The sequence below is a fragment of the Setaria italica genome, chromosome IV, assembly GCF_000263155.2.
Source record: "Setaria italica strain Yugu1 chromosome IV, Setaria_italica_v2.0, whole genome shotgun sequence".
Lineage (NCBI taxonomy): Eukaryota > Viridiplantae > Streptophyta > Magnoliopsida > Poales > Poaceae > Setaria > Setaria italica.
In genome coordinates this window covers 8,465,385-8,529,287 of record NC_028453.1, presented here as the reverse complement: position 1 = coordinate 8,529,287, position 63,903 = coordinate 8,465,385, and the positions used below count along the sequence as shown (strand labels likewise).

General features: G+C 48.4%; 3 protein-coding genes across 3 annotated transcripts; all 3 read left to right on the top strand.

Annotated features, from left to right (window-relative positions):
• Positions 1-31,549: 31,549 nt before the first annotated feature.
• Positions 31,550-32,305, top strand: LOC101766925 (glutathione S-transferase U10). Its single transcript, XM_004966777.1, has one exon. The coding sequence runs from the start codon at positions 31,550-31,552 to the stop codon at positions 32,303-32,305; it is 756 nt and encodes a 251-aa protein (XP_004966834.1).
• A 5,617-nt stretch (positions 32,306-37,922) lies between these two features.
• On the top strand, positions 37,923-40,140 carry LOC101766505. The gene is made up of 5 exons (XM_012845208.1): positions 37,923-38,958; positions 39,060-39,245; positions 39,488-39,516; positions 39,947-40,076; positions 40,136-40,140. Exons 1-5 carry the CDS (start codon positions 37,923-37,925, stop codon positions 40,138-40,140), a joined length of 1,386 nt encoding a protein of 461 aa, XP_012700662.1.
• Positions 40,141-49,813: 9,673 nt separating this feature from the next.
• Positions 49,814-53,768, top strand: LOC101761222 (aquaporin NIP2-2). Its single transcript, XM_004964985.4, has 5 exons — positions 49,814-50,105; positions 50,251-50,475; positions 52,138-52,332; positions 52,484-52,545; positions 53,126-53,768. Exons 1-5 carry the CDS (start codon positions 49,944-49,946, stop codon positions 53,373-53,375), a joined length of 894 nt encoding a protein of 297 aa, XP_004965042.1. The 5' UTR covers positions 49,814-49,943; the 3' UTR covers positions 53,376-53,768.
• The last annotated feature ends 10,135 nt before the right edge of the window (positions 53,769-63,903 follow it).

Below are 63,903 nucleotides of genomic sequence, written 5' to 3'. Positions count from 1 at the left end.
CTCTCTCTCTTGCTCTTGGAACACACTTGGTGAAACAGGGAAATCCACTCAAATCTACCCCTTCTGGACCATATCTAACATCCCCCAGCCTATAGAACACTTGAAAATAGAAACAATCCGACATGCCTGCCAACATATATGAAACGGCTAGTCCAAATTAATCTTAGCAATATATATTATTTAACTACAATAACGACCTCAATTCAATAAACAAACAACTATGTAACACTAAACCAAGCTTACTAACTACATTTATCATAGGCTTGTACCAGAACTAATATAGACGACAAATAAATCTCACATCCACTAAATATTTCTAAATCTCAGATCCGCTAAGATTTCTTAAATTTACTATCATCTAAAATAAAGCTATTATACTACCTAAGGTAAATCTACTATACCACCTAAGCTAATTCTATACCACCGAAGCTGAATCTATTTTACTGTCTAAGCTAAATCTATTGTGCTAACTAAGCTACATTTTGCTACATCTAAATTCAGCTAAATGTTTCTAACTCTCAGATTCACTAGCTATTTCTAATCTCAGATCCACTAATATTTCTAAATCTAGATCTAGTCACTATACTACACTATCTAAACTACGAGATTAATAAAATTTACCTGGGAATGACGGAAGAATTTTCTTCCCCCCTTCTTCCCTCCTCCTCCACTCCTTTCTTCCCTCCTCCTCCTCTCCTCTCCTTTTTTTCCTTCCCTTCTTTCCTTTCTCCTCTCCTTCTTTTTTTTTCTTCCCTTCTTTCCTTTCCTCTCTCTCTGGCGTGGCAGGCTTCTGGTGGGATGATAGGCTTCTGGTGCGGGGGAGGGGGAGGGGTGCGGGTGGGATTTATACTGGGCAAGCCCCGCCAGTTTAGCTGGCGGTAAGGGCCTTACCGCCAGTTCAAACGGCGGTAAGAGCCTTACCGCCGTTTCAAACGGCGGAGCATCCTCCGGTGCCACGCGGAGGCTTATCCGGTGGGTGATCGTTGGGGCGTTTCGCCTTACCGCCGGTTGAACGAGCGGTAAGGCCTTACCGCCGATTCAGCCGGCGGTATAAGCCTATTTTTATAAATTTTCTATTCGACTATATATTTTTTGGAAAATTAAAAGAATATAAAAATAAAAAAAATTAGAGAACGCGGACGGATATCCGTCTGTCCTCTGTCGCCTTAAGGGCGAGCGGGTTATTTCGGCTGTCTTTGGACTGCTATGTTTGGCTCGGCCCGCTAAATATTTTTCTTTTTATCCGCGTCTTGATTTGGTTCGTTTTCTTTCCACAGCTTATTCGGCCCATTAACTCCTTGGGCTGCTATATTCGGTTCGGTTTTTTCCGTTTCGGCCCGTTTGATTCAGTTCGTATTTTTTTCACGACTTTTTAAGGTGTTGGTATAAGTCTAAAAAAATGCAAGAAGAAGAATTTGAACTCGACCTACCACTTAGCAAAATAGTGCACTACCATTGCACCACCAGATGATTTGTGAGTGTTATGAAATACGGATCTATTAAAACAGTTTCTTCTATTATTCTTAGTATTAGTTCTCCATGCTTAGTATTAATTTTATTATATTATTATTTCTCTTCGTTATTCATTTTTGTAACACTAACTTCTCTTCTCTTTTCTTTTTATTATTCTTTAATGTTATTTATTTTCCCTTTTCTCTTATACCGCTCATATATATTTTTTTCGTCTAAACAAATAATTTGTTCGCATGACGTGTGCTAGTGGGAGATGTGCGATGTCTGGGAAAGAAAGAACATTACATCACTCTTTTTTTCACATTCATTTTCTTTCTCTTGACGACTTGGGATGCTCCGATGAATCTTGATGTAGTTTTTCATTTGTTCGTGTGTATAATAATTTATTCCTGATGTGCAAATTATTATCTATTTATTTTTTGGATTGCAATATTTGTTATATGTCCATAATGCATTTGTTCTAAATATATAATATTTTGTTCGGTGAATTTTTTTAATTTCTTCCAGGTGTATATATACTTATTCTACATCCGTGCAATTTGTTCTAGATATACAATTTTTAGTTACATGAGTTCATATAAAATTTTTCGATATGTAGAACTATTTTGTTCTGTGAGTTCGTATAATTTGTTCCAGGTGTTGATATTTTTATTCTGTAAGTTCATACAATTTGTTCGATATGTGCATATGTTTTGTTCCTTGAATTTGTATAATTTGTCCAGATATACAAATCTTAGAAAAATTCTCAAACATAATTAAAAATAGTGATAAATAACATTCGTCCAAATATAGTCAAGTGGGGTCTTATTTTGAAGGTTTTATTTTAAAAATCTAACAGTGCAAACATAATTTAATTTGGATGTTTTGATTTTTTTAGTTTGAAACCTTCTTTACTTCTGGGATGACATCAGCAATCACATACGAGCAATTCTCTCTCTATGAACTATGATACCGTTGCATGCCCACAAATAGTCAATTGAATCCCTCCTATCACACGCGTGTGAGTATGCTTCAGGTGACGGCTAACCGCACAAGCCTATCATATCCGATGAAGGGCCAAGCCTACCAGATCTATATTTAGCTCGCATCGTACGTGGCAAGTACTTTCATACACATAGGATTTTATTGATTAATGTTTGGCCGATGAGACAACTTCCCCACTATTGTAATGCATCCCCCATTGTTAGAGGAGGCGACCTTTTCTCTTCACCAGATTGGTTGTGCCAACACATCTTTTCCTCACGCTAAATCCTTCTTTTTCCGTGCGTGAAATCAATTCCATGGTGCAAGACCGCGCCATTTTGTTGTTATACCTTCGTACCTTATCCATCTGCTGCCTCACGTTTCATCAAAATCATCTAAAATCTCCTCTGCTTTCGACTTATGGCGTCCTCTCCAGTGTCCCAAGTCAAAAAAGAAAATGGTGCCCCTACGTGAGACAGTCAAGTGGCAAGGAGAATGCATGCAGCATGTACAAGAACAACGAGATGAAATATCATTTTACCCTCAAACTTCAAATTCACTTTCTCATAAACCCTACATTCGTTTTTTTAATATGCGTTGAATCTTTGTATTGCTTAGAATTGATTCACAAAAGAGGAGATCTTAATTATGTGGATATTTTTTAAAATGTTAGATTTTTTCTCATGAAGCGAAGCTAGAATGTTTTCTTAGCTGGAAAACTTTTCTCTAGGAAGTCTTTGTAACAGTTTCTCTTTAAGCTGCACCACTTTTCTTGTAAAGCTAGGATATTTTTTGAGTGGGACATTTTGAAAGAAAATATACATTTCAAGGTTGAGATTTAAAATAACTAGTCATCCATCCATCCCCTCTAATCAAATTGTGCATCTCGGTCATTCATCTCTTATGGCACTAGCCTCAAACACCGGTGAATTCAACATAACCCAATTGCTTGGTTCAGTTCCGTGCAACTAATTATTCTTTTATTAATAGGTGGCATGCTTGATAGCCAGTGGCGGATCCAGAAACGGGCTCCGCCCCGGGCTAACTAATATAAGGCTTAAAATCTTACTAGCCATACACTATTAGATATAATATATTTTTCAAAGAGCACAATCCAACCAATAGACTCAAATAATACATAGAATATTGAAGGTAGAAAAGTACCAAATTAAGAGTCTTCCATGATAAAAAAACAACCATACATGTCTTCATGAATTAACACCACTTCCACTTGTTCCGACGTCCTCGATTCTACATTAAAATTTTCAACATATCAGCCCTATATAAAGCAAGATAACATTATGTATTGAAATAGACTAATACAAGTAAACAACACGCACCTTGAGCCCTCGTTTGGCAAATTCATCTTACGGTTTCTTAAGCCTTGAAAGCGCTTTAGAATTTTTTCATCTTCAATCGACGCAAACAAATCTCGCTCAATATAGCACATCATGCTATTATTCAACCAATCATCATTCATTTTATTTCTTTGTTCAGTCTTGATAATATTCATAGCAGAGAAGGCTCTTTCAACTGTTGCTGTTGCCACCGGCAAAATCAATGCAAGTTCAATGAGACGATACACCAAAGGAAAAACTGTATCTCTTTCAGTCTGAACCATCTTCTCAGCAAGGTTACCAAGATCAATACAAGTGTCAAAATTATCATCATTTCTGACTTCATCAATGAATATAGGAAGGTCACCCGCAAGCTTTATGCAGTCATAATCACAGAAGTCATCTTTATAAATCTTAGCAAGCTCAACTAACTTCTGTACTTCAAAGTTGGCAAAAGAATCCCTCGGATCAAGACAAGCAACGCATCTCAATAGTTGAGTTGATCTTTCTGGAAATCGATTGTTTAACTCACAATAAACTTGATCAATCACAACATTGAAAATTCCATGATGAAAATGATGGTAGTAACTCACTAGTTTAGCACCACGACATCTCGAATGACCTCTAACTGGTATCATATCTTCCATATTAGGAATTTCTATGTTGTTGAGGAGGCAAAACTCCTTTACTTCTTCAAAAAGAGCATCCCAACCATTTTCCCTCATTTCATTCATATTTCTCATCACAGAGCCAATTAATCCTATTGCACGAACAATGTTTTGATTTTTCTTTTGCAAACATTGTGACAAGTCTTGAGTCATCCCCAGTACTCTAATCATAAGATGTAATATGAACACAAATTCAAATGACTCCATTCTTTGAATCAATCAAGAGGCTGTAGTTTTTTTTCCCATCAGTTCCATCTTCACTAATATTCTCCAACACCTCCAGTACAGAGGACCACATGATCATAAGACGTGCCAATGTTTTGTGATGTGTACCCCACCGTGTATCACCAGGCCTAGCAAGACTAGTTTCTTGGTTTTTCCCTCTCCTAGAAAAAATAGCACTACTATCTAACTGCTCAACAAGCTTATCATGATGACTTTGAAGGAGTTGATCTTTCCTCTTGCAAGAAGCACTAACAACATTGACGATTGAAGTGACATAATTGAAGAAATCAAAAGTTGAGCCACAACACTTGGCTACAGAAACTACCACAAGCTGCAATTGTTGAGCGAAACAATGGATGTAAAAGGCATATGGGTTTTCGTTCAATACCAGTCTTTGTAACTGTTGGCGCTAGAAATCGACTGATCGGATTTGTAACGGCCTCGGACAAAAATCCTTCGCGTCAATCTTAATTCGAGCCCCTGATCACCTGTCTTAGTTTTTCCAAGCCTAAGTGTTCAACCTCCAGATCTTCCGACCCCTGCGATCCGACCCCTCGCCGTGGTCCCCCCAGTTCCGACCCCGCCGACCCCCAACCCACCGTCGGATCTTCCTAAGCCATCCCGCAGCATCGCCCTCCAGTTCGAGCAGTGGACCACCGAGACTGACCGGTGGGCCCACGAGATCTTTTCCCCCAGATCTCCCGCGAGAGGCACACTTGAGTTGCATGCCCGCTTCAGTTTTCCCCTGCCACGTGGCTCAACTCCTCCGACGTTCGCCGCTCCGCCTCATCTTCGGCCCGCGACCGGATAGATTCTCGCGCCCCCTTCCCCAATCACGGCGGAAGCTCCCTGCTACTCTTTCTACAGCACCTCGCCGCCCGCGCCCATCATCACATCGCCAGATCCCGGCCGGAGAGCCCGATGCCGCCCGTCTTTTCCGTCACCTCGCTACAGTCGCGCCGCCCCGATCTTGGCTACACGACGATTCCTCCTCCGCCAACCCAGACCGCGGCAGCGACAGCTCCTTTTCCCGTCCTATCAGAAGCCGCCCCGACAATCTGTTGCTCCGCGCTCGCCCGCAGCCGCCTATCTTCTCACCTGTGCGCCCTCGTTTCTAGTGCTGTTTTTCCGGTCACTTCCATCAGATCCACCGCACGACGACGCCCACCTCCGCCAAATCTCAACCACCGGCAAACCCGCGCCTGCGCCGCCCTGACGTCAGTGCCCAATGACCGCCGGCGTCATCCCCGAAGTCCTGCTCCACCGCCCTCGTCGCTCAATCGCCGCCCGGGCAGAGCACTCCATCGCTTCTTCCCCGGCCTTCACTCCGCTCCCCCTTCCCTCTTCCACGCAGCTATAAAACGGGATGCACAAGCCTCGCCGGAGTTTCCCTTGCCCTAGCTGCCATCTCTCTTGCTCCCTGTTCGAGCTCACAGCGCCACCACCAAAGTCTGAGGAACTCTCCTCTCTGCTCAAGCACCACCGCTTTCCCCGATCCGCCAGCCACTGCTTTCAGTGCTGCCCAAGAGCTTGCTTGTGATCCACAAGAAGCACCGCCGCCGCCGGACATTCTCGCCGTCGTCCCAAGCCCTTAGTTCTTCCGCCCAAGCCTCCTCTGTAAGACGAAGGTAGGCTGCCGACCCTTGTTCGCTTCGCCCGACCCCTCTTATCCGCCCGACCCCAGTTCCGTCTCGCTCGACCCTGTCTGTTCTGCCGACCCTTCTCCACCTCGCCCGAGGGCTCGGCTGTATCTTTTTCTTTGAACCGAGGGTGTATGTGTAAAACTTAGGGACCCTTCAGCGTTGAGTCTGAGGACCCCTAGTACATCAAACCCTCTAGATTAAGGGTCAGATCATAAGTTCCTTCCCTCCGACCCTTACCTCTTGATCTCCATCAACTCCATTGAACCTCCCCACCCTCCTGTAACTTGTCGCAAGTGTCTGGGCTCAGACTTGCAAGTGTTGCTGTTGAAATAACCGTCTATGCTAACCAATGCATTGCATTCGTGTAGAGCTGCGTCTCGCCGACGGCTACTACGAGCTGCACCCAGCGCCAGAAGACGACGGTGTAGCTGAGCTCCTGCCCCCAGAAGCCGAAGCTGCCCCAAAAGTCGAGCAGTTCCCTTCCTCTTTGCTCGAAGGCAAGCCCCGATGCATGAATCCCCCTATGTTTTACCAGACTTGCGCATGCCTTCTTTAACATGCTTGTGCATTTACGTATAGGAGTTGTTTGGAACCCTAGATGCATAACTTAGCTCCCCTAATCTGAACACTAGCTGTTGGACCGAGTAGATGCTTGCTTAAATAGGAAACGGTAAAAGCCGAGTGATTCCCTTTCACTCGCGAGTTGTAGGAGTTGGATATTTACCCTTCTGTCACATATATAAGGACGATGGACGGGGCAGGGTTTGAGGTAACTCTTTGGTGGTCGGATGATCGCCCCGTCTGTCTATGAAACTTGCTAAGGCCCGACAATGGTGGTGTTCATGATCAAGTGTTTGAAGGTACTAATCTCATACCTAGTATGGGATGGGGAAGCCTAGTACCTGATCGAACTAGGGCATGGCTTATACCCCTGCTGTCCCTGGAACGAGGTTCCCATGGTGCATCATGTGGGTGCAAGTGCGGTCATAGTACGGCAGAGGCCGGGACTATGGAGCATTGCATGCCAAGGGAAGTTTGGACCTGACACGCGCCTGGGAATTGATGGGAACGGCCGACACAGGAAGCGGCCCTTGTGGTGCGCGGATGTCGTGAGATTAGGTTCGCCATGCATGGTTAAGAAACTCGAATCGATTCGTCTGCCTCTCACAGCGTCGAACACACGACCTGGGAGAATCTGCTTAGCTCCTGTTCGGGTGATCGCCCTGGTGCGGTTCGTGCGGCGTGCCAGCCAATCTGACCTGTTGATTGGCAAGGAAAGAAACGTGTCAGATCCTAGAGGTTGCGATCGGCTAAGTTTCCGATCTCGAGAAAAACTTATCAGCGAATCGGCCGATTTACCGTAATAAAGAAATCAGCTATGATGCAGCCGATTACCAGGTAGCGTTAATAAAGAAAACTGCTGGAGCAATCTAGACAACGCTACAGTAGCAACACTAGGAACAGATCTAATCGGCTATGCGTAAAATGAATAGATTAAACAACGGAGTACAAGAAAAGCCGAAATTACCGATTCCTAGCTGGATAACTAGTGATAAAACCAGAACAACAGGTAAAACCTAGAATTCTAGTAAATATCGATAACTGATGAATAAATCTAAACGAAACGACAGAGATGCGCTCGAAGTTAAAGCTTAGAATTTACTCGATAAGCGGAACTTACAAGATCAGCTGGAGGTCAAGTTGATGCAGCCCCGCCAACCTGTACGAACTCGTGAAAAAGAAGAAAGGTGTTGGCGAAGTCGCCTGCTTGAAAGTAAGTATGAGGAAATAGTAGTTTGTTGTATTGAGTTGATGATGATTACAGATCTACAAGGGTGGCTATTTATAGCCTGTTACAAACGACTTCTTATCCGACTAGAACTCTATCTCTAAATTTAAACAGAAAACGAATATTTACAAGTACGATTCGTACTAGGTCGATTATCACGCGCTTCATGGGCTGATTCCCTCTTCATCTTCATAATCCTTTTTAGGCCCACACCAGCCCAACTATTCCAGCCTCCTAATCGGCCGACCATCTCATCGGCAAGGGACAACCGATTAGGACCCACACGTCGGGGGCTCAGACTACTCCGACCCTGGAAACTAAGGTCGGGCGAGGCGGAACTCCAAGGGTTAATCGGCCGATCCTCGACTGTAGCATTAATCGGCCGATCCTCAACTGTAGCACCAACCAACCGATCCTTGACTGTAGCACCAATCGGCCGATTTCCAATCATCACCCTTGCATCTCGCCGCATCTTCTAATTTCTTCCTCTCCTAACGCCGATTTTACTCATGTCGAAATCTAGTGTCAACACATGCCCCCCAGTTTCGGAGTAAAACATAGTCTTTACTTCGAAATTCTTTTCAACTTCCCTTCCGAAACAGACGCAATGAAAATATCCTTCCGTTTCGCGGTCTCCAACCTGATGATTGCAATCTTTTTGAAACGGGCACCCACGACAACCACTACTCCCGAAAAACTCGAAACGCCGGCGCGGTAAAAATTCCACTTTTACCCCTTCTCAGACCTCCTTTAAATATCAGCACATCCCGTACTTCCCTTACGAGCTCATGTTCTTCTTCCTCAACGCACAGGCTTTCTTCTGCCTCCAACACTTTCCTTAGTCCTCCAGCTCTCCAGCGCCTCCTTCCTTCTACATTCCTTCCTTCTCCAATGGCGGCACCTTCAGGCACTTCACCAACGTCCGAAGCTCCAAAAATGGCGCCTTCGGCGGAGGTTCTAGTAGCGACGGCGGCGGCTCCATCGACGGGAGAAGGAGCTTCATCAACAAATGTTGAGGCTTCATCCGAGATCCCATTGGCGGCTTCATCATCTGCAGCTGCACCGGCGATTCCGCCGATTACAAGGAGCTTCATCCCGGAGGTCATTACCGAAACTTTCCCTATTAGTAATGCATTTACTTTAGATCTATTTCTTACCCTCGCACCCCTTTTTCCTTTTTAGGCAGTTAGGCATCACATCACCATTCGTCTCACAAAAAACCCCGGCCTTATCTGCCTTGGTCCCATGGGAAACCCAGATCCAACCGACTTAATCAATTTGGAAACCCATAGGATCCCCTTCAAACAATCAACTATGGACCTAGATCATTGGTTGGGTACCTTTAGGTCTTGGCCGAATGAAACTCCCGGCTGAAGGGAATGGTACCAGCGGATAGCCACCTCCAAGAAGGTCCAATGGGACGAGCTCAAAATCGGCCAATGCATCGATCTATCCTTATCCCAAATTGAACGGAATGAACCATTAGTGATGGCAGCTTCTTACTTCTGGTCCGATGCTCTCAATGCATTCTTGTTTGGACACGGACCCATGACCCCCACTCTGGCCGATGTAGTCTTGCTGACCGGCCTGGACATTTCCTCCCTGGACACCCCTTTCCGCCTTATAGCCACAACATCCCATCGGCTGGACACAAGGGGAATCGGCGGGTGGAAAGGTTTCATCAGATGCAACAAAAGGGCCGGATCTGTCGAGAACAGAGAGCACACGGCCTTCCTGATGATGTGGCTGGAGAAACACTTCTTCTGTGGGAGAGCAGCTGGTCCATCTACCAATACTCAAGCTCTGGCCGAAGCATTATCGATAGGGACTTCCGTTCCCCTTGGAAAGCACTTACTGGGAGCAGCCTACCACATGCTTCACCAAATTGGCATCAAACTATCCCAAGGGGAGCCGATTGGAAACCCAGGTGGACCCTGGTGGTTTATTAACTTATGGCTTAACCTGTACATGAGCAAGATTTCTCAGCAGCGAGTGGAACACATGACGTTCCCCAACGTCGAATCGGCAGAGAATCCCACTGTCCGACGCCGATGTACGTCCTTCGCCAAAGCGGCATCGGTCTTCTCTGGTTGCTTGTACTCTGCTACCAAGGTGGCCGAATACTTCCGGTGTTTTTATAACGGCTTTAATGAAGATGCAACCGTCTGGTTCCCTTATCGGAGAGATGACCCAATCTTTGAGCTCCCTTCTTGCTTCGACTCGACTACCGGCCGATTCGACGAAGATCTCACAGACGAACTAATTAAACCGGGAATCTTACCGACCAGCTTCTTCTCGGGGAAAGATGCTCCTACGTATGAGTTCTACAACCCCTCCGCTGCAGCACGGCAATTCGGCATGGGTCAATTGCCGACCCAGGCATACTTCGCCGGCCGAGCAAAGTTCAGAGATGAGCTCACCAAGGGCCTCGACTACAATCGGCTGCGAGACAGGATCCCAGACTCCAGTACCATAGACTTGAATGAGTGGATAGTAGCCCCCTTCGTCGTTCAACCATTCAAGCTATGGTGGGCCGAATGGAAACAGTATCTGTTCTGCGCTTCTGCATCGACATACTGCAACCTCCTGGACCCAACCAACATCGATCCGAATGCCGAGGTATTCTTCCCTGACCGATTTTCATTCCTTATTAATGTTGTTAAACATGTATACTAACTCTTGTTGTTGTCTCAGTCCGAAAACCGCATTCCCCCAACACGCAGCCGGAGTGGCTGGCCGATAGAGGACCATCATCCATACACCACCTTCCCTCTTATCGGCAATAATGCCCCTTCCGTGGATGTGATCGTCGGCCGATCGAAGCAGGCGCAGAAGAAGGTTATCAAGAAGACCAGTCGCCGAGTACGAGCTCGTATAGAATCGGCCGATCCTCCTATGATTACATCGGCAGAAACTTCGGCCGCACCGCCCCCTCCAGCCGCTGGAGAAGTAGACACTCAAGCCATCACGGAAACTGGGACAGCCGCTGCATCATTACTGGTGGAGGCCATGCAGGTAAACTTGTTGTCCGATCCTACCGATTTCCATCTCTATACTGACTCATCTTATATTAGACTGCACAAATCACCTCTGTGGACCCACAACAATCGGCAGCAACCCAATCGGTCATCGACACGCCAATGCTTCCATCCGCCGAGGTATACTACCCTTCAACCGATTCTCCTAGTATTTGAATGATGTTCTTATTCAATCTTTTGACATAGGTCACTGGCACACTAAGCGCCCCGCCTAATCAACCACTAGTCATCTTTCGGGAAGCTGGCCCGAGCAAAGCACCAATCATCGTGGAGTCTTCTTCTTCTGACGAACCAATGGTACCAGCCCCTGAATCGAGGGTAACGGCCTCTCAAACGCAATTTGAGGAAATCCATTTTAAGGAGGTAAGAGATTTCCCACCCTTACTCGGCCGATTTGCTATCACCAATTTGTTTTCTTTTTGACTTACTATTTTCCAGGAACAGGACACCCCCAACAACAGTCTTTTTTCGTTTGCGGTCACACTCTCCGATGACGAGGAAGTCCCCTCTCGTCAGGTCACTTTGAGCTCCGTCCCTGATGACGTTCGTGCCAAACTTGCAAGCATCTGATCTCTTCTTCAAGAGGACATCGGCCGATTGGTAGAAGACGCCTCGCCGATTCGGCAACTTTTTGGTGACGTCAGCGGGCGAGTACCAGAAGAAGCGGAAGAGGCCTTGGCGCCGGCCGCGTATATCGAGTCAATGAGGATTCCGGTCTTTAGGGCCCTGCGCCACATGGCCGATCGCGCCAAGTTGACCAAGACTCGTGAAGAAGAAGACACGTACAAGCGTCAAGCTCAAGAGGTGCATCAACGGATCCACTTTCTGGAAGACTCTCGCCCGGGAATTGTCGGCACGATAGATTGCCTCAAACGCCGAAGAGCAGAGCTTGCCAAGGAGATGGAGCAGGTGACCAAGGCAATAAACGCCGAAGAGAAGAGGCTTCAGGAACTTCCTTCCGTCATCGCCGATCTAAAACGGGAGAGGCAGCACCTGGCTCACGAAGCCCTCAAACTCCACCGCCATATGTCAGAAGTCCCTGGATCGGCAGAGGATGATCAACGGGTCCTGGACTCTGCCGATCAGATCCGGCGCCAAGCGATCGCAGCTATCAACGCCCTTCTGGGCGACCTGTAAAAGCACTGGCTGTCTTTGTACGAACATTAATATCTCCTTTGACCGTCCTTCGCGGTGCCCCCTTATTTATTACCTTTTTCACTTCCGATGGGACACGTCTTACCAAACATCCACGCCTTCTTTTCTTATAAACGCCGGCCTAGGTCCCCGTTCTGAGAGTACCTGTCTAGCTCGGCTTCATCTTCCCTGACTTGTTTTCGTCGGCGCGCTTTTCATTCATGTCTTCTTCATCCTCTACCTTTTCCTCTACTAATCAGGTAAAAGATTTGCCTTCATTCTCTTTCTCAATTTAATTCCTCTGAAGAGAATCGCATTTTCGGCGGCTATATGTATATTGTTGCTTTTCGTAGCCGCGGCGCCTTAGCGCTGAGCTCGAACGAGCCATCGGACTCGTGCACTCCGACGAACCATTGTCGCAAGAAGACAACGATTTAATCAGGGCTCATCGCGACGAACTCCAAGAGCACGTCCCTGCTGACATCCGACGGATCTGGGACTTTCTTGACGGCAATGACCACCGGCGACCTCAAGCCGACAGAAGTCATGCGCTTCCTCATCAAATCATCCTTGAAGATGCAGCAGCAGGAACATCACGCCCGGCAATGGACCGGAGTCATCCTCTCCCCCGTCAAGTCGAAGCGGAGGCCGCGATGAAAGAGATAGAAGAACAGTACATCCGTCTTCTGATAGAACTAGGTCGGGCTGAGAGAGAGCTTAAGAAAAGGCGTGGTTAATTATTTTTTGTTCTAAGGGCGACTTGTACCGTGTCGGCCGTGTAACCCATCGCCCGTACCAAATAAAATATATCGGCCGATTTGGACGATTATGTTTTTTCTCTAGACGATTCCTTTTGTATCGGTTGTGTGCTTGTTCATCGTGGTTGATCCTTATGCTCCGACCCATATACTAGGATAGTACCTTTTCAAGTATCTTCCGTTCAGAGCCCTAGTAAACTCTTCTCCTTCGATCGTTTCCAAAATATAGGCGTTTCCTGGAGCACATCTGCCGATTTTATATGGCCCTTCCCACGTAGGGGACCACTTACCGAATTTAGGATCTTTCGACCCGATCGACAACACTAACTTCCATACCAGGTCTCCCGGAGAGAATTGTTTGACTTTGACCTCCTTATCATACCATCTGGCCACTTTGTTCTTGTTTTCTTCAATACTTATCAAAGCTCTCAATCGTTGGCCAGCCAAGTCATCAAGTTCCCTTTTCATGAGTGAGGAGTAGTCGTCGGCCGCCAACTGGTCCTGGAGCGAGGTGCGTCTCGACCCTGCCCTCAATTCCCATGGTAGTACCGCCTCGTGACCGTACACCAACTGATAAGGAGACATCTTGGTAGCCCCATGGCAAGCCATCCTGTATGCCCATAGGGCTTCAGTCAGACATAAATGCCATTTTTTTCGGCTGTTCCTCTATCTTCCTTTTGATTAACTTAATTATCCCTTTGTTGGAAGACTCGGCCTAGCCATTAGCTTGGTCATAATACGGAGAGGAGTTTAACAATTTGATTCCCATGTCGGCCGTGAACTCCTCGAATTCTCCTGATGTAAACATCGTCCCTTGATCGGTCGTGATAGTCTAGGGAATGCCGAAACGGTAGACAATATGGTCCTTACAAAGTCAACCATAGCAGCCGATGTTACGGCCTTTAACGGAATTGCCTCCACCTATTTGGTGAAATAGTAAGTGGCCACCAGAATCAACTTGTGCCCTTTGCTTGACGGAAGATAAATTTGGCCGATGAGGTCTATTCCCCAACCTCTGAACGGCCATGGTTTGATAATGGGATTCATGACCGATGCGGGCGCACGTTGGACATTCCCGTATTTCTGACAATCCTGGCATCCTTTATAATATTCGAAGCAATCTTTGAGGATCGTCGGCCAGTAATACCAATTATTCCTAATCATCCATTTCATCTTATGTGCCGACTGGTGGGCTCTACACACTCCTTCATGGATTTCTCCCATCAGAGTCTTAGCCTCCTCCGTTCCTAGACACTTGAGTAGGACGCCATCGATTGTTCGGTAGAACAAGTCGTCTTCCAGTAACACATATTTGGTAGCATGGAAACGTACCCGCCGATCCACTTTCTTAGATGGATCTTTCAGGTAATCGGCAATCTCCTTTCGCCAGTCATTGGCCACGAGCTCTAGAGCCATAGCGCCTTGAATCGGCCGATACCCAGATGCGTGCTGGGCGAGCTTGTTGGCATCCTCGTTGTGATTCCTTGGGATGTGCTCAATAACTGCAGACTTGAATTCTTTCAGAAGCTGCAAGCAATCTTCGTAATAAATCCTCAACACATCGTCCTTGGACTCGGACCTCCCTGTTAATTGATCCACGATAAGCATGGAATCCCCAAAAATTTCGACAGAATTAGCCTTGACTTCCCTTAATAATTGTAACCCCTTCAGCACAACTCGGTACTCTGCTTGATTGTTAGTGGCGGATGCTTCTATCGGCAGAGAGAAATCATAGCTTGCCCCCCGAGGCGATATGAGGACGATGCCGATTCCTGATCCGGCCCCACTTGACGATCCATCAAAGTATAAGGTCCAAGGTACTGATTCTACGAAGGTAGCCTCTGGTCCGCAGTGCTGGGCAACGAAATTGGCCATGACCTGACCCTTAACGGCTTTTGCCGATTCATATCAAAGGTCAAACTCCGACAAAGCCAAGATCCATTTTCTGATTCGTCCTTTCAAAATCGGCAATGACAGCATGTATTTTACCACGTCGTCCTTGCATACGACCACACATTCCGCTGATAGCAAATAGTGCCTGAGTTTGGTGCATGAGAAGTAAAGGCATAGGCACAACCGCTCTACTGGAGGATACCTTGTTTCGGCGTCCAGAAGTCTTCTACTGACATAATAAATTACCCGTTCCTTTCCCTCGAACTCCTGGACCAAAGCCGACCCAATAGCTCGTTCATCGGCTGATAAATATAGTTTAAACGGCCTACCAGTTTGAGGTGGGACCAATACCGGTGGTGAGACCAAGTACTGCTTGATATCTTCCAATGCCTTGTGTTGCTCTTCCCCCCATATGAACTCCTGGTCGGGCTTCAACTTTAATAATGGTGTGAAGGCTTGGATTCGCCCAGATAGATTAGATATGAATCTTCTGATGAAATTCACCTTGTCGATTAGCGATTGCAATTCAGTTTTATTCTGCGGGGCCACGACTTTGTTGATGGCCGCTATGGTCTTCCGATTGATTTCTATTCCCCGCTCATGCACCATGAATCCTAAGAATTGTCCGGCGGATACGCCGAAAGCACACTTATTCGGGTTCATCTTCAGCCCATGTTTCTTAGGGCATTCCAATACCTGTCGTAAATCAGCCAGATGCTCCTGGTGTCCTTTTGATTTGACTACGACGTCGTCGATGTAGATTTCTACTAGTATGCCGATAAGTTTGTGAAATATATAATTCATGGCTCTCTGATACGTAGCGCCGGCGTTTTTCAAGCCGAAAGTCATTACCACCCACTTGAATAAACCAAGGTGACCCGGGCATCTGAAGGCTGTTTTGGATATGTCCTCTTCGGCCATTAGTATCTGATTGTACCCAGCATTTCCATCCATGAAACTAATAACCTTGTGTCCTGCGGCGGCATCTATCAGCACATCGGTCGTCGACATGGGGTATCCGTCCATTGGTGTGGCCGGATTGAGATTCCTGAAATCGACGCATACGCGTAGCTTTCCGTTCTTCTTGTATACTGGTACAATGTTGGAGATCCATTCGACATAACGGCATTGCCGAATAAATTTTGCTTCGATTAGCCGCGTTATTTCAGCCTTTATGTCTGGTAGGATTTTAGGATTACACCGCCGTGCAGGCTGTTGATACGGCCGATACCCCGGCTTTATGGGTAACCGATGCTCAACAATAGATCGGTCTAATCCGGGCATCTCATGGTATTCCCAAGCAAAGCAATCCTTAAATTCTCTCAACAAACTTGTCAATTTACATTTGTATTCTGGCTCCAAATTTGCACTAATATATGTCGGCCTTGGTTTGGTGCCATCGCCTAAGTCTATCATTTCTAATGAATCGGCCGACGTGAACCCGTGTCCCAGCTTCCCATCTTCTCGGGCGAACTGATCCATTTAGTCTGAGTCTTCGGAGCCGACTGCTCGGATCGGCTGTAGGCCAAAGTCGGACACCTTCAAGAAGTCAGTGTCCCATATTCTCCCGGATATGCACCTGATGGTTTCGCAGCTCCACTGCTGCGTGTCAGCTGCCGCGATGCTGTATGCGGAATCGGCGGTGACCACCTCAATGTTGTCGCCGACCCATTGTACGAGGCATTGATGCATTGTAGACGGGATACAGCAATTTGCATGTATCCAGTCTCAGGCCGAGTAACATGTTGTAGGACCCCTTGCCATTAATGATAAAGAAAGTAGTAGGAAGGGTCTTACTGCCGATGGTGAGATCGACGCAGAGAGCGCCGCGAGCGGGGGATACGTTGCCCTCGAAGTCCTTGAGCATCATATCTGTCCTGGTCAGGTCGTCGTCGCTCTTCCCTAGCTTCCGGAACATGGCGTACGGCATGATGTTGACTGCAGCTCCTCCGTCTACCAGTAATCTGGTGATGGGTCGGCCGTTGACATGCCCTTTAAGAAACAACGCTTTCAGGTCTTGTCGTTTGTCATCTTCGGGCTTCTCGAATGTGGCTGTCATTGGCTCCAAAACCAATTGTGCCATCTGCTCTTCTATTGCCGTATGAAAACCATGTCGATGTTGGCTGCCGATTCGTCGCCTCCTCTGTCGTTTCTTTTGGGGCGCCATACCTGAGACCTATCGTTCTTCTCGTCTGTCGTATGCCCTTGCTCTTCCTCCTGTTGTTCCCACTGGCGGAGACATTGGATTCTTCATTTTTGAGACTTGGTCAATCCATCGGGGCACCACCTGGGGTTCACCGGTTTGGTTTGTGGTCTAGCACGTTCCCATTCTGGTTCGCGTCCTAAAGGGTTCTCATCTGACACCCGAGCATCGGCCATTTCTTCAAGTCGACTGTGGACGCTAACCTTATTTTCTGGCCGGTCATGTCGATCAAATCTGCCCCCCGGCCCATCATCGCGCCTGCCTTCCGACCGGTCATATCGGTCACTTCTGCCCCCCAGCCGATCACGTACTGGAGGGCGCCGGTCGTCTTGGTCGTGCCAGTTCCTGCTGATCGGCTCTGATTTCCCATCTCTGGAGCGAGACCTGCTAAACGGCCGATTGTTACGATATGGGCCGTTGCACTCAAGGCAATTATCGGCCGAAGGCAACCTGAGGTTGCTTTCCCAACAGTGGATGAAGAACCGACATCGCCAGTGATCTTCATGTTGCCGCATTTCTTCTTCCCGGGATCTTGAGCGTTCATGTTGCCGCTGACACTTATTGAGCAGAAATTGGGAAGTAATGGGCCTTCGTGGTTCTCCCATCCCGTCGTCATCATCTTCCATCCGTCGTTTTCCTTTGACGTCTTCGGGTGTTGCTTGATTCCTAGGGTCCACGGTGCCGTTTTGCTTAGCCGATTCGGACGTCAGTACCTTGGTTTGGAGCGAATTCCTCCCTGTGTCAACCATGTTGGTGGGGAAGGGGTGCTGGTCGATCTTCATCGGCTTGGTCGATTTCGTTGGAACTTCAAATTTAAGTCTGCCTTGCTCGATGATGGACTGTATCTGCTGCCGGAAGATTTTGCATTCGTTTGTATCATGGGAGGTAGCGTTATGCCACTTGCAATATTTCATCTTTTTCAGCTGTTCGGTAGAAGGAATCGTATGGTACGGCGAGAGCTTGATCTGTCCTTCCTGGAGGAGGAGGTCGAAGATTTTATCAGCCTTTGATGTGTCAAATCCGAACGTTTCCGGCTCCTTCTTTCCGAACGGACATGATATTGGCTTCTTCCCTTTAACCCATTCCGCAAGGCCGATTTCTGTGTCTTCTTCGGTTTCAACCTCTTCTAAGTATGCCACCTTCTTCTGAAAGTTCCTCCGTGGATCGAAAGGACGTACCTCTTGACCAGACAATCGGTGGACGAATTGGCTTAAGCTCTCAAACTCCTGTGAGGCATATTTTTCTTTGATATGAGGTAGGAGACCTTGGAAGGCTATATCGGCCAACTGTGCATCAGTCAGGGCTAGGGAATAGCATTTGTTCCTGATCTCGCTGAACCTTTGCACATATGAGGAAATTGGCTCGTCGCTTCTCTGTCTGAGGCTGGTTAAATCGGATAACTTCATCTCATGTATTCCGGCGTAGAAGTATTTATGAAATTGCCTTTCCAGATCGGCCCATGTAATTATCAAGTTGGGCGGTAACGTGGTGAACCACTGGAAGGCCGACCCAGACAGGGATGACGAGAAAAGGCGCACCCGTAGAGCATCCTGCGCCGCTGCTTCCCCGCATTGGATGATGAATCTGTTCACGTGTTCCACAGTTGAGGTGTCGTCCAGTCTCGAAAACTTGGTGAAATCAGGAACTTTATACTGATGGGGAAACGGCAGTGAGTCGTATGTAGGCGGGTATGGTGTCTTGTATGTGTAAGTCTGCACCTTCAACTTTAAGCCGAACTGTTCATGAATCACCTCTGCGATGCGTGCCGACCAGTCCAGCTGTTGCTGGTGTAGCGTCGGCTGGGGCATTGGTACGTGCTAGTATATTGGCGGCGGGATGACTTGATGATGAGTGAAAGCGTGCGACATCTAATGTGTCATAGCCGGCTGCATAGTCAGGTCGGCTGTTTGAATGAGCCGCCTGCTTCGTCATACAGTACGAGCGGCGCAACGCCCCGGAGTACTTCCGTTGATTCTGCTGCCCTGCTCATCTCTGGTGCGACGGGCTGGTACTGCAGCATAGTTGGCCGAGCGGCCGCCTGGAAAGATGCCTGGAGTTGGGGACTTCCATGGTTGGCCGGTTGATCCTGGACGGCCGTCACTGATGGTGCCCCCCAAGGCGCTGGATTTAACGGAGGAAACTGCACGGAGGACAACTGAATGGGACGTGGCTGGAGGTATTGAGCGCCATTAAACCCCATAGGGATCGATGATGAGGAAGCGCCAGAACCCCCAACTGGAATTTGGGTCGGCTGAGAAGCCGAATAAGGTGCATTTGAATAACTCTTATTCGGAGCCGTCATCGGCGGAGCATATGCCGGCCCCTGGTACCCTTGAGATACACCGCTAGCTAAGGAGCTGATGACGGCATTGTATACCGTATTAGAAATCACCGGAGATTGATCGATGAAAGCTTGATAGATAGATTGTTGAACCATCTCGGACATCTTGTCCGAGTCCTCGGTGATTGTGATCTGGCGGGGAGTTGGAAACGGAGTCTTTTTGACAGTCTCCCCGCTCCTGGTGCGACTGAAGGACTGCAGACATGTCTTCCGGTAGTATGCCATCTGCTTCTCTAATTCTTCCCTCTGGTCGTCCCTGAGATCTGCTTCTGTCACTTCGATGACGTTATCTTCGGAGACTTCAGCAGCTTTCGACTTAGTGGCGGTTGTATTGGTCCCACTAGGTGTGCCAAAAGTGTGTTGGCGCTAGAAATCAGCTGATCGGATTCCCAGCGTCGGACACACGACCCGGGAGAATCTGCTTAGCTCCTGTTCGGGTGATCGTCCTGGTGCGGTTCGCGCGGCGTGCCAGCCAATCTGACCTGTTGATTGGCAAGGAAAGAAACGTGTCAGATCCTAGAGGTTGCGATCGGCTAAGTTTCCGATCTCGAGAAAGCTTATCAGCGAATCGGCCGATTTACCATAATAAAGAAATCGGCTATGATGCAGCCGATTACCAAGTAGCGTTAATAAAGAAAACTGCTGGAGCAATCTAGACAACGCTACAGTAGCAACACTAGGAACAGATCTAATCGGCTATGCGTAAAATGAATAGATTAAAGAACGAAGTACAAGAAAAGCCGAAATTATCGATTCCTAGCTGGATAACTAGTGATAAAACCAGAACAACAGGTAAAACCTAGAATTCTAGTAAATATCGATAACTAATGAATAAATCTAAACGAAACGACAGCGATGCACCCGAAGTTAAAGCTTAGAATTTACTCGATAAGTGGAACTTACAAGATCGGCCGGAGGTCAAGTTCATGCAGCCCCGCCAACCCGTACGAACTCGTGAAAAAGAAGAAAGGTGTTGGCGAAGTCGCCTGCTTGAAAGTAAGTACGAGGAAATAGTAGTTTGTTGTATTGAGTTGATGATGATTACAGATCTACAAGGGTGGCTATTTATAGCCTGTTACAAACGACTTCTTATCCGACTAGAACTCTATCTCTAAATTTAAACAGAAAATGAATTTTTACAAGTACGATTCGTACTAGGTTGATTATCATGCGCTTCATGGGCTGATTCCCTCTTCATCTTCATAATCCTTTTTAGACCCACACCGGCCCAACTATTCCAGCCTCCTAATCGGCCGACCATCTCATCGGCAAGGGACAACCGATTAGGACCCACACGTCGGGGGCTCAGACTACTCCGACCCTGGAAACTAAGGTCAGGCAAGGCGGAACTCCAAGGGTTAATCGACCGATCCTCGACTGTAGCATTAATCGGCCGATCCTCAACTGTAGCACCAACCAACCGATCCTTGACTGTAGCACCAATCGGCCGATTTCCAATCTTCGCCCTTGCATCTCGCCGCATCTTCTAATTTCTTCCTCTCCTAACGCCGATTTTACTCGTGTCGAAATCTGGCGTCAACAGTAACCCATGAAATTGTCCTCTCATATTTGAAGCTCCATCATATCCTTGCCCTCTAATCTTGGAAATAGATAGACCATATCTTCTAAGCATAGTATCCAATGCTTCTTTTAGTGAAGTTGATGTGGTGTCAGAAACATGTTCAATGCCAAGAAACCTCTCAATCACACTTCCTTTATCATTGACAAACCTACAAGAGAAAAGAGAAAATAGTGTTATTTGAAAGCAACAAAACAAAACCAATAAAATAACCAAATAGAGAGAAGGTATATACCTCACAACCACAACCATTTGTTCCTTAATAGATGCATCACGAGCCTCGTCGACAAGAACCGCAAAACAATGATCTCCTATTTTACTTTTAATTAACTCACTTGTCTCCTCTGCACAAGCCCTAGCCAAATCTTTCTGAACCATTGGACTACTCATTTGATTATTCCCTGGAGCATTTTCACCAGTCACAAGTGCAGCCTTAGGATCCTTCTTTTTGTACCATTCGAGCATCTCCATAAAGTTCCCTTTATTTCTTGATGTTTTAGACTCATCATGTCCACGAAAGGCTAGAGCTTGCAAATGGAGAAATCTAGCAATGCCTAACATGATACTTAAACGAGCTTTATATGCCTCCTCTTCTGCTGCACTTGTAACAGACCATACATGTCCAACACTTTGCCTCTGATTTTTGAAATCAAGTGCACGCTTTCTTGCATTATTATGAAAGCCATCAATTGATTGAGCATGCTCCTTGAAACAATTCTTTGCATTCTTCCAATTTCTAAATCCAACTTTGGTGAATGTATCATTACTATGAAACCCAGCTTGTTGTGGCTTAAAGAGATAACAATAAAAGCAATAAGCTGCATCCTTGGCTACACTGTACTCTAACCAATCAAATTGATCAAACCATGATCCAACAAATCCTCTTGATTTACCTTTACCATCTTTTTTCATTTTTGGAAACTTATGACCAGCTGGCCTATATGGACCTATTTGTAGATATGCTCTCCTTGCCTCATCCCTAATGTCATGATGAAAATTATCAATTGGCTTCCTTTCTCCTGGATCAGCAACTATATCTCTCATATCAAGTTCAATCCGTGGTCTTTTTTGCTCAACCCGGCTCTCTACACTTTCGGCACTACTCTTTTTAGCATAGTATTTCTCCATTCTAAGTTATGATTATGAAATGTTGCAATTGCAAACTAAGACTCAAATACTTCCTGCTCAAATCAATGAAATGAAATATTCATTATCATTACTTTGCATAGAAATAGCAATTTCAAAAAAAATTACATACCGGAGCAGGGGAGCAATTTCAATAGACATAGGTGAACAGAACAGGGGCCGGCCGGCGGCCGCCGGGCATGGGCGCGCTGCGCGGCCGGCGGGGGCCGGGGGGCGGGCCTGCGGGTGGGGGCGCGGTCGCGCGGGGCCGCAGGTGGCGGCGCACTGGCGGCCGGCGGGGGCACGGCCGCGCGGGGCCGCGGGCGGCCGGAGGGGGTGTAGTGTGCGGGCGGCCGGCGAAGGGCGCGGCCGCGCGGGGCCGTGGGCGGCCGGTGGGGTCGCAGCGCGCGGGCGGCCGGCAAAGGGCGCGGCGCGCGGGGCGCCGGGGCCGCGGGAGGGCGGCGCGTGGACGACGGCGAGCTGGGCGGGCGGCCGGGCGCCTGGAGGCGAGTCGAGCAGGAGGACTGGAGTTGGGGGAGCCGGGAGGCCGCACCGTGCACGTGCACATGGGCCGGCCGGAGGCAGTGCTAGGCTGCTAGGGCAACAGCCAACGGGAGGTGTTGGGCCGCCTGGGCGCCTGGGCTAACTTTTCTTCGGGGTGGGCTAATGGGCCAAAATGCTTTTTTATACTATTTTTATGAAGAAGTTTTCCACTGCTCTTGGGCCTCACCCCGGGCTGCAGCCCGGGCAGCCCGGGGCCCAGATCCGCCCCTGTTGATAGCGATACGCCTACGGTAACTTTGTAAACTTAAGAATCTATCAACCTAGTCTCATAAAGATACATGTGCCTTCCATAGCAGTGAGTGTCGATGTTTTAAATTCGGCAACCTACCGAGGGGTACCCGAGGTAGTGTTTTGTGCGTGGGGCTCGCCGAAGACCAAGAACATGAAGGTGAACTCGAACACATGATTTAGACATGTTCAGGCCACTTATATCGCGTGATACTCTACGTCCTGTGTGTTAGTTGATTGTATTGATTGATAAGATGTTTGGAGGGGGTCCCTGCCTCACCTTATATTGTCGGGGGTAGGGTTACAGGTCGGTTGTTGTACAAGAGTGCTAGTCGGATTCGACCAGAGAGTCCTAATCTAGTTGCTACGAGTAGTTTCCTAATCCTTGACTAGTCCTTGTCCGCTATGTAGATCACGCCATCCTGCACCGTAGTCTCCATGTTTGATACATCTTGGTGTACAGTCCAGTATTGTAGAACTATCCAATCCTCCCAATAGACTCATAGGTGTATTGCCGACAATGAGTACATGTGCAACTCTTCCTATGCTCCGCCACAGCCCCCTTTCTACCACTACAGCCTTCCTTAGTTATTGGGTGAATATTCCATCCGAGAAACTTGAATTATTCCATATCTAACCTCATCGGGCGACCATGGCTTTGGATTGGGTAAAAATTAGATCCTACTTCCTCCGTTCCAAATTATAGGTTATTTTGAATTTTCTAGATGCATAGATACTATTATGCATCTAGACATAGGGTATATCTAATTACATAACAAAATTTATAACAAAATTTATGAATCTAAAAATCAAAACAATTTTTATAATTTAAGACGGAAGGAGTATCTTTCATCTTATTAAAAAAAGTGCAGGACACCTTGTCCGGGCCAATTGGAAAGTGGCCACAGGCCAGTTGATCGCCCGTTCTGATCAGAGCCCGAGCACTCAGATTAAGTTAATCGACACTTAGCTAGCTGTACCTGTTCCATTTGCTTCTGAGTTCTATCGTCAGCGCTATCCGTCTTCCACTAAGTGTGTCTACTCGTCAAACAAGAACCATTGGAAAATTTCAGAGGCGGTAAAAAAGGCTGACAAAAGGAAGAGGATAAGGGGAAAAACTCCTAACTACTCGGACTCGCGACGCGCCATCTCGCACCTTGATCGGAGGCGCAACCAACTCGTGGTTGCAGTCCCAAATCGCCCAGCTGTGGTCCGGCTGGTTTTGATGGTCCAACGCACTCCAAAACCCACGCACATCACCCTACATCGTCATCCCGATCCCGACAGCGCTGGAGCCATCTGAAGGCCGCCACCGTTCTACTCTCGCCATCCCTAGCCAGTCGAGGTGGAGGCCAGAAGGAAGACGATATCTCCTACGCGGTACCCTAACATCGGCATCCCTTTCACCAGCCACTGCCCCAATTGAGATGGATGGCTCGTCGCACAACGTTACCGTCAGTTGATCACTAAACTCTTTCTAAGATGTGTTCATGTTCTAAATGTTAAGATCCTATTTTAGTTAATCTAAGTGATGTAGATTCCTAAATTTGGTATTAGTTAAGCCAAATCGCATCTAGCATGAACCCTAAGATCAAATTTAAGATGCATTTAGCCTTGCCGACTAGATTTTAATGTGCAATTAAGTTAATTGTCCTCGTCAGTGTGCAATTCAATCTATGCCATGAGTCTCTGAGTAAGAAATGCATGTGAATCTAGTCGATTAGATCCTATTTGTTGTGAATCAGTGCCTAAATCAGCCTATCAGTACCAGATTAGGGTTAGTTTCAAGTTTTATTAAGAAATTAAGTACCCTTTTAGTTCGGCTTTAGTCAAGTTTAAGTTACTATCTTGGTCTGTTAAGTTGTCTAAGGCCGAATTAGATACAAATTAAGTCTAAACTCAAGGTTAATTAAGTTCAATTTCATGCCTAAGTTAAGTTATTAGGGTTAGTTCTTCTCTGATTTTACCCAAATTCCCATTGTCTAGCTACAATCCATGTAGCTAAGCACTCACATCATGAAATTAAGATGCGCAAAAGCATGTAGAAGGAGGGGGTCAGGCAAATTTCAAGCTGAATTAAGAAGACCCCAAAGAAGATCCCCAAATCAGAATCCTAACCCTAGGGTTAGGAAACTTGGTTGTCGTTGCGCGAACCGTCAGCTCGCCGCTCATGGATGACGCTCACCTTCCCGGCCAGCCATCAGAGTAGCATAGGTGCACACGACTTGAGTTACCGCATGCGCCCTACCACATCATGGCCGGCGACCCTCTGCGCCGTCTTGTCGACTCCACCCACGGCATCAGATCCGCCCACCAGTTGTCGAGTGGCCTTTAGTTCTTGGCCGCAACCATCGCCGGACTTGAGGCCGGCCGCGCCCTTATGCTTGGGCCGCCCTGCCGTGATGAAGCACTCCAGCGGAGCCCCCCGACAACGTGCCACGCGACTTGGTCGCACGGGCATGATGGCAAGAGGGCTCGCAGAGGTGCTGGTGGTAGGACGGCGGCGCTCCTGACCGGCGGCGGACTGCTCGGGGTTGGGGAAGAAGGAGGCGGAGAGGAGAAACGGCGGTGCGGAGGTGAGAGGCTGCGGTGGCAGGTGAAGAATGGAGCTAGGGCTCCGGGGGACGACCGCTCCGAGGTTTTGATCCCCTGAGAAAGCCGCTCAGCCGTCCATCTTGGATGAACGGTTCAGATGAGGTGCGGCGACAGCTGGGCTCCGAGCCTAGGTGGGTTGAGGGCGGGGTTGGTCTTGGTTGGGCCACCAAGAGACACTGAGCTGAGGCGAGTCGTTACCTTACCTGGGCTAAGACTGCCTTGCGCCAATTGGGTCGTGGCTCCACCGCCGTGCGTGCTGGGCCACCTTGCGCCAGCTGGGCCGCGGCTCCGCCGCCATGCACGCCGAGCTGTTGCTGAGTGAGCTGCGCTGAAAAAGAGATGGGCCGCGTGAGGAGTTGTTGCGCGTGCTCGCACGAGCTGCTGGCATGCCAAGTTGGGTTGCTTGCATGTGCGTCAACGTGGACCGAGCCCAGTTGAGCTGCCTGGGTTTTGGACAAGGTGAAGATGGGCCGCTGGCAGGCCGATTCTAAGCCTAGGCCATTAGTTGCGCTTAAGTTGGGCTATGCGCACCTGGGTTGTTTCGGGCTAATAAAGGGAGGTAGCTGCGGACTAAATTTTGAGTCTGGGCTAGTTTAAGTTGTGCTGGCCCATCCGTAGCTTATCCTTTAAATTTTTTTTCCTGTGCTCTTATTTTAGTTGTTTTAATTGTGCTAAGTTGCGCATAATTAAACTAATTTTAAGAGATGCAATTCTGAGTCAAAAGAACCAACATGAAATTTATTCAGAATTATTTCCTGTTTATTTGGGCATATAATTAATTTTCTGATCAACGTTGTTATTAATTGGTTGTCCATAAATATTTTTACTTAAGTTTTAAGTTATTTTTCTTCTACCCAACGGTGATGCAAAATTATTTCATGTCATTTTAATCATGTCATTTTGCCTTTGCTTCTACCCAACGGTGATGCAAAGTTGTTTATTTATATTTTTTAATCGAGCCAACGCAGATTAAATTCATTGCTTATTATTGTCATCATTACTTATTAAAATTCATTCATTCAGGCTTGACTCCATCTAGCGTCATGAGCTTTATCAATGGCATAGAGAAGCTTGAAGGAGACAACTTCACTACCTGGAAGAATCAGATTTGCTTGGTCCTATGCATTATGAATCGGGACCACTACATGAGACAGGACCTTCCTGTTGCTCCTACTACTCAAGAGGATAATGATACTTCCCTTCCTGAGTGCACTGCTGCCTATGAGAAAGAAAAGGAGCGGTGGGAGCGATCAGACAGGGTGACCCTTATGATAATAGAGTAGACCATAAATCCGGCAATAAGGGGAGCTATCGAGAAAAATCCCAAAAATGCCAAACACTTTATGGAAAAGGTTGAGGAGTATTTCAAAGGCTCCACTAAGGCTAATGCTAGCACCCTCCTGTCTAAATTAATGAACACTAAGTATAATGGGTAAGGCAATGTCAGGGAGCACATCATGAGCCCCTAAGGGATAAGCTCAAGGACTTGAAGTGCCCTCTTAGTGATGATATACTTCTTTACACATCATGCTTTTGTTGCCCTTAGTGTTTGATTCTTTCAAGATCAACTATAATGGCAGCGTCGCGAAGTGGGATATTCCTACACTAATCGCGAAGTGCAGTCAGGAGGAAGAAAGGCTAAGATCTGAGAAGTGCAATTTTACCAACCTCATTAGGCACGAGGTGAATAAGGGCAAAAGTAAGCAGATCATCTCTTTTAAGAAATAAAGAAAAATAAGAAGCCTTATCGACCTCCTCCAAAGAATGATGAATCATCTTCGTCTAAGGGTCATAAATGCCATCACTATAAGGGCTTTGGACACATTAGCACTATGATCAGTTTAAGGAATGGTGTGTCAAAAACGGTAATGATGACTTTATTTCTATAGTTAATGAGTCCCTTTATGTTGATTTTCCATTAAGTAGATGGTGGATTGATTCTGGTGCAACCATTCATGGAGGATTGATTTTTCATTAAAGTAGATGGTGGATTAAGTGGCGCGTGGGTTATAAGAAAGGGGATTCATGCCATTAGAGTTGCAAATGGATTCATGCTGGGATCTCGCATTAGAACTTAACAATAGCTTCAAGCTTCATTTAAATAATGTTCTTTATGTACCGTCGCTTAAGAGAAACTTGATTTCTGTTTCATCGTTAGATTGTGATGGTTATTCATGCAACTTTGGGAACAACAAGTGTGTAATAAGTTTTGACAATAAGATTATTGGTCATGCCCCTTTACATGATAAGCTTTACTTGTTGCCTCTAAGTATTAATTCTTCTGTGATGAATGTAAGTGATGTCAACCATAAGCGAAAGAGAAATATTGAGACTTCGTCGAAATTGTGGCATTTCCGCTTAGATCACATTTTGAAGGGGAGGATGGAGCGTCCCATTAGAGAAGAGATACTTTCAAACTTAGATTTCTCTAACTTAGATCAATGCGTTGACTGCATTAAGGGAAAATTTGCAAAACAAATTAAAAAGGATGGAGCTAAGCGCAGTTCAGGAATATTAGAAATAATTCATACTGATATGTGCGGTCCATTTAATGTAAGATCAATGGATGGTTATAATTATTTCATTACCTTCACTGATGATTTCTCCCACTATGGATATGTTTATCCCATACGCAAAAGGTCTGAAGCACTTGATAAGTTTAAAATCTTTAAAGCTGGAGTAGAAAATCAGCATGACTTAAAAATCAAAGTGGTAAGATCTGACACGGGAGGGGAGTATTATGGGAAACACTCCACATATGGACAAATTCTTAGACCCTTTATCAGATTTTTCCAAGATAATGGCATAGCAGCACAGTATTCCACTTCTGGTGAGCCTCAACAAAATGGTGTTGCTGAGAGAAGAAATTGCACCCTTATGAACATGGTGCGTAGTATGCTCAGTAATTCTACGCTGCCAGTGAGTCTATGGATGGAAGCTTTAAAGACTGCCACACACATTAATAATCGTGTTCCTAGTAAGTCAATCCCTAAGACTCCTTATGAACTTTGGACAGGTAGGAACCCCAACATGAATTATTTACATGTATGGGGCTATGCAGCTGAAGCAAAGATATTTAATCCACAACTTGAAAAATTAGATCCTAAGACCGAAAGCTGCTATTTTATTGGATATCTAAAAAAGTCAAAGGGGTACCACTTTTATTGTCCTAAGCATACCACTAAGTTTGTAGAGACAAGGCATGCTGTCTTCTTAGAGGAAATTGGATGCACCAAGGTTAGGAAAATTGATCTTGAGGAGATTCGGACCTATGAGCCATTACCCATGAGTCAGGATTATTATGCTCCTATGCCTTATACCACAGTTACATCTTAGGTGGTGGAACCTCCGGTAGAAGATGTGGAAGTAACACCTACCACAAGTGAAAATGTAGATGCGCCTGTGATAAGTGAGCATCAAGGTGAAGATGTGGTAGGTGATGTATTGCAAGGGGAGGTCGCTGATGAGCCCGAGGTGGTTTAGTAAGAACCTGCTCAAGTAGAAGCACCACAGCCTCTGAGAAGGTCAACGCGTGAGAGGAAGTCCACCCTTTTCGATGAGTATGTGTACATAAGTGAAAAGGGACACGACATGGGGAAGGTGGATGACCCAAACTCATTTAAGAAAGCCATAAAAAGTGAGCACTCGCATAAGTGGTGCAAAGCCATCGAAGAAGAGTTGAAGTCCATGGAAGCAAATAGAGTATGGGACTTAGTAGAAATTCCTAAAGGAGCCAAGACAGTAGGTTGTAAATGGGTCTACAAAACTAAATATGAATCTAAAGGGAAAATCGAAAGATTCAAAGCAAGACTCGTGGCAAAGGGCTTCGCACAAGTAGAAGGAGTCGATTATAATGAAACCTTCTCACATGTCTCAAAGAAAGATTCATTTAGAATCGTTATGGCTTTAGTAGCTCATTATGATCTTAAGCTATATCAGATGGACGTTAAGACTACGTCCCTTAATGGTGACTTGCATGAGAATGTGTACATGACACAACCGGAAGGTTTTGTTGTGAAAGGCAAGGAACATATGGGATGCAAACTAAGAAAATCCATTTATGGGTTGAAACAAGCGTCCAGACAATGGTACCTTAAGTTTGATGAAGTGATTAAGAGAATTGGCTTCATTGAAAACAAGAAGGACAATTGCATATATGTTAAGACCAAGGGGAGCTCTATAACCATCCTAGTGCTATATGTGGATGACATCCTATTAGCAAGCAGCGATAAGAACGTGCTGCATGAGACGAAGGGTTTTCTCTCATCAAACTTTGACACGAAGGACCTTGGTGATGCCACTTATGTCTTAGGCATTGAGATTCACCGAGACAGGTCCAAAGGTGTATTGGGACTCTCTCAAAGAGCTTACATAGAGAAGGTCCTTAAAAGGTATAATATGCACCAATGTTCAGGCACAGCTGCTCCAGTCGTTAAGGGTGATAAGTTTGGGTCATTCCAAAGCCCCAGGAATCAATTAGAAATTGATTAAATGAGAATGATTCCTTATGATTCAGCTGTTAGAAGCATAATGTACGCACAAGTGTGTATGCACCCTGACTTGGCCTTTATTTGTGGGATGCTTGGAAGATATCAATCTAATCCAGGAATAGGCCACTGGAAAGGAGTTAAGAAAACTTTGCGTTATAAGAATTACATGCTTGCGTATAAGAGAACTGAGAAATTAGAAATATTCAGCTATTCAGACGCTGATTTTGTGGGTTGTATTGATACTAGAAGATCCACGTCAGGTTATGTATTCACACTTGCAAATGGGGCTATATCATGGAAAAGCTCCAAACAAACACAGACAGCTGCATCAACAATGCAAGCTGGGTTTGTGGCATGTTATGAAGCCGTGGGGCAAGTTGTGTGACTTAAGAGTTTCATCCCAGGATTAAGAGTGGTAGACAACATAAGTAGGCCACTAAAATTATAGTGGGATAATAAGTCAGCAGTTTTCTATTTGAATAATAGCAAGTCAAGTGATGTTGCAAAGCACATTGAGATTAAGTACCTTATTGTGAAAGATAGAATCCAAAATCACACTATTGAGTTAGAGCATATAAGTACTAAGAAAATGCTTGTGGATCCATTAACAAAAGGGTTACCTCCCATTATATTCAGTGAACACGTTACCGGCATGGGATTATTGGATAGCCTGTGATCTTGGAGTGTCATAAGACAACCATCTTCCATTATGATAGGTAGTTTTATACATTGTGGGCAACTATGTCACAGTGGGATTTTAATCACCATTGTCACACGTTGTCTCCCTGCATAATTCTGCTTTAAGAATGGCATAAATTATAGGCCTTTAGGTCAAAGGGGAGAATATTGGAAAATTTCAGAGGTGGTCAAAAAGACCAAGAAAAGGAAGAGGATAAGGGAAAAAAACTCCTGACTACTCAGACTCGCGACGCGCTGCCTCACGCCTTGATCGGAGGCGCAACCAACTCGTGGTTGCGACCCCAGATCGCCCAGCGCTATATAAAGAGGGTGGCCCGGCTGGTTTTGATGGTCCAACGCACTTCAAAACCCATGCACGCCATCCTATATCGCCATCCCGATCCCGACGGTGCTGGAGCCATCTGAAGGCCGCCGTCGTTCTACTCTTGCCGTCTTTGGCCAGTCAAGGTGGAGGCCAGAAGGAAGACGAGATCAACTACGCAGTACCCCAACACCGGTGTCCCCTTCACCGACCACTGCCCCAATTGAGATGGCTGACTCGTCGCACAACGTTACCGTCAGTTGATCACTAAACTTTTTCTAAGACGTGTTCATGTTCTAGATGTTAAGATCATGTTTTAGTTAATCTAAAAGATCAACCGCAAAAGTTGACAACGTTACAACCACGTATGTCATGTGTCGAGATTACAAAACAAATTCCTTTACCTTAAAGCGGCGAGGAAACTAGGTAGCTACTAGAACTAATAGCTCATAGATCACTGATTAAGCAGGAGACACCTCACAACAGCTCACAGCACACCGCTAATGGCCACGGCCACGGAGCCCAGGGAGGTGAAGGTGTACGGCGCCTGGGGCAGCGCCCACGCCGCCATGGCCCGGAACGCGCTGGTGCTCAAGGGCGTGCCGTACGAGTACGTGGAGGATGACCTGGACAACAAGAGCGAGACGCTGCTGCGCCTTAACCCCGTCCACGGGGGGAAGGTGCCCGTCCTCGTCGTCGACGGCCGGCCGCTCGCGGAGTCGCTCGTCATCATCGAGTACGTCGACGAGGCGTGGCCCGAGGCCCGCGGGTACCCACCGGCGCTGCTCCCGCGGGAGCCCCCCGCGCGCGCCGCGGCCAGGTTCTGGGCGCGGTTCTTCCACGACGAGGTGTCGCCGCTGTCGCGCGCGGTGGTGCTCGCGGACGCGGAGGCGGAGAGGGCGGAGCTGGCGAGGGAGGTGAAGGCGCGGATGGCCGTGATGGAGGCCGGGGTTGCGGAGGACTTCCGGGGGGGCGACGGCGAGGATGAGGGCCCGTTCGTGCACGGGCGGAGCCCCGGGCTGCTAGACGTCATAGTGGGCTCGTGCGCCGCGGGGATCCGGGTGCTCTCCGCCGTCTCCGGGGTCGAGATCGTGGAGCCCGGGGCGATGCCGCGGGTGCACGCCAGTGTGGCCGCGTTCGACGAGCTCGCCGCCGGGTTCGGCACCACCGTGCCGCACGAGCTCCTCCTCGCGCGGCTCCTCGAGAGGAAGGCGAGGTCTCGCGCCGCGGCCGCGACCGCGTCACGCGTGCGTGCTTGATTTCTGCCTGTGATTGATCTTCAGCGGACCGAGGCCGAGGGAATCTGGACATGTCTAACAAGAACACTGGCACCTTGCTCAGTTGCTCTCTTTGTAAGTTTGTATAAACGTGTTCCTATGTCCAAGCGGCTGTTTGCTTCCAGCATCCCATAGACTGTAGCCATGAGAGCTGAAGTTCACTATCGGAGAAATGGCCTTTCGTCCAGCACCTTTGTACCAGTTAGAATTGGATCCCATCCGGTACTAAAGTCATCCGCCGGCCATCCCCATGGTACCCGCTCCCATCCTATCTTCCTATATCTCTCTCCTCTCTCTCAGCAGTACCACTCTTCTCCTTCCTCTCTTTTCTCTCCTCTCTCTCTCAGCACCGCTCTCTCTCTCTCTCAGTGCAGCGCCAGCCCCCTTCCTCTCCTGTGCCGCTAGCACCTCCTCGGCAGTGAGGAGCAGCGGCGGGTGAGGTGAGGCGGCAGCGGGCGATGAGCGGGCGGGCGGGAGGGCGACGGGTGGCGGGAGGGTGGCCGGGCAGGTGCGGCAGGAGCGCAAAGAGTGGCGGGAGGGTGGCCGGGCGAGTGCGGTGAGAGGTGGGAGGCGAGAGGTGGGAGGATGGCGGGCGGGAGGGCGATGGGAGCGGCGGCGGGGTGCGGGCAATAGGGGCCGTCGGCAGGATGGCGACGGCGGTGGGATGTGGGGTGGCGACGGCGGTGGGATGCGGGGCCGGGGAGAGGGTGGAGGGCTGCGGCGGGGGAGAGGGTGGCGGGCTGAGGACGGGGGCCGAGATTTCTTTTTTTAAAACTTTTTAATATCATTTTAGTACTGATTGTTTCAACCGGTGCTAAAAAGAATCCTTTAGTATCGAACTTGTAGTACCGGTTGCACAACCGGTACTTAAAGGAGTTCCAACTAGGCCATTTGCTGGTAGTAGTTTCCCTCGTTTCATTTTGTATGAGTCTAATTTGTTTTGAGTAAATTTTACCAAACTTCGTGTTTTAGGTCTAGTTTAAGAAATCCATGGATTCTTTAGCTTATAGATATACTCATGTTGGAGATATTTATATATTTTTCTATAAATTTGATCAAAATTAGAGAAATTTAATTTAAACTAAAATTAAAGCAATTTATAGTTTAAAACGGGAAGGAATAATTATGGTTCCCGTCGCTACCGCAGGACAAAATTTGGCTCCATTTTCACATGCCTCCGTTTAGTAGGCAGTTGATGAAGGATGTTGAAGAAGGAACCGAACAAAACAACGATAACTGGATGGAAGCAGGCCTTCGAATTTGGGCGCCGAGCCCACGGGCTAACGCAAAAGAAATAGTCCCGGCCCACAAAGATAACGAGCAAAAGGCCTTAGGGAGGTCCTAGCCCACTACCCACGCGGGCTGATTCAGAAATCGCGCGCGACTGACTTGTCTTGTCACTTCACTGCGAAAGAAAAAAAAAACACGCGTGATTCTGCTGCCCACCCTCCATCTAATCTACCGCCCTACCGGCATCACAAAGCCATGCCGGCCGGCCGGACGGCGGCTGCCGAAGAAGCACGCACAGTGGAGGCGGATGCCGAGAGAACAACTCCTCCCCCACAGGCCACAGCCCATCCCTACTCTTTTCTTATCCAACAGCGCAGAGCCATGTCGATCGAGGAGAACAGCGCACAGTCAACGCCTGATGGCCGTGGCTGCTGATGCCGAAAGAAGCCCCATACCATACACCCTCCAAGGCCGACAGACATGATGGAAACCGGACGGGGAGAAACCTTCTGCGCAAAGCCCAAATATTTTAGCCCAATAATGCGTGCATAAGTGCACCATAGATAGCAGTGTACCAGCGAGACACACTTGATGCATCGCATCGCAAGCTACTGTGTTTAGTGGTATGTGGCTGGCACTGTTTAGTTGCAGGATTTGTTCAGGCATGCATCTGATCTGGCATCTCCTGCACAGAGCATGGCACAGGCGCGCCCCGGGAGGCTGTAGCAGGTCAACCGATTGCTATTAGGAACTGTCACGTGAAGCCATATTATCACGCAGCACAGTGATTAAAAGATACTGCTCCCTCAATTCCAAATTGCAGGTCGTTTTGACTTTTCTAAGTTCATAAATATTATTACGCACCTAGATACACTATATCTAGATGCGTAATAAAAAAATTAAAACGACCTATAATTTGAAACGTAGGAAGTACTATTCTTTTTTATCAACTTGATGATTTTTTTTAAGAGTAGTTCAGGAGGGGCTGCCCCCTAGGCTTGATGATCCGTTGAACCCGGCTTGTGCCCTTTTCTTTTTTCTGGCGAGGGAGGGAAATGAGGAAGGGCGTTCGTGTCTGTGTCTCCTCTCGTGCGCAAGCACAATGCTGTCCAGCGTTTGCAGGCCTGCACAAACGAGAGCACGACATGTGGCCTGCCCAACAGGCCAACATATTGACAGGTCTGCTTATTCGAAAGCATGAAGGAACAGCTCGTAATCCGATCAGTCGTTGGATTGGATCCTGAACTGACGATCCAAACAAGTCCTCGATCGGCGAGTGCGCAGCGACAGTAGTAGGTCAAAAACATTGCGGGCTGACCTGGTACAGTCATAATTCCAACCTCATTCAGCTTTCCCCTTCCGTTCACCCATTCCCTCGCCTTGTCGTCGTCCTGGACCCTGTACAGAGCCACAGTGACGCAGCGACCGATCGAGCAATGCGCACGCGAATAATCCTCGTGTCACTCACTCGATCGCGGCCGCGACCACCGGGCGGAAGGGAAAGGAGAAGCTACCCGCTGCCGCCGCGATCGTGTTGACCCATCGCGCGGCCCCCGGACGATACGATCGATTGCCGTCGCGACGCCGGCCGCTGCCGGGTCAAAACCGATCAGACCAGCTCGCGACGGCACGCCCGCGCGCACTGCCGCCGCGGTGGTGCGCGCGGCCGATCGCGAGGTCTCCCGCGAGGCCATGTTTTTTCCCGGGCGGGGCAGTGCCACTGTGCCAGGGCGTGCATCTCCCGTCGCTCTCGGTCGCCGACTCCGACCCAAATATTCTCGGAGAGGGAGAGGAGCGGTGCCCCATGGCTGTGGGCTCGAGCGCGCCTTCCCACTTGCCGCTGCTCCCCCCACTTTGCCGGTTGCGCTGTGCGGCTCGCGTGGCTCCTCGCCGTGCCAATGCGAAAACGGGAAAAGATCAAAAGAAACAATGAATTTTATCATGCATGAATCTTTTCTCTATTCTTGGAGATATATTATTTATCGGTATTTTTCTCTCTTTTTCGAGATGTATCACTAATCGATCTTTTCTCTCCTTTTCGAGATGAACTGCAACTGTCGCGCTTCATCATGTGCATCACGTAGTGCTAACCTACTCATGCTGCCGGCCGGGTGCATGAAGATGCAGGCTAATTCGGGAAAGGTTAAAGAGATGGGTCTCTTCGGAGATGAAGTTGGAGCCAGCAAACAATTGCTGCACACATGTGGCTGTGTGCGTTGACTCAGATTTCTAGTTGGGGCGAAGCTGAACTAAGATTGGATCATCTGTTGCAACTGTTCGTTCAGGATAAGTATAATCAACAAAAACAGATTCTTTTATAGGATAATTAAAAATCTCAACTCCCATTGATGGACGAACTTGTGTTAGCTTAGTTGTCCTCCTCCTCCATTACCTGGTTCGTCCATGTCGTATCCAGGACAGAATCGAAAGGAATGTACGTGGCCTCTGAAAAACCGAAGACAAATCCACGAGGAGCACGTGAAAACCCAAAAATTCCATGTTGGGTGTGGCCATGTGTTTCCTGTTCCCTCGCCATCATGCCGTGGAAAAAAGCAGGTAGCTAGGGGCACTCGATCGGAAGCAAAGGTCGTCAAGATGACGCATCCTGAATCGAAGTCTTCTTCGTACCATACAGGGCCATAGTAACAAGTGGAATCGTCGTATAGAAAAGCACTAGCCATATCGTAAAATCAGTCCAAACAATCCAGATCGTAAACTCAAACTCCCTCTATCATTTAATATTTGACATTGGATAGCTCAAGACATTTGACATTGGTTAAGCTCAATTTGACATCGGGTAGAGAACAGAGGTAGTATAATGTGATAAAAAAATGTGATAAAAGAAAAAACTAGCATCGAGATTCTCAATCATGCTAGCGTGGCAGAGTCCAGTGCACAAGCTGCACATGCATGGATCATCTGATCCCACCTGAGACCAACATGCCAGCCGCATCCGAGCCGCTCGTCAGTGGGGGAGCGAAGAAAGTAGGTGAGAAGGAAAGCTCTGGGAGCTTACGTGCCTGTCGATCTACTATACTTTCTCCGTCTGACGGGGAAATGAGCTACTACAAAGCTCCAAACGACAGTAATCTGACCGCAGAAAGGCGGCGTCTTGCATCGGGCGAAAGAACGCCCGCCGTCGACCCGTTGTTTTCCTCCGATCCCCCACAAGAAAACAGGCGAATAATAATGCCCCCGTCGTGTCGCGATACTGCCATCCGCCGGAAAACACGCCACCGGACCACCTGACGAATGGTGATGACCGATCAGCCACGCACGCCGGGCTCCGGCGCGGCCCCTCCGCGCGCGCGCGGTCGTCGACGGCGACTGCAGCGTGAGCAGGCACTTGCACTTCACCCAGGCCGGGGTTCCGGAGATCTTTTCACCGTGTGATGACGCCCTCGGACATGTTCGTCGTCTCTTTCGTCCAGCCTTTTTTCTTCCAAGCTAGCCACTGCTGGTGTCAGTCAGAGTTAACCTTGCAACCACCGGTGGAAAAGTGAGCATTAGTTCCGGTTAGAAAGATGTATAGATCTCGAAAATCCAACGGGAACTAATCTGTCGAGACTAAATGTACCCCTCTTTAGTCCCATATATTTCATCCGAGACTAAAATCCTCTTTTAGTTCTAGTTGGTGTTACCAACCGGAACTAAAAATGTTAAAAAAATAAAAAAAATGGGCCACCCCGCCGTCTTGCCTATTCCCACCGCGGCCTTGCAGCTCCACCTCGACCACCGCACCACCTCCTCAAGCTCGCCCGCTAGGCCTAAGTCCGCTGGCGCCGCGCCAGCTCGGCCCGCCCGCCCACGCCGCTCGTGCCCCTTGCCGCTCCGCCTAGAAGAAAGGGAGAGGAGGAGGAGACAAGATAAGGAAGAAAAGAAAGGGTGCACAAGATAAAGAAGAGAGGGAGAGGAGGAGAGAAGATAAGGTGGAGGGGGGGGGCTAAAAGCCCTGGTTGGTGAGACGAGGCGACTAAAGCGCCCTTAGTCCCGGTTGGTGTTTTCAACTGGGACTAAACGCCTCAGTAGATTCCCTCATCCCACACGCTGTTACTGTTGGATTGTAAGCATGTCACAGCCCATGGGCCTGCCGTATTCGGCTCCCCATGTGGTCTATATGTATACAACTGTTGCTATTGAGGAATACATCGTGCATTATACAATCTATCATGGTATCACGCGAGTCGTTCCTACGACCCGCTTCCGCTCAACCCTAGCCGCCGCCAGGGCACCCGCTCGCCGGCTCCACCCACCCACGGCCACCCCGCTGAGCTCCTTGCCGGCCGATCCCCTCGCCTGCCGCTGAGCTACGCTCGCCAGGCCCCTCTCCTACTCTTCCTGCCGCCGATCCCCATCGCCAGGAACCCCAATGGCCGGTGACGCCGCCGCCGCCGCCGCCGCCGCTGCCGCCGAGCAGAAACAGCAAGAGGAGGCGGAGGCCCTCGACAAGGCCCTCACCGCCAAGGAGGCGGCAAACACCACCCTCCACGCCCAGGCGATCGCACTCCACAACATCAAGAGCGCGATCACCCTGGTGCTGGACAAGTCGTCCAACAACTACGGTCGGTGGCGGCCTCTCTTCTTGATTGTGCTCGGCAAGTACAATCTGAAGGAGCACGTCCTCACCGACATCGCCTACCCCGATCGCTCGGCATGGGCGACCATGGACAGCTGCGTCCTCACCTGGATCATCTGCACCGTCTCCAATGATCTGCAACAGTCCCTGCTGATCCGTGATCCCACTGCCCGATCTGCCTGGCTGTTCCTCGAAGACGAGTTCCTCGGCCAGCGCGAATCGCGTGCACTGCTGCTGGAGGCTGAGTTCCGTTCCTTCCGGCAAGGCGATCTCTCAGTGACCGATTATTGCCGTCGCCTTGAAACAATGGCGGCATCCCTCAAGGAGTTCGGTGATCCGATCGGCGACAGGCAGCTTGTCCTCACCCTGCTACGCGGCGTCAATGGGAAGTACCGGCACATGGTGTCCAACCTGAAGATGCGCGCGCCCTTCCCCACGTTCGCCGAGGCACGCACCCTGCTGCTCCTCGAAGAGATCGATGTCAACGACGTCCACGACGACGTCACTCCCGCACCGCCGTCGGAGACTCAGGCGCTGCTCGCGGCAAAACCACAGCCGCCACGCACTGGTTCTGGTGGTTCCGGTGTCCAGGGCAGTGGGACGGGCAACTCCAACAACTCCCGCAACCGCCGCAGGGGACGCGGCGGCAACGGCGGGACCAACAACGGCAAGGCGGGCGCCGGCCAGGGCGCCCCCAACGGCGCCGTGCAGGGCGCTGGACAGCCTGCTGTTCGGCCAGGACAGAACCCCTGGTCCGACACTCTCCAGCTCTGGCCACACGGCTTCGGCGGCCTTCCTGGACAGCAGCTGCAGCGACCCCATACATGCCGTTCGAGCAGCCCCAGCCGGCCCTCCACATGGCACCGTACCACGGAGGGTACTACCAGCTCCCACCACTGCCCCCTGGCTTCAGCTATGGCCCGGTGGCAGGCTCCTCGGCTTCCTCTTCGGCCGGCGCGATGCCGCAGTACGCGGCATGGAACCCCATGGCAGGTGGCTCCTTCGACCAAGCGTCCCTCGTCAACAACTTCAACACAATGACCTTGACGCCGCCGTCGACACCCACCGAGTGGTATGCTGACTCTGGTGCCGGTTCTCATATGACCGCCCACTCTGGTATTCTCTCGTCTCCTCGCTCACCCTCCTGGTCCGATCCTTCCTCTATTATTGTCGGTAATGGTGCTCTCCTACCCATCACCTCCACTGGCTCATACTCGTTTTCTACACCACAACGCCCTCTTGTTCTAAATAATGTTTTAGTGTCCCCTAGCATTATTAAGAACTTGATCTCTGTTCGTCGGTTCACCATTGATAACAATTGCTCTATCGAGTTTGACCCATTTGGCCTCTCTGTGAAGGATCTACAAACACGGAGCGTGATCGCCAGGTGCAATAGCACGGGGGATCTATACCCATTCTTCCCGTCCACCAGCAGCAGAACACCAGTCTTCGCAGCCACCTCTACACCCACCCTGTGGCATCGTCGTCTCGGCCACCTTGGTTCAGAAGCATTGTCCAAACTTATTAGCACCCAGGCTATTTCTTGTAATAAACCCAAACATGAACATATATGTCATGCTTGCCAGTTAGGGCGCCATGTTCGCCTCCCTTTCAGTTTATCTAGCTCTCGTGCTACTCATAAATTCGATTTAATACATTGTGACCTTTGGACCTCTCCTATTGCTAGCGTGTTTGGTTACAAATATTATCTCGTAATTATTGATGATTTTTCTCACTATGCTTGGACATTTCCGCTTCGCCTCAAATCCGATACATTTGCCACTATCTCTAATTTCTTTGCCTATGTTCGTACACAGTTTGGCACCATCGTGAAGGCCGTCCAGTGCGACAACGGTCGTGAGTTTGACAACTCTTCGGCCCGCACGTTCTTCCTCTCCCATGGTGTCCTCTTTCGTATGTCGTGCCCCTACACCTCCCAGCAGAATGGTAAAGCCGAGCGTGCCCTTCGCACCATTAACAACATTGTGCGCTCGCTTTTATTTCAGGCTAGTCTTCCACCCGTCTACTGGGCTGACTCCCTCCACACTGCCACATATCTTCTAAACCGTCACCCCACTAAGACTCTTGATGGCCTGACACCATTCTATGCTCTCTACGGCACACATCCCACTTATTCACATCTTCGTGTTTTTGGGTGTGCTTGTTATCCCAATTTATCATCCACCGCACTACATAAATTGGCCCCTCGTTCATCACTTTGTGTCTTCCTTGGCTACTCATCCGACCACAAGGGATATCGCTGCCTCGACTTACACTCCAACCGAATTATCATATCTCGGCATGTAGTGTTCGATGAATCCATGTTTCCCTTTTCAACGATGTCTACCTCTCCTTCGGATCCAGCCACTCTTGACTTCTTGAGCGAGGATGACTTTTCCACTATGCCCATCGGGCCTCGTTCTGTGGTTGTAGGTACCCCCCCTCGTGCGCCAACCCCCCCTGGCTCACCACCACCGGCCAGTGCGCCGCCCGCTGTTGAGCATGGCTCCAGCCCGGGCGGCTCGCTGGCACCCGCTGGAGCAGCCTCGGCAGCAGGTGGAGGAGCCACGGCTACCACTGGCACGTTGCCACCTGCCTAGGCACCTACGGCAGCATCACCTGGAGGTGGCTCGGCTGTAGCCAGCCCGCCACCGGCTGCACCAGCGCCTTCAACTACGATAGCGACACCCTCTGCTGCCCCTGCTGACACCTCGTCGCAGGTAGCTGCCAGTAGAGGGGGCCGCACGGCTTCTACCCTGCCCCAACTCATCGAGCCCGTGGTTAATGATCACGGCATGAGGACTCGGGGCAAGTCTGGTTTCCGCCAGCCAGTTGATCGTCTGAACCTGCACACGACAACGCTCTCGGCCGTTCCCAAGAGCTTTCGTTCCGCGCTCGCCGACCCTCACTGGAGAGCCGCGATGCAAGCAGAGTTCGACGCCCTCCTGGCAAATGACACATGGACCCTTGTGCCTCGTCCCTCTGGAGTGAACATCATCACCGGTAAATGGATTTTTCGTCATAAATTTTTGGCTGACGGTTCTCTTGATCGATACAAGGCAAGATGGGTTCTCAGAGGCTTCACTCAACGACCTGGTATTGACTACGAGGAGACTTTCAGTCCAGTTGTCAAACCGGCTACCGTCCGCGTTGTGCTCACACTTGCTCTATCGCGTTCTTGGCCCATTCATCAGCTGGACGTCAAGAATGCATTCCTCCATGGGATTTTGACAGAGATTGTGTATTGCCAGCAGCCAACCGGGTTTGTTGATTCTTCCAAGCCCGATTTTGTTTGCCGATTGAACAAGTCATTATATGGATTGAAGCAGGCTCCCCGAGCATGGCATAGTCGCTTTGCCAGTCACATCACCTCCCTTGGGTTTGTTGAGTCCAAAGCGGACACCTCCCTCTTCATATATCGGCGGGGTGCTGACACAGCCTTCTTGCTTCTCTATGTGGATGATATTGTTCTTACTGCTTCGTCACAGAGTTTCCTTCAGCGCATCATCGCAGCTCTGCAACGGGAATTCTCTATGACTGACATGGGTGCTCTCCACCATTTTCTGGGTGTCTCTGTTGATCGCCGCTCAGATGAGTTGTTCCTCTCTCAGAAGCAATACATGCTGGATATTCTGGACCGTGCTGGTATGCGTGACTGCAAGCCTTGCAGTACACCTGTTGATACTCATGCAAAGCTACCTGCTGATGGTGTTCCTGTGGCTGATTCTTCACATTATCGCAGTATCGCTGGTGCCCTTCAGTATCTCACCTTCACCCGTCCTGATATTGCCTATGCTGTTCAGCAAGTTTGTCTATATATGCATGATCCGAGAGAGCCTCATCTCGCTGCCATGAAGCGCATCCTGCGCTATATCCAGGGATCTTTGGAGCTTGGATTTCACCTACATCGCACCTCGCCTACTGATCTCACTGTGTACTCCGACGCCGATTGGGCTGGTTGCCCTGAGACTCGCCGATCTACTTCTGGCTATGGCGTTTTCTTGGGTGATAATTTGGTCTCATGGTCCTCCAAGCATCAGGGAATTGTGTCCAGATCTAGTGCAGAGGCTGAGTATCGCGCTGTTGCCAATGGGGTTGCAGAGGCGTGTTGGCTACGACAGCTTCTTCTTGAACTCCATTGCCCTCTTCGACGAGCTACAGTTGTGTATTGTGACAATGTCAGTGCCGTTTATTTATCCACCAACCCCGTTCAGCATCAGCGGACCAAACATGTGGAGATTGACCTACACTTTGTTCGTGACCGCGTGGCCCTTGGAGAAGTTCGAGTTCTACATGTCCCTACTACCTCACAGTATGCCGACATCTTCACCAAAGGGCTCCCGACGTCCGTCTTTGTTGAGTTTAGGTCCAGTCTTAATGTTCGCGGTGCTCCCAGTTCCGACTGCGGGGGAGTGTTGGATTGTAAGCGTGTCACAGCCCATGGGCCTGCCGTATCCGGCTCCCCATGTGGTCTATATGTATACAACTGTTGCTATTGAGGAATACATCGTGCATTATACAATCTATCAGTTACAACCGGGACTAAAAGGTCTCTTTTAGTCCCAATTGATATTATCAAACGGGACTAAAGCTCCCGTCGTCGGTAGCCGTCAGTGGTGACCCTTTGACCTGGGACAAAAGGCCCTTTAATCCCGGATCAAAAATGATCGGGACTAAGAACGCTGCACGGAAGGTTTCTTCCATGGTCTACCGGTGAACGATCGATCATACGCGCGTCGCGAAGTGGTTTGACAGCAGGCCGGTAGGCAGTAGCATAGGTCAGCGATGCCTAACAAATTTCCTCGATCGACTGGGCGTCGTCGTCGCCGTCGTCGTCCCATCCCGGTTCATCGATCATGCATGTCGACATTGCTCATTACGTCTACGAACGCACAGTGTACATTATCGGTCAGACATGGATATGGGATGAGTAGTGATTCGATGTGCACTTGGAACGGACAGGGTATTTCCGGAGGTACGTAGATTTAGTGCTCTGAAAGTTTTGCAGGTTTTACAGCCACGGAATTCAGCAGCGGTAATTGCGTGCCCGAGGCTTCAACTTCGGGCAGCCGTGCACGAGAGCACGCGTGCTCTACTACCACCGACCGGAGCTTACTTTTACTGACAGTAGCAAGAAAGCAACGTTGATGTCTACTAGCTGTGCTGTACAGGATCGGTAATGGACACTGTAGAGGGGCATACTGTGTAGTGCTGATGCATTTGGAGGCAGACGAAGTAAGCCATGGCGGTTGGCGAGGTGCCAAGAACAGCTAGCGATGGGATCTGTGGCACAAACGCATGTGGGGGCCGGCTGGGCGTGGTAGCTTCTATGTCAGGTGACTTCATCAAGTGTTTTCAGAGTTCGGTCTGATTTGAACCAGTCTTGTTCACTCAGGTGTTATCGAGTTAGGTTGGATTCCTTTCCGTGGTTGGTCGTTGGATGCAGTACAACCACTAAGCTGTGTGAATTGGCTTCGATTACGTCAGTAAATTAAGCTATGCTATTTAATCTAACGAAAACAATAAAATTCTAGCGGTATTTATGTTTTTTGTACCTCACATCTCACATGCATGTAGGGATTTTCGCTACTGCTCAAACATTATGACAAAATTAGGTGAGGTGGCATCCTAATTCCTAATTAGGTATAAGGAGCAAAAGTGAAGATCTCTAGAGGTAGCACCGTAGCAGACATACCCATTCATGCTATTTGCCATGATGGATTATTGGCAAACATTACATCATATTAAAGCAACTGGCTGTAATTATTTTTTTTCTCGAATGCACATGACGTTAGTACAACATGAGCTTCATAAGAGCAAGCTAACTGGAACAAAGTAACTATTCAACCTGAACGGCATTTTTTTCTTTTATGCAGGGAAGCTGCCTACACGATTTAACCAACACATTTCAAACGGTACAAATTCGAACCGGGAAAATGAATAACATAAACTATGACAAAATAGTGAAAATAGTGGAAGAATAACAAGAAATTTGTTACACTTGGCATCAGTCATATCACTTGTAATTTCACCTTGAAATAAACCTCGGTCACCAGAATTCCTTTCCAAATCAATCTTTATTAGGGTGATGGAGCTGCCAAAAAAACTGATATTAGGTCCTTATCAGGATTCCTTTTTAAGCAATTACGGCATTACGCTAATCGACTAGACAATCACTACTACTCTATGGCTTAGTTTTGTATAAGAGACATGCATTTTGATAACAACATATATAACAAGAAACTAAACTGAGGAATTACAATCAAACAAGTCTTGGTGTGTGGCCTCCCACGTCGCGTGTTGTGTAATTCAATTGTTTTCCTATTAGGTGGGCATGTTTGGGAAAAAGATGTTGAGCTCTCAAATAGGTGAAAAGCCATCTAGATCCATCTATCTGCAGGGTCATCTCTTGTGCTCGTCACTCATTTGTGTCAACAATCAATAATAGAAGAGAATGAAAGAGACAACTCTTCTGTGGTGGTGTCATGCCACAATGTCCCTACATCTTAAGAGGAATTGTCTTTTCCTTTTCAAGGGAAAATGTCAAGAAATCGAACTACTCGATATAAACATATGTGGCTTCCGAAATCTGAGTGCGTGTTTATATGTCGACTACGACTTGTGTTTATAACTTTGCTTCAGGACAAAGGGAAAAACTTATTACAATTGCCACTTGTTCCTCCAACCTCCACATGAAAATGTTTTTATGCTTTCACTTTATTGCACCTAGATGAACTCGATCAGCAGCATTTTGCATCAGGAACTTCCAGAGTTAAAATATCTGGTCATCACACCGGGTTACAGAAGTGATGGTGATGAAATTTACATGTCCACCATCACCTTTGTCCTTTGTCTAGATTACCCATATGCCTTTCCAATCACTTGGTCGGTGACATACACGTTTGACGTGCCATAATGTGCATACTTTATTCACTTGCTGCCAGTTGCTTGCCTTATGACATCAAAGCAACAAACCAAGATAGATCCACTGCATGCAGTCACTCGACGCAACAACAATACGGGCATCCTTCAGCCAGCCAGAAAAGGAAACCGATCGATGACTTGAAAACCGATCAGAAAGGGAAAATCATGTCTAATTAGACATAAGTTTCTTTAAAAAAGACTAATTAGACATAAGGATGCTGCCTACTTACTGACCAAAGAGAATATGCGGAAGTTTGAAATTCCAGCAAGAAACTTGCAAGTTTATCAATTAGTATCCAAGTAATTTTCCATTCAAGTTTCCCTTAACCAAAGGGCTGCTTCTTCTTTCTTCTTCCTCCCCCAACCACTAGATAAGATCCGGTACGGCCATTGAAGACAGCAGCAGGAGATCCGTTGTCCCGTATGAAGAACAGGTCAACAGGCTGGCACCCGGCACCGGTAAACAAGCTGTTTTCTAAGGTTCGTTCATCTCATCCATTCCAAGCAATCAATATGGAGAATGCAAACACAGGCCATCGGTCAAGGAACAGTAGCACTACGCTAGAGCTAGTACTTGCTGTAGACTTGCACAAGCTGCAGCAGTGGACCTTTATGGAGGAGTACACCAAAGTAACGCCATGAGAGGCAGCTTAGGTCCCTGTCCCCCTTTGCCTGCCGTCGCCAAGAGGGGCATGGCCACCGGCCACCCCAAGTGGATCGATCATTTCGGACGTAGCAAGCTGCTGCTCAGGCCTCAGGGACGGGATGCATGAACCTGAACGTCTCATAGCGTCCCGGCCTAGGCCCTACAGCCCTAGGCTGAAGAATTTTATGTACGTATACCTTCTTCAGAGCTGCCACTGCACTCTCTGAACAAAATGTCGTACACAGAGCTGAATGCGAGTTGGTTCATGGGATTGGACAGAAAAACCAAAGGACATACTGTACTGCAGCTGCATGAGTACACCGGTGCATAAGTGAGCATTAGTCCCTGTTGGAGAAACGCATAGGTTTGGAAAATCCAACCGGGACTAATCTTTCGAGACTAAAGACCCCTCTATTTAGTCCCAGGTATTAGTCTCGGTTAGTAGTACCAACCGGGACTAAAAATGTTAAAAAAATAAAAAAATGGGCCACCCCCGTCATCCTACCTGCCCCCGCTGCACCACGCCAGGCCCTCGCCCGCCGGCACCACGCCGGGTTGCGCCTGCTTGCTCGCCCGTGCCGCGTCGGGCCGCGCCGGCCGCCGTCACCCCCGCTGGAGGCCTGGTCACCACGCCGCGTTGGGCAGCGCCCCCCCCCCTGTGCCGGGCCCTTGCCGCGTTGGGCTGCTCTGCTCGCCCGCGCTGTGCCGCCCTCGCCAGGCCCTTGCCGTGTTGGGCGGCTCTGCCCGCCCGTGGCGCGCTGCCCTTGCCGGGCCATCTCGCGGGAAGGGAGCTAGGAGGAGGACGCCGGGGAGGCGGGGAGGAAAAGAGGGAGCAAAGGGGAGGAGGAGGTGGGGAGGAAGGGAGAAGAAGGAGAGGGTGGAGCGAGTTGAGGGAGAGGAGAGGAGCATATAAAGAAGAGAGAGAGGAGTCGGAGAGCTAAGATAAAGCTGCCGCCATGAATTAGTCCTGATCGGTGGCTCCAACCTTCTAAAAATGGTCCTTTTACCACCAACCGGAACTAATTCATTTTATCCCGGCTGGTGGCTCCAATCGGGATTAAAAGCTCTACTTTTGTCCCGGTTGGAATCACCAACTGGAATTAAAACGGCTCCAACAGACTACAAAATTTAGATCCGGGACTAAAACTACTTTAGTCCCGGATCAAAGATGATCATGACTAAAAATGTTGGATGGAAGATATTCTCTGCTAGTGGTACATGCTACTGGAGTCGTAAAAGGCTAGCAGCATTCAAGATCCGGCCTCTGGCCTTCTCCAATCTCCCAGAGGCCAGAGTCAGAGGCTGAAGATGTTGAATTGAAGTAGTAAACACGAGAACACGGCGACTTTACTCAGCTCTGAGGATACTTCGGTTAGCCGGCGCAGCTTGATTTCATTGCCATGTCCGTCTCTCTCGCTCGCTTTTTCTCCTAGCTTTGCTCGCTCACTGCGTCACTGCGTGCCATAGACCGGGGCCCTGTACCTGCAGCTGCTACAGTGCCACGGAACGGGGGCGGAGAAAAAACTGGCCGCGCCCGACGACGGTTACCGGGTTTGCTTCAGCGCTTCGTGGCCACCCAACCCCAACCCGACCTTCGCTTCGTCGCAACCTGACGAAGCAATGGTGGACGCGCACGCACGCGTTTGTCAACGGCGTGACGTGGCGGCTGGCCGGCGGTTGATGTCCGGTGACGGCGAAGCCGATCAATTACGGGGCCTGGGATGTGGAGTGGTTAGCGGCGGCATCCGTGCTCGCTTATTACCACAATTAGCACCAGGATCACGAGCCTAATTAATCCCCGGCTCCCCGCGATCCCTTTCCGGGGATTGAAGGATGCGCGGAAGAAGAAGAAGAACACGCTTGCTTTGCTTGCTTGCGTCGCTGCAAGCCACTCATCGCCCCCTCGCTCGGCAGATCGATCGCCCACGATGGAGCCACCGAGTAATTGCTCGAGATGACAAATGCATCGGTTTCACATTTTCCGGTTCCACCGCATTGATCTGGCTCGTGTCCACTCCACACCCTTCTTCCTTTCGATCTCCCACCTGGTGGCGATGGGAGTGGAGGAGTCAGTGGCGGCATGGGAGACTTCACTGCTGGGTCGCAGTCTCGCGGAGCCGTACGCGCGGTATGCTACTGCAGAGGCAGAGCAGAGGACACCGTACCTTCTCCCTGTACGTCGAGGTCGCCGTCTGACGACGGTACCCAAATCGATCCGGTCCAAAGTTATCAGAGCTTTGAAAAAACATTTTATGCTCCCTCGTCGTCGGCCGCGCGCCGGTCGAGCGAGCGCTTTATCGCGTACGTCGCCTCCAGGACGATTGACGAAGCTCAACTAGTCTCTCGATTGTTTATTTGTTTTAGACAGTGTGGACAGAGCTACTGCTACTCGCAGTTGTTTTGTCACCGGGAGAGGACAGAGTAACATGATAGAGTTGCCAAAAAAAAACGTACTAAAACCGTGTCGACGAACTACGCCAAATTTTGCATTGTTTTTCTACTAGTTGAATTGGATTGGAGTGCAAACCATCTTGATATGGTTTCGGAGCCCACGCCGTCTTCTGTTGGCAGGTTGCACGGGTGGCATGATGCCCGTGCTGTTGGTTGCTACTCACTCCCCTGCTGAGAGCAAAGGTTATTTAACGATGATCTTGGCCAATCAGAAGCCACTCTTTCACGGGATCCAATGGCCGTCCGACAACAGGGCCGGCTGAGACTAAAAATACGCGAGTTTCACCAAACGTGTGCGCCCCGAAGAATCTGCTTCCGTAAGCCATGCCCCTGCCGCTAGATCAAGGGACAACGGTCTAGAACTTTGGATTAAGGACAGTGTAAAATGAAGGGAATGCTATTTTTTGACGCCTGAGTACTGGGAGTCTGGGACACTCCATTTTCTTTGGGAACAAGAGGTGTCTACGGTCTACCAAGGCTTTCTTCTGCACCTCTAGTAAGAACTAGATTTTGGGGGCTAGGGGCTTTGGCTCCGACGAGTTCTCTAAAATATCCAGATTTAGAGGGAAGGCCACTAGTAGTAGGCGAGCCTAACTTCAACGAGTATATAGATGGATGGTAGGGGTGGCTGTGATGCTACTGGTTGTAGGAGGGGAAAAAAGTCGTGGATTGGATGGTGTTGAAAGTAGGGCTGTGGTGGCACAAATAAATGGGTTAACACAATAAGGATGTTTTCGGCGATGAGATGAAGGATATGGGAATTGGGATCCTAGACTCCTAGTTGAGGCTAAAAAGGAGGGGAGAGAGGAATGCTAGAGGCAGTCGACAAGTTGTTCAATGTTTGCGGTGATAACCTAAAAGTTTAGAATATAACTAACCAACCCTTATTTTAATTTAGTTGCACATGGCTATTACTGCAGAGCAATTAACGTATGGGTTTAAGCACCCATGGACCCACGTATCAGTGGGATAAGTATATCTGCAGTTACTGTAGAGTAACGACTTCCTCCAGCCAGCGGTAGCAGGGCGTACCGGGTTGGAGTGATAACCCAAAACTTAGGAATCCTTTTGTTTTTTTAGGCGTGTGGATCATAAATTCATAATTCTTAGCCGTAGGACACATCTAGCCGGGAGTCACCAGTTCACCACCCACGGACCGTGGCGTGCCCACACGCTACGCCCAACAACCCCACAAGCCCACGTCAAAAAGTTAAACCGCGCCGTGGTCAGTCTTTAATAATCCGGCTGCCGGCACAGTAGTAGCCTAGTAGGCCATCGCCGTGGTAACTCCCGGGTCCCCAAGTCTGAAGTTTCCTCGGCACGACCAGTACTCCTCAGTCCTCAGGAGCAGCACGGCCGCAGTAACGTAAGCCTCCAGCCCGTGGTAGCACCAATTCACCGCGTCCTCCTGTCAGGTTTTGCTTCTTCCAACGAGCCCTCCCGGCCTGCGGTGCCCACGTCCACCACCCCGCCGGCCGGTTCCAGTCCAGTCCACCACCCAACCTCCGGAGCTCCCCCACGGGCGGTCTCGCTCTCGCCCCGCAGCCACAAGCGCAAAGGCGCTCGCCTCGGCCTCCCGGACCCCAGCGCCCACCACCTGCCGTCCCCGTCGCCCTCGGCCTGGCCCTGCTTCCCCTCGCCACCCATCTATAAATACCCCGGCTGCCCGCTGCGGAGCTGAGAGCAGGCAGCAAGCACAGCTTAATTAGCTAGCGCCACCGATCGAGCAGCCTCTCTCCATCCTCTCCGCCGCAGCGATAGAGAGCTGATCTCTGCTAGGCTATCGATCGGCCATGGCCGCCTCCACCGCACCGTCGAGGACCAACTCGCGGGTGAACTACTCGAACGAGATCCACGACCTCTCCACCGTGCAGAGCGGCGGCTCCGCCGTCCCCACCATGTACTACCCGGAGAAGTCCCTCGCCGACATCTTCCCGCCGCACCTCGGCAAGAAGGTACGTGTAACTAACTGCTGCTCCGGCCTCCGCCGCTGGCATCGGTCGGCTGAAGAGATCGATCGAGCACGGCGACCCGACCGGCCGTGGCGACACGTACGGGCTGATCGATCAGATCACTGATGATCGGTGTACTCGTGCGCAGGTGATCTCCGAAGTGGTGGCGACGTTCCTGCTGGTGTTCGTGACCTGCGGCGCGGCGTCCATCTACGGCGAGGACCTCAAGCGCATCTCCCAGCTGGGGCAGTCCGTGGCCGGCGGCCTCATCGTCACCGTCATGATCTACGCCACCGGCCACATCTCCGGCGCGCACATGAACCCCGCCGTCACGCTCTCCTTCGCGTGCTTCCGGCATTTCCCCTGGATTCAGGTATGTGTACGGTGTACCAACTGCACTGCACATCGATCCGTCCCTTCTGCCTGCTTGGCGCTTCTTTTTCTCTTCTCTGCTCCAAATTTGTTTCGTGATCGTCCGGCTACCGGAAAGAGTTCGTTGCTCCTAGCGTGCTGGCATCATATTTCTTTTCGTGGCAGCTCATTGGTTGGGTAATCTATTGTTAATAGGAGTTCAGTAGGACTTAGTTGTCAGCATGTTGTCATATAGTGTACCTGGCTATTACCCATGTCAGGCTACTAGCTACAATTTAACTTTTTGTAGAACACACGGTAGAGTTATGTATTTTCTAAATAAAAAAGCTGTATGTTTTCAAAAAAATAATAATTCAACCCCGGTGCAGGTACGGGTTCAGACAAAGCATGAAACATTACTACTGTAGAGGGAAAACTGCAACAAAAAAAAACAACGAAACCATAGGGTAAACTAAACACAGCTAGCTTCAGAGCTGTTTTACGAAGGCGCAAACTTTAGAGATGTATAGTTTGCACTGCACGTCGATCACATGGTGCCGGCAATTTTAAACGCTTTTTTTTTGTTGCTAAACTTCAGACTTGTATATGGATTATCCGCCAACTGGACACAAGAAGACGCCAATAATCAACCAGCACCCCTATACTTTAGTACTATAGCACAAGTTGACACGTACATCCAGTTCACGATTACTTAAAACAAGTCAGGTATTTCGCAAACAGCTTATCTGTTCCCCCATGGTGGCGTAGTTTCCTACTCGGGGGTGTCAGGTCGGTAGCCTGCAGTAGCAGCAGCATCTCCAAAAACGAAACATGCATTGGTGCATTATTGGAAACAAGCTGATCATATCGAGGCATCGAGCTCGCCGAGGCCCGAGCATGTGAGCCGATAAAAACAACCTCAGACAGTAGAGGAGGCTCCATCTCTCGGATACAGAAAGAATATATCTTAAAAAAGAAGAAGCAGGTGAGAGACGGATGCATGATTGGGCAACTTGGCGTATAGACTACTGATTATATTGGATCATGAAAGCCTCGATAATTAGCTTCCGCTAATGGCCACCGTGTACCGGCCGGGGGCGATCAGCGGCGTTGACATTCTCGCGGCTCTCGTCCTTTGATTAGAGGGGCCAAGCGTTGGCCGCCATGACTCCTGATGACCATCAAGGAGATGGTGGCCACTGGCCAGGATGGTGCTGGCCGGCCAGCGTCTTGGCCGTGGGCCAAGATGACGCGTGCGCCGGGCGTGCGTGCGTGCGTGCCGGCCGGAGATAGAAAGGGGGCGTGGGGGGAGGAATATAATCTGCGAGACTGTGACGATTGGGAACCAGAGCCTTCGTCGAGGAATTGGAGTTAGCGGCTGGCGTGGCATGCTTGCAAAGTCCGCACCCCGCGCCGTACCGTACCACGCGTTCGCCAGCCGCGGCCAGGATGGCAGGACGGGCGGCTCTACTGCTCGCTCGGCCCGGGCTCGCCGAGAGCCACAGCCTTTGGGCGGAATATTCCAAGCTGTCCATCCTTCCTCCCTACCTGACCGGCCGGCCGGCCCGATTCGATGGACGTGGTGCCCTCATGCGTCGTGCCTGCCTGGGTGCACGCCCATCACGTCATAGGCTGTGCATCGGCGTCATGGTTTGGTTTGTGATGGTTTTGTGTTTTGCTGCAGGTGCCGTTCTACTGGGCGGCGCAGTTCACGGGAGCGATGTGCGCGGCGTTCGTGCTCAAGGCGGTGCTCCACCCCATCGAGGTGATCGGCACCACCACGCCGACGGGGCCGCACTGGCACGCGCTCGTCATCGAGATCGTCGTCACCTTCAACATGATGTTCGTCACCTGCGCCGTCGCAACGGACTCCAGGGCGGTGAGTGGCCTTCGTCCCCAGCTGCTGTTTGCTCGTATTGCCTACAATGCTGAGGATGCCCTCTCCCCTGTTCTTCATCAGTTCTCTCCCTGCTGGTTCACTGCTTGCATGCCCTGACGACGACGACTTCGTTTGGTTTATTTGGTTGCAGGTGGGTGAGTTGGCCGGGTTAGCAGTCGGTTCCGCGGTTTGCATTACGTCCATCTTCGCAGGGTAATATGAACGAAACGATGAATAACTAACCAATCACTGATGAGCACTGACCAAACACTAGTAGTAGTAGCTATAGCCTTATTAATTAGCAGCAAGGACATCGGCTATAGTACTCTCACGAGGAATTAAAACATGATAGACTTTCGACCAAAGAGCTATAGCAGTAGTGACACCGAAGAAACCGCCTAGGTCCTTTTAGGAAATTTTAGCATACGTGACTTCTCAAGCTGTTGACGTCGTTTGCTAGTAAGCTGGCCACATTTTTTTGATTTTCCTCCAAATTGGCACCGTGTTGTTGTACAAGCTGACACTCTGGTTGCGACAGGGCGAAACCTCTTGTGAATTAGGTTCAGTGAACCCTGTCAGACATGCCTTCACTAACAAACAATTTTCTAGACCCTCTGACTTTGGAACTAGTCACTAGTAGTAGCTACGAAAACAAAGATTAGCTACCCTAGAAAAAGCAAAGATTAGCTACAGGCACAGAGTACTGCACGCACTGATGAGCCACTACTGACGCACACGCACATATATACATGTAAGCTAATACACGACGCGGGGGAACGAGTGGCATTTGCAGGCCTGTGTCCGGCGGATCGATGAACCCGGCGAGGACGCTGGCGCCGGCGGTGGCCAGCAACGTCTACACGGGCCTCTGGATCTACTTCCTCGGCCCCGTCATCGGCACGCTCTCCGGCGCCTGGGTCTACACCTACATCCGCTTCGAGGAGGCCCCCGCCAAGGACGCGCCCCAGAGGCTCTCCTCCTTCAAGCTCCGCCGCATGCAGAGCCAGTCCGCCCTCGCCGCCGACGAGTTCGACACCGTCTAGTGGCGGCCGGGACCGTCCGGCTGGCCGGTGTGCACCAATCACACCTCAACACCATGCGTGCGTCGTCCATGCGTGTGAACTGTGCTCTCGCTCTGTTCAAGACCTCATGGTGGGAGAGAGCTAGAGCTGCGTGTGTGTACCGGTACATACTCGGTGTACGTACCTACGTGTTTGTATTCTTCTCCCGTAGCCTATACGTACGTATTCGTGCGCGCGCACGTACGCGTCGTTGAGCAGCGGGGATCTCGGAGCAGTGTAATGCTTTATGTTATCTTCGGCTTTTATTTGTATCGCTTCGTCAGAGTTGCAAAAGTTAATTGATGCAGTTGACGGGCTTGTTTGCAAAAGATGCGTGCATGTTGGAAGAAGTATATGGATTTAACTTTTTGTCTACAGCTTTTATTTATCTTTTCTTTTTGGTTTGAGCTCATTTTTTACTGTACTTTTTAATGGCCTTTTGCATATATGTAGTAGGCCAGGGCCAGTCTAGCTTAGGCATTGCACTGGCATGAGTCAGTGAGTCAGTTGGTGGTGAATGATGATACCATCACGCACTAAGCATGCTTATGTCAGTGTTGTTGACTGCCCTGAAATGGCATTAAAAAAAGAAGACTCCTTTGGAGGCCTTCAAGAAATTCGTTGACAGCAACTTTGCAAGAAATTGCACACATATGTCAACTAGCAGCAAGCAATAAGGCCTTATTGCATAATTGTCCACAATCCTTAAACTGCAAGAAAGGAGAAAACGTGGTTGACTATCTTAGCCAACCACAGTTGCACGTTTATAGAGGGTGAAAAATCATCAAGAAAAGTACATAAGTACAATTGTGATCATCTAGAACTCGTCTGCTTTATAACTTGAATTACAAGAGAACCTATCTCTAAACAATCCGAATCTATCTCTAAAACCACAACTATAGCACAAGCTATCCGGTTACAACCGGTTACAAACATAATTCTAACATCCTCCCTCAATCTAAACTTCTCTTCTTTTTGAGATTTAGATTGTGCTTGAAATCTTCTAGCTTACCAGCTGTCAAGGCCTTAGTAAATCCATTTGCACAATCAGTAGACACCAATCTTACTTGTAATTGTTTCTTGGCGACTCTCTCTCGAATAAAGTGAAAATCAATTTCAATATGTTTTGCTCGAGCATGAAAAACTGAATTTGCTAAAAGATAAGTAGCTCCCAAATTATCACATCATAAAATAGGCGAGTGAGTTAATTGCACTCCAAGTTCAACCAACAAAGATTCCAACCAAATCAATTCTGTAGTAGCATTAGCCATAGATTTATATTCTGCTTCAGTGCTAGATCTTGAGACTGTAACCTGCTTTCTAGCACTCCAAGACACAAGATTAGGACCAAAAATATTGCAAATTTTGCAGTGGATTTTCTATCATCAACACTACCAGCCCAATCAACATCAGAGAAGGCACTCAAAGTTATTGAACTGGACTTCCTTGTGTATAACCGAACGTCCAATGTAAATTGAACATAACAAAGAATCCGTTTAACAGCAGTCCAATGAATAGATGTTGATGCATGCAAAAATTGACAGACCTTGTTAACTGAGAAAGCTAAATCAGGCCATGAAAGAGTAAGATATTGTAACACCCCAACTATACTTCTGTAATGTGTGTTGTCTTTTGATCCTAATGGTTCACCTTTAAAACTTGAGAGCTTTTTAGTACTTGACAACAGCGTGGGAGATCCTTTACACTTGACCATACCAACTCGTGCTAGAATTTTTTACACATACTTTTCTTGAGATAATAACAATCCCTCTTTACTTCTCTGAACCTCAATTCCCAAGAAATAATTCAAGTCACCAAGATCTTTTAGAACAAATTCTTTTCTCAAATCCAACAACAAGGCCAAGACAGCTTCACTAAAAGAACCAATGACAATGATATCATCAACATATATAAGCATATAAATAATAACTCCTGATTTTTGATAAATAAATTGAGAATTATCTGATTTTGATGCTATGAACCGAGTGTCAATAAGCTTAGAACTTAACCTTGCATACCAGGCACATGGAGTTTGTTTCAAACCATGAATTGCTTTATCAAGTCTACAGACTAGATGTGGCGCATCATTTCTTTCAAAACCTAGGGGCTATTTCATATATACCTCCTCTTCCAGAACACCGTGTAAGAACGTATTCTGAACATCCAATTATCTTAAACACCAACCTCTAGACACTGCCAAGGATAGAAGAAGCCTTACAGTAGCAATCTTGACAACTGGACTAAATGTGTCCTCATAATTAATTCCATATCTTTGCCAAAACTCCTTTGCTACCAACCCTTGTATCTATCAATTGTCCCGTCAGCCTTCCTTTTGACCTTGTATACCCATTTGCAGTCAATTAAATTAGCGCCAGCTTTGAGTTCAACCAAATGCCAAGTGTTGTTTCTAAGTAAAGCTGAAAATTCTTCTTGCATAGCTTGTTTCCATCGCAAATCATTCAATGCTTCTTGCTAACTTTCAGGTTCACCAGTTGCACAAAAATCCCATATCTAACAGTCCCATCTGTAAATCTTTTGGGTTTGACAATACCGTGTTAAAGTCGTGTGCGCCGTTGAGAGGAGATATCAACCTCAAAACGCTGCATGGGTACATCTGATCTAGCAGAAACCATAGAGGATCCGGCAGGGGTTGTCGGAGCGACCGATATGGAAGGTGTCGGCGTGGGCGGAGACCAGACGCCGCGTGGCGTCAACAGAGAGGCTGACGCCGCGCGCGGGCGAGCGAGCCACTTCCCCCCACGTGATGGGCTTGGAGCAGCTTCGGGCGAGCTAGCGGGCCTGGGCGAATCATCTTGGGAATCAGTGCCTGATCTGGCAGCGTGTGCAGGCGCAGGCGTAGGCGGATCCGCCTGGGATCCGGTGGTGGGATCATTTGCGGCCAGGATTTCAGCAACACCCGAGCCATTAAGGTATGCACGTTCTTCTTCAATATTGAACGCCGAATTTGATGGATTTAATTCTTGCACATCACCAATATTCTCACCAGAACCATTAGTAGTATTAGCATCATTAGGCACATAACTTACATCCCCATAGCTAAGCAAATGTAAAGGTAAAAGGATAATTTCTTTGCGCAATTGGGCATGGGCATTAGGATTAAGATGAGCAAAAGGGAAAAATTCTTCATCAAAGACAACATCCCTGGAGATGTAGATGCAGCCAGTCGAGATATCAAGGTATTTAAAACCCTTGAGCACGGAACTATATCCTAGGAAGGCACAACGAATAGAACGGAAGACAAGTTTGTGGGAATTGTAGGGTCGAAGGTTAGGCCAACAAGCACACCCAAAGACCCTTAGGGATGTATAATCTGGAGTTTCTTGAAGGAGCCGAGCAACATGAACATCATACCCAATAACTTTACTAGGAAGAAGATTAATAAGGTAGGCAGCTGTAACAAAAGCATGATCCCAATATTTCAAGGGCATGGATGCATTAGCGAGGAGTGCAAGACCAACCTCAACTATGTGTCGGTGCTTTCTTTCGGTAGCGCCATTTTGTTGATGGGCGTGAGGACAAGAAACTCAATGTGTTATTCCTATGCATTGAAAGAAGGAATTCAACTTCTCATACTCTCCTCCCCAATCGGATTTGAGAGACTTAATCTTCCGATTGAACTTTCTTTCTACAAGTTGTTGAAAATCCTGAAAAACTTGAAAGACATCAGATTTTTCCTTTAGCAAATAGATCCATGTATATTTGTTGAAATCATCAATAAAGCTAACATAGTAGCTATGTCGCCCAATAGATAAAGGAGCAGGTCCGCACACGTCAAAAAAATTAAATCAAGAGGGGATTCAGATGAACTATTTGATGTAGGATATGGAAGCTGGCCGCTTCTGGACATTTGACATGAACTACAAATAGACTTTGAATCCTTAACACTAGCACACAGAAGTTTATTCAAACTAACAATTTTTTCTACAATAGGAAAAGCTGGATGACAAGTCTACTATGCCATCGAGTAGTTGAAGGTTTATTGACCGCAAAGGCTTGTGTTCTGGAATCTTCTGGGGATAGATGAGATCCTAACGGATAGAGACCACCTCGGGATCTACCTTGATGGATGACTTTCTTCATTTCCTGATCTTTTATACAAAAGAAATTTGGATGAAATTCTATGAAGGCATCATTATCTTGAGCTAGCTTATGATTTGAAACTAAATTCTTGCTAGCACTAGGAACATGAAGCATATTTTTTAGAATAATATTCTTGCTAGGGGTATGTAAAGTTGTATGACCAATGTTACTAATTTTCATACCTTCCATTGGCAACATGTATTAATCTTGTCCATTATACTTATCATGGACTATCATTTTCTCAAGTTCACTAGTAACATGATCAGTTGCTCCCCTATCTACATACCAGTTTGTGTCGTAGCCATAACCAGGAGTAGCCGCCCCTGCTGTCTTCTGGTTTTGTTGATCTTCATTGTCATCATATCTATACCAATAGCGATCTACTTCATGTCCTACCTTCCTGCAAATCTGACAAACTATCTTGGCATTGCATCCTCCTTGCTTGAACGTGTTACTAGGGCCGGAGCTGATGTTGTTATTGCCATGGTATGATCCACCACGACCACCATTGCTGCGATCACGACCAAGGTTGTTATTGCCTCAGCCACGGCCACCATAGTTGTTGCCATAGCCACATCCTCTACCAGCCATATTGGCCAACGACTGGAATTGACCACCTTCTTGATACATCTCCATGTGTTGATCATATGTGAGCAGTTGAGAATACAGATCACTCAAAGGAAGAGAGCCAACCCGACCAAGCATAGATGACACAAAGGGATTATAATCAAAGTCAAGACCATTCAATATAAAGTGAACCATCTCATCATCATCTATCACCTTTCCAACCGTGGCTAATTCATCTTTGAAAGAACACATCTTGGTGAAATAAGCTGAGGAGGACATGTTACCCTTCTTAGTTGTAGAGAGTAGGATGCGCAGATTTGCAATCCGCGCCTTTGAGTGTGCCAAGAACATTCTCTCAAGCGCCTCCCATGCTTCTGCTGCTGTGATTGCTGTTGCCACTGGTGCTAATGCATCCTTGGTGAGAGAATTTAGCAGGTAGCTTAATACCTGCTGATCTTTCGCAACCCAGGAGTCGTACTCGAAGTTTTGGATGATCTTCTTCTTGCCGTCCGCCTAGACCACCTCCAGAGTCTTGGGTGGCTCAGGGATAGATCCATCTAGGATTCCCATGAGTTGAGCTCCTCGTATAGAAAGAAGGAATTGAGCCTTCCATAGGAGGTAGTTGTCTCGAGTTAATTTCTCGGAGACAACCCCTAGTAGCGCCGGCGTGGGATTACATGGTGACGCCATAGGCTTGATTTGGGAGGTTGTGGTTGTTTGTGGAAGAGGATGCTCTGATTACCATGTAAGAAAGAAGGAAACGTGGTTGCCTATCTTGGCCGGCCACGGTTGCACGTTTATAAAGGCTGAAAAAATACCAAGAGAATTACATAAGTACAATTGTGATCATATATGATTCGTCTGCTTTATACTTGAATTATAAGAGAACCATCTCTAAACAATCCGAGTCTATCTCTAAGAGCACAAGCTATCCGGTTACCACCGGTTACAAACATAATTCTAATAGAAACAGTATCAGAGGCAGAGGTGTTTTGAGTCCTACAAATACAAATTAATTTGGAAAAAATGCTATGGCCCAAGAAAATTGAGGCCAGTTTAAAGCTTTTGGGTGAGTTGGTAGAACATGTATAACATTCTAGTACTCCGCACATACACGTACCGTGTGTGCCTCCCTCCACCACAGTGAACAATATGCTCTTATTAGAGCATGAATCTCAGGTATGTCAATTTGAAAGTTATTGCGAAAGTTGGCTGTTAACGTTTCACAGAATTTATTAGTGATCACAATATCACATTCAGATTGAGCTTGAATTCCATGAAACGTTACACGAAACATGAAGAAAAGGGAGATGCTATTGCACAAAAGAACAAAAATAATTTGGTCTACAATCGGCAAATATAGTCCATTATTCAATCATGATCCAGGGTTTTCCTTTTCTTCAAGTTGTTGACCACACAACAAAAGGGAAGCACATTTTGTAGGGCTCGTCGCCCTCCAACTTTGGCTCCTCCGCCATGCCTTCCTCCAGCTCCTCCCATGCATCACCGTTCACCGGCTCACCGCCGTCAGATCTGTGCCAGTCACCCGCCGTCACGCTAACCCAAAAACGCCCAGGCCGTATTCTTGGTGTAAAACAAAAGATGAGCGGGCGGATGAATCAGTCAGAGTGAGGTCACGCAGTTCTTTTCCCGATCGAGTTGACCAGCGCCGATGCACAGCATCACCATGCCAACAAAGGGCCACCTGAAGCTAGGCTTAGCAGTTAGCCCCCTGCACTGCACTGCACCGGAGCAGGCCAGGAAATCTTCCCCTCCACTGATGCCACACCCGTGTCCCCCGTCAAGCAATGCGCAGCGACGTCACAGGGGCACGCGCGCCAAAGGTGCCCTCCCCGGCCGGAACCCTCACTCTCGATCGCGTCCCCACGCCGATGCCGCGCGAGACGGTCACGTCGCCGACGAGGCGACGACGAAATGGATCGATCGCTCCACGCCTCCATCAGGCTTGGGTACAAATCGTGTAAAAACGTCGCTGGAGATTCGATCTTGCGGCACTGCTGCGGCTTATTTTCAGCTCGTCAAGCCATGCAGCCATTTTTACGGTAAGAGATTACACAAGCCAAGCTAAGGCACATCATATTCGTTACCTAAAAAAGAAAAAGCTAAGGCACATCGAAACACATGTGCCATATATATAGGCAGAGACCAAGCTAAGACGACTACGAAACCTGACCAAACATAGCCGCACATTTCCATCCATAAAGGAAGAAAAAGAGGAGGAAATGATTGATGGACGTGCACACGCATGGCGATCGAAGGGTCGATCATGCCTGTCCATCGAAGGCTGCCGAACAAGCCTCAGACCATACTGATCTCAGATTTCGTCTCGATCGGAGTCGCCCTCGGATCATTTCAGGCCAGTGCTGCAGCAGCTAGGGCAAAGGGCGCCACCACCAGTCCACCACCACCATGCCGGCTTCCCGGCCCCCGTATGACCTACGGATCAACCGCCAACAGTTGCCGTGACAACGAGATTCGTGTATATCAACGGGGTAGGGTAGGGCAGTATGGTGTCCATTAGCTAGTAGTCAAGTATACTTTGGAAGAATTAGCAGTGCTCCTGTCCTCCTGATCCTCATCTCCTCGTAGTGCTTGTACGTGTGGTTATAGTCGCGTGTGCTTGGTGTGGTCTGGGAAAGCTATGATGTGTGTCAGGAATGCGTTCTTGATCAACCACGTATGCGTTTCCTTTACAATTTTCTAGGTCTCCGAGGGTAGCTGCGGCCTGTGTGCGGTCAAAATAGGTGACGTTGCCATATACTTGCAACATATTTGTCATAAAATTAGTATGAGCTCAAGCGGGCTCTCAGCCAGTAAAAACGGTCTTTCTTCTTAAAGCAAAGATGCGCAGCCCTCCCCCATATTCGAGAATAAAAAGTTTATCGTGAAATTGAAAAGTGAAGTATATGGCAACGCCATGGTGTCTGTAGATGCTTAAAATACATGACTCCAAGTTTTTAATGGAATTTCCCTAAGAGATCATCTTTAGTTTGGAGAATTTTTGTTCAATGTCCTCTTTTTTGTGTCGGTAAGTTTTCTTTTGTAGAATTCAAATTAATGTGTCTTTTGAGAAGAAATTAATGTGTTTACTGGCTCAAGATAGTGAACAATTGTCTTGGGTTGAAGGAAACCACATACCCAATTATTCTACACTACACTGATTATTTATTATGATGTTGATATTACATTGTCCAAGCAATCTTTATAAGTTCTGTGATCTCTGTCCTACACCAGGAGTAAATGGAGATTGCAGTTTTTCTAGGTGGCAACTCGTTGCTTACAGGCAACGATATTCAGATAGAGCAAGCAACTTGCATTTTTTGTATCAACCGTGTTCGTCCTTGAGAGCTCGTACAGGATCATATTTGATTTAAACGGGTTTAAATGCGGCCAATGATGCTTTCTCCCAAAAGTACGTCTTGGTGACTGATTTATCCTAACCTGCAAGCTGGTTTGAGAAGACACAGGACCAATCTCATGCCACCAAACCAAGTTGAGCTATCTGCCTTTTTATCTATCTCACCGCAGGAATTGAATACGCCATGTCTAGCTTCCATGTCCAAATACTGCCTTGCTGGTTGTCCTGTGAAATGTGTCATCTGAACTTGTCTCATCCATTGCCTTCATGCTTGACAAGTTGACAGCTTGCAGGCCACAAGTGTAACCATTTCTGTTGAATATAGTGGCACTGCATCTGAAATATTGTGGTGATGTCTACTAGTTTAGTTCAGGCCTGTGGCAGAAATAGTAAGAGAGGTTATAAATAAAAACACCATATGGATGATATTTTTGGAATGTGCAGTAGCACTGGATCATGCTTTTGCTGATATTTCTTTGGCATCTCAGTGTACAATGCTAAAGGCATTGCCTGCTGCTTCCCATTTGCTTAGTCTTGGAAGAAGGTAACAACTTATCCCTACAAAGTCTCCTCCACACCAAGATATTCGCCCACAAGCGTGCTAGAGTTCCACAATGCATGTCGAGAGAGTAACCTCAAACTATGCAAACTCCCCTCTAAGTCTAATAGCAACTAGCAAAGCACAAGATTGTTTGTGCTTGAAAGATACGCATTTCCCCATCTAAAAGAAGATGAAGATATCCAGAAATCCCTCGCCGGCCGGCCGGCCGGCGCCACCCACGAGCGCCGCTAGTCCGCGGCGAAAGGTACAGGCCACCACGGCACGGCGAGCGGCTGCTATAGGCCACACCGCCGCCCGATTTTCCCTCTCGATCACCGTCGCAGAAACACATGGGAAACGTTAACGTTTGGTGTCACACGCAGGCGATACACACGATCGGTGATCGAGGACGACGATCCATATCAAGCATCATATCATCCGCCCGCCGGCCCGTCACAACCGAGGTGACATGTGTCCCGGCGCACTGAGCCGCGCTGCTAATGCGTGTAGCGATCAGGGGGACAATAGCGTTGGAATTTTGGGGTCCTTGAGTTCCATTATTCAGGTGTGCGTCTGGACTGGGAAGGTGCACGCTATATCACTGGCCCCATGCCCCCATGCATACACACCATTTTAGGATGCTGTGTTTCCCACAATTCGTCGTCCTAGTGCTCCTGAAACGAACAATAATTCAAGAAACTGTCAATGAACAGTCACTGACAGGCAGGTCGGTCGGGTTAATCGCTCAAGATTGTCGATTGGACCCACGTGTCATTGAGATTTGAGATGACTCTTGATCCTAGCTATAATAGCAATGCTGCTTTGATCCTAAGCTTTCTGACGAACCTCCTAATGGAAAGTCCACAATGATTGACGCGAGGATCACAATCGCACTAATTAAGTGCAAAGCATATGTCCTTTAATTACCATTATATTCTAAAAGAAGATGCGAGCTTAGGTCTTGGGTCATACTAAATTGGATTGTATAATGCTTGTTTACTCAGAAAACCGCCTTTGTGAGGTGTTATGATAAACTTTTGATGGAAGAAGTGGGTGTTTTTGCTGATAGGAACTGGTGATGGAGCTTAGAAGGTGGTGTTTGGAATCTTTGCAATTTTTCCATCACGGGTCGGTGTACGGGTGCTGGTGAGTGGTGTGGAAAAGCAGGGGGGCACACCGTGCCCTCGCGTCATTTTCTTTCACCTCGCTGGTGACCTGGAGACGCAGGGTTCATCCATGGATAGAAATGTGGCCGAGTTTGACTCATGCAGTGTAACTGTCATTGTGTTATAGTGCATGGGAAAACCGAAAATGAAGTTAGAAAGGGGTTGGCAGGCCCACCGTTGCGATTCTGCACGATTTGAGAGGCTGTTGAGCTTAGTGCGTCCAGCTTTTGTGTGTGATTGGTGAAAAAGCTTGGGGGAGTCCAGGCCTCATGTTGCTTCACGGAGATATGGAGTTGTGCCAGCCTCTCCTTTGCCATTTTGTCTTGCCCACGGCTCTTGGGGGGGGGGGGGGGGGGGATCGGCATCATTGCTGCTGTCGTCCACGAATAGTCTGATGTGGATGAATTTCGTGCGCCGGTTGTTCACTCCAACATGGCGCGCAAAAGAGACTTTATTTTTCTGCTTAGCTAGCTGGAGAATCGGTCACGAATGCGATACTTTCCTTGGAGTACTTAGATACATCTTTTTCCCTGTATCGATTTGACATGTCCAAGACTTCCTTTCAAGTAGGCCCCCCAGGAATGGTGTGTCCTCCTTGTCTTTGCTGACTGTAGCTTACATGTGTTCCTGATTGCTAAATGAACGATAACTAACGTGCAACTACCAGGGTTCATTTAACTATAACTTCTAGTTTCGACTGGACAATCATCACATTGTCCTGCAGTTCATCCAGGGAAAAAATGAATCTTTTATTTA

Excerpts from the sequence above, each read along its gene's own strand:
- LOC101766925 (XM_004966777.1), top strand. The coding sequence starts at position 31,550 with ATGGCCACGGCCACGGAGCCCAGGGAGGTGAAGGTGTACGGCGCCTGG.
- LOC101766505 (XM_012845208.1), top strand. The coding sequence starts at position 37,923 with ATGGCCGGTGACGCCGCCGCCGCCGCCGCCGCCGCTGCCGCCGAGCAG. Across the intron at positions 39,246-39,487 it reads TCATATGACCGCCCACTCTG|GATCTACAAACACGGAGCGT; the intron begins GTATTCTCTCGT and ends CTCTCTGTGAAG. Across the intron at positions 39,517-39,946 it reads ACACGGAGCGTGATCGCCAG|TTTGGCACCATCGTGAAGGC; the intron begins GTGCAATAGCAC and ends GTTCGTACACAG.
- LOC101761222 (XM_004964985.4), top strand. The coding sequence starts at position 49,944 with ATGGCCGCCTCCACCGCACCGTCGAGGACCAACTCGCGGGTGAACTAC. Across the intron at positions 52,333-52,483 it reads TCGCAACGGACTCCAGGGCG|GTGGGTGAGTTGGCCGGGTT; the intron begins GTGAGTGGCCTT and ends ATTTGGTTGCAG. Across the intron at positions 52,546-53,125 it reads ATTACGTCCATCTTCGCAGG|GCCTGTGTCCGGCGGATCGA; the intron begins GTAATATGAACG and ends TGGCATTTGCAG.